The sequence below is a fragment of the Meriones unguiculatus genome, chromosome 12 (genome assembly GCF_030254825.1).
Source record: "Meriones unguiculatus strain TT.TT164.6M chromosome 12, Bangor_MerUng_6.1, whole genome shotgun sequence".
NCBI classification, from domain to species: domain Eukaryota; kingdom Metazoa; phylum Chordata; class Mammalia; order Rodentia; family Muridae; genus Meriones; species Meriones unguiculatus.
The window spans coordinates 68419010-68491098 of record NC_083360.1 but is presented as its reverse complement, the minus strand read 5'-3'; the positions used below and the strand labels follow the sequence as shown (position 1 = coordinate 68491098).

The following is a 72089-nucleotide window of genomic DNA, read 5'->3' as shown; positions in this document are numbered from 1 at the left end:
TAGGACAGCAGTACCATCTGAGGGCATCTTGATCTCAAAGCACACGCACAAAAATAAAATCCCAGGGCACCAATCAGTTCTTTAAAGATGTCCTCTTGCTTCAGCCGATTAAAATCCAACAGGTTGGCCTTAGAAACAAGGAATTTATCTCATTGTTGCTGTGATTACAGGTTGTGTGTTTATTATAGCTTTAATCATGTCTACATTCTTTCTCAGAAGGAGTTGTTTGAAGCCTGCAGAATGCTGAGGTTTGGACACATTTCTGAGGTATGCCACCACAGCTTCTGATTGGGCAGCCACTCTCGGACCATGTGGGCCTTTTACTGTTGACTCACCAGAGGGCAGCAACTTGGAAGGTTGATGTCAGCATGCAAGAATGTCAGGCTGCTCTCTCTGGCAACCACCCTCCTTCCCTCTTCATCTCCTCACTCAGGCTAGAGCTAAGCAAGGCTTCTTAGGTTTACACCCTCGCCATCATTCTGCCTGAGCTTTTCACTGCCCTGGATATCACGCTCCAGTAAAACAGAAACAGGCAAAGGGACAAACAAACAAAAAAAACCAGATATTAGTTGATAGTGGTAAACCCTGGTTGTGATGGGGATATATATGAGAGTGGGTAGAGCTGTCTGTGTAGCTCTCTGCAACAAACAGACACACAGAGAGAGAGAGACACACACACACAGGCATACTCTTTTTCCAAAAGAAAGCACTAGAATTCAGGATGTAATCTGTCAGAAGGCATAGGCAAGATTTCTGAATTATGGAGGCATTATATGCTACTGTACTCCTGATTATTTGATTTGCCTCAAATGCCTCATAGCTCTGACTACTCCAACTAAAGCCTTCAGTTGGATTTAGGACTGTCTCTGAAGTGTTTTATAATCCCATGATCTGAAAAAACTACTAGGGTTTTTTGTTTGTTTTGTTTTGTTTTAGGGGAGTGGCTTCCTGGTACTCATGTGGCATGGCAGAGCCGCCAGACAGCTTGCAGACTGGCTCTGTGAGTGTCTTTTGAACACTGCCTAGTTTCATATCGCCTCTGATCTCAGCATCACCCCCTCACTTAACAGAAAAGAGTCATATGTCTAAGCTCATTAAAATGCCCACGTTCACAGAGTCTTTTCAGTGTTTGTGGTTTTACGCAACTGAAAGCAGTAAACCTGTTAAGAGATCCATAGATCCATGGCTAAGGTCAAGCAATCACTCACATGATACTGTCAGGCAAGGTAGAACTGGTGATTCAAAGGAACTAGGTATTTCCTAATTCAACTTGCTAAAGTGCGGAGTCCAAGCATTAAGGCTATTTGATTCCCTTAACAAACTGGGAATGAGATAAAATTGCCTTCTTTGATCTTGTTGTCATTTTATTTCCTTACCTTGATGAATAGCTACAACTTCAATCCCTCCATTTTGTCTCAGTGTCCTCCAGGATTGTCCAATTTGGCCAATACAGTGGGTAAATCCCCCCACCCCCAAAACATATTCTCATAGCCTAATCCTCTAAGTTTGCTAATATGATCTTTATGGGAAAACAACAATTAACTCGATGATCAGAGTAGGCAAGAAATCTAATAATAAGTGTTCTTGTAGAAGTACATAGAGAAGAGACTAAGGGAGAGGAAGATAGAAAGCTCTACAAGGAGGTAACTTCCAGACAAAAACTTTCTAAAGACACTGGAAATTTCAGAAATTCTCCCATAGAGCCTCTGTGGAGGACAAGGTCCTGCTGATGTCCTGACTGAATTTACCACTCCTAGAATGGTACTTTGATTTCTATTCCCTTAAAGTTATGGAGTTTGTAGCCGATAGATGATAGAACTCATCAGTTACAAACTCTATGTCATATGAGGAATAATAGTACTGGTCTGGATGGGAAAATTCAAGTTTTAATATCATGCTTGCAATCCTAGGATTCAGGAGACTCAGGGAAGATAGTCATTAATTACAAGGCCAGTCTTAACTGTCTAGTGAGTTCTGGCCAGCCAGCACTACATAGAAAGTTCTTATCTCTCTTTGATTATGAATGAATATTCAGTATGACAACTGAGAGTTTGAAAGTCTAGAAAATACTAGCATTTCAGCAAAAGTGAGAAGCTGTGTCCTATCAGAAAGCAGTTCCAAACAGGGGACAGGACAGGAGCCTACCACAGAGGGCCTCTGAAAGACTCTACCCAGCAAGGTATTAAAGCAGATGCTGAGACTCAGCCAAACTTTGGGCCATGTGCAGGGAATCTTATGAAAGGCAAGACAGAAAGACCTAGAGGGGACAGGAGCTCCACAGGGAGAGCAACAGAACCACAAAATCTGGGCCCAGGGGTCTTTTCTGAGACTGATATTCCAACCAAGGACCATGCATATCGATAACCTAGAAACCCTGCACAGATGTAGCCCATGGCAGCTCAGTGTCCAAGTGGATTCTCTAGTAATAGGAACAGAGATTGTCTCAGACATGAACTCAGTGGCTAGCCCTTTGATCACCTCCCCCTGAGGGGAGAGCAGTCTTACCAGGCCACAGAGGAAGACAATGCAGCCACTCCTGATGAGACCTGATAGGCTAGGGTCAGAGGGAAGGGAAGGAAGACCTACCCTATCAGTGGACTAGGGGAGGAGCATGGGAGGAGAAGAGGGAGGACAGGCAAGATTGGGAGGGAATGAGGGAGAGAGCTACAGCTGGGATACAAAATGAATAAATTGTAATAAATTAAAAAATTAATTTAAAAATTAATTAAAAGAAAGAAAGAAGTTCCCATCCAGCATTCCTGTTGACAACATGGTTCAGCATGGACAAATCTTGCCTGTTTTACTGAATTGTTACTTTAAATTTCCTGCATTTTAAGTGTTGGTTCAAAATCCAAACCGGCAAATGGCATTCTGTGGGCATGACCAAACATAACTAAGTGCTGAGATGTAACCGCAGTGGCAAGCTGTGGTTCATGAACGAACTGACCCTTTAAAAAATCCTGAAGATGCTCATGACAGCCAAGAACCAAGGCCTGCTTTCCCCACTCTGAGCCTCTCCTCCCCTCTCCCATTGACTTAGGGTCATCCCCACTGACCCTGTGGGCAGAGGGCTCTAATCATGCCTACAGTTCATCTTTCTTTTACTCTGATGGCTTAAATTGCACTCTGTCCATTTAGAAATACAGTTGTGTGTGAGCAACAGACAGGCAGGCAGGCAAGCAGAAATTGCTTTAGAGCAAAAATCTGGAGAGAATTGAAAATCCAAAGTCATTTTTTTTCTGACCTTTTATCACAAGCATTAACACACATTTATAAAAAAGGGAAGGTACTTCAGGTAAAATATAAGCTATAAACTGAAACAAAACTTTAAAATGACACTGCCTCTTCCACCTCTCAATTTCAGTGTAAGTGTCCTATGGTGATTTTTAAAGCAACATGTAACTCAATGAGATGGACTTTTTCTGTCTGGTTCTGAAGGTGACTGGCAAGAAATACAGAACAATGAAAATTCTACAGAAGCCAAGATTCATATGCAGCTGTGTGGGAAGACCACATTGAGGAGGGAACATAGCAATTTTCATAATAGAGGTTTTTGTCATGGAAAAAGTCTGCAAAAGATATACTCCTAAGGCTCCCTCTGAAAGTGAGAGGGATTTAAAAATAATTTCAGCAATATAGAGAGAAATTATCCTCAAATGAAAATCAAGAATACCAGAAACCAATGGAATTCTACTCAGCAATTAAAAACAAAGAAATCATGAAATTTGCAGGCAAATGTTTGGATCTAGAAAAGATCATCCTGAGTGAGGTATCCCAGGATCAGAAAGACACACATGGTATATACTCACTTATAAGTGGATATTAGACATATAATATAGGATAATCATACTAAAATCTGTACACTTAAGCAAGCTTATCAAGAAGGAGGTCCCTGGGTAAGAGGATCATCCTCACTCAGACAAGCAAACGGGATGGACATCAGAAAAGGGAGAAAACAGGGAATAGGACAGGAGCCTACCACAGAGGGCCTCTAAAAGACTTTACCCAATAGGGTATCAAAGCAGATGCTGAGACCCATAGCCAAGCTTTGGGCAGAGTGCAGGGAATCTTATGAAAGAAGGGGGAGTTAGTAAGACCTGGAAAAGACAGGAGCTCCACGAGGACCAAATATATCTGCACACAGGGGTCTTTTCTGAAACTGACACTCCAAACAAGGGCCATGCATGGAGATAACCTAGAACTTCTGCACAGATGTAGCCTGCAGCAGCTCAGTGTCCAAAAAGAGTTCCCCAATAATAGGACCAGGGATTGTCTCTGGCATGAACTCATGGGCTGGCTCTTTGATCACATCTACCTGAGGGGGAGGCAGCCTTACCAGGCCACAGAGAAAGCCAAAGAAGCCAGTTCTGATGAGACCTGATAGACTAGGGTCAGATGAAAGGGGAGGAGAACCTCCCCTATCATTGGACTGGGGAAGGGGCATAGAAAAGGAAGAGGGATGGAGGGTGGGATTAGGAGAGGATGAGGGAGGGGGCTACAGTTGAGATACAGTAAATAAACTGTAATTAATAATAATAAAATAAAAATTAAAAAAAATACCAGAAACCCTAATTCAATAACAAAGTGACAGGCAACGCAGTTTTTTGTTTTGTTTTGTTTTGTTTTGTTTTGTTTTTTATTGGGCAAAAGATTTAAATAGACATTTCCCCAGAAAAGATGATGAATGGCTTAATAAACATTGAAAATGTGCTGGGCACCAGTAGTCATCGGGAAAATGCCAATGAAACCACTAGGCTTCAGTTTGTAAAACGTAAAAAAAAAACCACACACTTGTCAGCAAGAATGAGAAGTGGAGAAACTCACACATTTTTTTTTATTCAAGTACAAAATGACACAACCACCTTAAAAATCAGTTCCACAAATAGTCAGACAGTGGTTATCCATATAGCAGTCTTCTCTAATGAGATCCAACTAAGAGGGGAAAATAATTCACACAAAAGACGTAAGCGTGAATGTTTAACAGAATTACTCATCACAGGCAAGTATGGAAAACTAAAATGCTAATACCATCTATAGGCCTGAAAAATATACTAAAGGAATGATGATTCCTTCTATATAAAATGTTCTATATAAAACTCCTTCCATATAAAATACAATATGTAACGCCATTTACAAAAGATATGTCAGTGGTTTCCTGGGGCTGAGGGTGAAAACAGGCAGGAGGAACATTTGGTTGACGAAATTGTTCCCAAATGATTGCGATGCTAGTTACACTACTTGGTATTTACTAAAACTCACTGCACTGTGCCCTTAAACCAGCGGTTCTCAACCTCTCTAACATCTGCGGCCCTTTTTTTTTTTTCAATGCAGTTTATTCAGGAACCTTGAACAATCTTCTGACCCTGGGGAAAGCCAGCCCACAGCTTAAATAGCCTCTGGGTAGCCAACCCCAGCACGCAACATCTGCAGCCCTTTAAAATACTTTTTGAGATAGAAGTTTGCCAAAGGGGTCAAGAACCACAGGTTAAGAAACACTGTCTTTAAAATGTGTGAGATTATAGTAAGTTATGCCTGAATAATGGAACATTTTAAAACTATAGGAATCATTAACAGTAAAGCATGCTCTGAAGCACACTTTCACCCTTAGGCTATAACCAGCCTACCACCAAGCTCCCTGCATCCTTAGGAAAGACCTCGGGCTTTTTTTCCTTTTTATGTATTTGAAGTAAATAATATATAGTTTAAAATGTGACAATTCTGGTACTCCCTCAGCCACACACACACACACACACACACACACACTTTGTTTTTTTTTTTTTTTTTACTGGTTGTACTATACAATAAAAGTGCAAGAATATGTGGGAATGCTCTGCACTTTTCTTAAAAAATTAGCAATCATTACTACTTGATGTTCTGGGATGGGTTGGTAGGGAGGGCTCCCCTTTTCTGAGGAGTAGGGAGAGAGTATAGAGGGAAGACAAAAGGAGGATGGGACCAGGAGAACAGGAGGAAGAGGGCTACAATCAGGATGTAAGGTGAATAAATAAATAAATAAATACTATTTTTTTTTCTGTCCTCATTCAAAAGCACTGAGTCATACCAGGGTGGTTCTTTCCTGGCCACTGAATTTCATCTAATTTGAGATGACCTCAGTTACTTGAAACATTAGCATTTGTGGGAGGTCATTAATTAGCTTTATGATGGCCCTCAACTAAAAAAGAGTTTTAAAAAGTATGTATTGTGTGTGTGTGTGTGTACATGTGTGTGTGTGTGTATTTCTAAAACTGTAAAAATGCAAGCTGCTATGGTAATATGCCACACTTGAATCACAGCATTCAAGAAGCAGAGGCAGGTAGATCTCTGTGAGTTCCAGAACAGCCTGATCTCCATAGCCAATTCCAGGACACCCAGAGCTACATAACAGAAAGCGTATCTTAAAAAACAAAGTGGGTTCCCTAGTTAGGAGAACAGGGACTGTCTCTGAAGTGAATTCAAAGGCTGACTCTTTGACCTCCACCCTCCCTGAGGGAGGAGCAGCCTTGCTTAGGTCACAAAGAAGGACATTGTAGCCAGTCCTGAAGAGACCTGATAAGCTAGGATCAGATGGAAGGGGAGGAGGACCTCCCCCATCAGTAGACTTAGAGAAGAGCAGGAAGAAGATGAGGGAGAAGGGTGGGATTGGGAGGGAATAAAAGAGGGGGCTACAGCTGGGATACAAAGTAAATATACTGTAATTAACATAAAAAATAAAAATTTAATTTAAAAAAAAAAAAACAAAAAATGTAATGTCTTTCAACCAATCTCCAACATCAAACACGGCTCCCTCTTATTCATAGCAATCTCTCCTACCAATTTCCTAGAGTTCTAGATTTTCATTCCCTTTTATTCATCTACTTTTACCCCTTCACAGTCTTCCATGGCTTCAGGGTAAGGTCTAACTAACTTTCACAAGCCCCTTTCCTGTGCTTGCCTCATTTCTCTGCACTACTCTATGCTCTAAGCGTGCCAAAATACTGGCTAGTCCTCAGAAATGGTGGCCTCTCTTAGAACTTTGTGCTTTTGTACATGTTGTTCCTGCTGCTAGGAAGCACTTAACCCCCTTTTCTGCTGGCTAAATACCATTTGTCCTCACAGACCCATCTCTGGGAAAGCTGCCACGAAATTCCCCAGTTCAAAGAAATGTCCTTTCTGAATGTCAGGCTGTGTGTACTTCACTCTATCAAAAGTGTTCCTTGCTGATTTTTGGCCTCTTTGCCTCCTTGCCTGTCTTAGCTTTCTCACATGAGAAAGCATTGTCACACTGCCTGGGACATGGTAAGAATTCAGCCCTGTGAATCAAATCAATGCGTCCTCTGATCTCTGGGTGTAATCAAGTGTCTTGGTATGAAAGGTGCACTCAACACAATACAGCAGAAAGGACACTGGCTCAGAAGTGAGAAGATGCCAGTCGTATGGGCTCTGATTAGCTCGGTCACATTCCAATATTTGGTTTCCTCTTGTAAGACTGTGATCACTATTGCCCGTTTGGAAGGGCTGCTGAAGGGACTAAACTGGAGAGAGCATCTAAAGTAATTGACAGGTGGGTGCTGCAAGCAGAGTAGCTCTGTCAGTTCTGGAACATCTGCTGAAGAAGGAATTGTATGTCTGCAAAAGCAAGCACCCTACTGGCCATGTTGCAATATCAAATGGACTTTGTTTTCTCACTTTTGCCTTATTTTTTAAAAGATATGTTATATTATGTTTCAAAAATCAGGTGACAAAAAATACACAAACCTGATTCTTAGACCAACTGCCCTCCCCAACCCCCTTCCAATGTTTCAATTTTAAACACTAGCACTTATAAAGACATTATCTTATTTAACATAAAATGTACACTGCTATGTCTATATTGTTAGAAATGTTGTTGTATCATAATATTTAAACAGACTCTGGAACTCTCTAAGTTAACCCAGGATCTTAATCAATGACACAAGTGCATGGGAAAGGGGATGTTATTCTCTGCTTTACATATCAACTTTGAACTGTAAACGAGAGGTAACAGTTTGACTCCCAGCCTCAGCTCTTTCTAAAGGGAACCACAAAGAGGCTGCATGACTAAAATGGTGGAAGGCAGTCTCAATGTTACTTCAGGCCACAGCCAAATAAATAGCAAGCACACGGGGAAAGTCTGTTGCCTTGACTGAGACCAGGGTGCTGCACAGAGCTCCAACACATGGACAGGGAGTCCTCAGAACCACTGCTTCCTACCTGGTTTGCATCACGAGAACAGCATGTTCTTGGAAAGCCTTCAGCTGTAAAAGAACTATGCTTAGAATTGTAATCAAGTTCCATTTGAGGGCTGCATTTCATTAATGTGCTCATTCATTCAGTGTCTACATAGAAATCTATGTAGATTGGTATTATATTGAGGTTGTTTGGGTTTAGTAAATAGTTATTTTTCTTTTAGCTTGTCTATAACAGTAAATGATAAAGTTATTAAAACTTATTAAAAGGTTGGCAATACATGGACATTGGAGTTACAGACCTGCATTTTGTGGGCAAGTGTGACTGTGGCCCAGATTACTTTTATCCTCTTTCCTTGGCTTTGATTTTTTTTTCCCCTCAGACAGTCCTGAGTCAGTAACCTGAAGCCCTTGAACTTTTGTGTATACAGCCTCAGTTAATTGTCTTACTCCACTCAAAAATCTCTGCCATTGCTTTTATTAAAAATCTTCATGTGAATGGAATACTACTCGGCAATTAAAAACAAAGAAATCATGAAATTTGCGGGCAAGTGGTGGGATCTAGAAAAGATCATCCTGAGTGAGGTATCCCAGAAGCAGAAAGACACACATGGTATTTTCTCACTGATAAGTGGATATTAGACATAATATAGGATAATCATACTAAAATCCGTACACCTAAAGAAGCTAATCAAGAAGGAGGACCCTGTATAATATGCTCAATATTCATTCAAAAAGAGAAAACAGGGAATAGAAAAGGAGTCTATCACAGAGGGCTTCTGAAAGACTCCACTCAGCAGGATTTCAAAATACATGCTGAGATTCATAGCCAAACTTTGAGCAGAGTGCAGGGAATCTTATGAAAGGAGAGGGAGATAGAAAGACCTGAAGGGAACAAGAGCTCCACAAGGCGAGAAACAAAACCAAAAATTATGGGCAGAGGGGTCTTTTCTGAGACTGATACTCCACACAAGAACCATGTATGGAGATAACCTAGAACCCCTGTTCAGAAGTAGCCCATGGAAGCTCAGTGTCCAAGAGGGTTCCCCAATAATAGGACCAGGGACCATCTCTGACCTGAACTCATGGGCTGGCTACCTGAGGGGGGAGCAGCCTTACCAGTCCACAGAGGAAGACAAAGAAACCAGTCCTGATGAGACCTGATAGACTAGGGTCAGATGGAAGGGGAGGAGGACCTCCCCTATCATTGGACTGGGGAAGGGGTATAGGAGAAGAAGAGGGAGGGAATGTGGGATTAGGAGGGGATGGAGGAGAGGGCTACAGCTGGGATACAAAGTGAATAAACTGTAATTAATAAAAATTTTTTAAAAAATTATATCTCCATGTGAGACAGGTACCAGACTCCAAAGGAAAATCCAACGGGCTGGTCAAGCAGAGGCAGCAGATTCACCATCCCACACCCAAAAAAAATACTGTCACCCCAACTCATGGTTTGCCATGCATATTTATGTTAAAAAGAGGACGGGTGAGCAATTCTGGACTTTGAGCCTCTTGAAAGTAAAGATTGTCCCATTTTGCTTTCTTAAACATCCAGCCCAGGCCTAGATAACAAGACACTCAAATAACTTCCTTGTGAAGTCTGTTTCTTGAAAGTATTTATATTTTACCACCTCTGGAGTTAATTCGTTCTATGATTTCCTCTAAGCAGTTTTTCTTTCTGTATTCTAGTCATTTCAAGCTACTCTAAACATGCACAGCAGAAGCTGGTGGATAATGCTGTGTTCACAGAATCAATTGCTTCTGTGGTTTCTCTTCTGTCCCCTTAATTTTTGTGCATGTGACTGAACAGTCCCTTGTCCCTTAAGGTAGCTCCTAAATCTCTTTTTTTTTTAATCGCCTTTCAGATCTTTATCTAAACTATCTCATAGGAATTTTGCAGAGGTCAAAACCACACATACATACATTTTCTATTATTGTGCAAATTATTGTATAACTTATTTTCTAGTGATGATTATGATTTATGTTTTAATTAGACGTTTAAGTCAGGATCTCGGCAATGACCACTCGGCCTTCTTTTGTTAAACAAGAGCTCAATGGCAGTGCAATGGCCTCTTTTTCTCCAGTTTTCTTCCCTTTGAGGGTGATCACGAGCACTCTCCACTGTCTACAAGGGTTCTTCCAACCCTGGCAGCCAGCATCCTGTCTTACACAGCAGGGCACAGCTCACTGATTTCAACAACAGTCTTACTAAAACTAGAAACTGTTATCGTTCAGCCCTCCCTAAAATTAATCCTTGAATGTTTCGCATTTCATTTCTACCCTACGGGTTTAACAGTATTTGCAGAGGCTTCAGTTTTAAAAGAGTTATACTATTTGAAATCACAAAATGCCTTTGATATCTACGCTACATTGCCCGTATGTTACAAATTACAGGACTAAAGTACAACTTATTAATTTTCCATAAGTCATAAAACTAGCTCTGGGTTTAATGGAGAAGAGAAACCATCTCCTTCTAAGTTCTAAACCATCTAAGTTAGCTACTAGAGCTAGGAGCCTAGCTTAATACGAGCCCTTCTACCATCATCCATGTGACTGTGGGTGGAGTCCACGCTCGTGAAGCCCAGCTTTAAACAGCTGTAATATGAGGGTAAAAGCATGGCCTTTTGCATGAAGCAAATACAGGAATGAATGTGAAGGAACGGGCTGACTGACAAATGTCCTCTTGGGCTGGAGAGATGGCTCAGAGGTTAAGAGCACTTGCTGTTCTTCCAAAGGTCCTGAGTTCAATTCCCAGCAACCACATGGTGGCTCACAACCATCTATACTGTGATCTGGTGCTCTCTTTCTGGTTTACAAGCACACTTGCAGGCAGAATACTATATACTGTATAAATAATAAATAAATAAATCTTTAAAAAAAATGTCCTCTCTCCACCCACTAGTCCCCTATTTTCAGGTCATCACAGCCATAAAAGAGGCATCACTGAAAGCCGTGGGTTTGCTTCCACTCAGTCCTTTGGCAGGCTGTATGAAATGCAGCTCCTATTTCCTAACAATCGTAAAACCCGCTGTTAAGATTCAACGAGATCATGTTTGAATGCAGTTCACATAGTATCTGGCATATGGTAAATGTTCAATAAATGACAGCAACTCTGATAATGTCGATGAAAAGGAAGAAGAGGTAGCCATGGAGAGATTGCCCTGTTTCGGTTCAAATCTCCTAACAGGAAAAGGAAAAACAAGCAGTTTCCCAGGACCAGAAAGATAGCAAAGTTAGTCACTATTTCCTCAAGTGAGAGAGATGACTGAGTCTCCAGACAATGGTTTCAGTCTTCTAATGTGTGAGACAATTTGGGACCTATTGAGATTTCAGATAACAGGGAAAGGGACATAGCTTATAGACTCAGAAACCTAGACCCCAAAATGGTTCTCAGATAAGTTTATGTTGCTAACCCCAGGACCACACTAAGACACACTGTGTTAAAAAACCTAGATTTCTAAAAACCTAGATTGAAGTATTAGTGAAATTTAAGGGTTTATTTTTGCTTTAAGATGATTATTTGTGAGGAAATATTCACCATTGCCCACCAATTCAAAGTATTGAATAAGCAGCACACAGTCTAATCGCTGAGAATAAAATCAACACAAAAGATATTCCTTCAAATTACATATGTACACATACATACAGATGTGTAAACATAAACACTTAAGAAGATTGATCTCACTGATTCTGACTTTTCTTAAGAAGAACTTGCAGTCCATCCTTAGTACCTCATGTGGCTTTTTTTAAGCCCCTGCAACACGATGTGTGCGTGGTCACATAAAATATTTTTGATCATTAAATGATAAAAAAAAATGAATTTGTGTTTTCTATAACCCAGAAGGATTTAATCTTGTTTTGTCAAAACCACATTCCCAAATATCCATCAAGAATGCCTCAATACACTTCACAAAGTTCAACTAATCTATCCAGTATTAGTAGAGATAATTTCTACAGAGACGACCCACTCATTAAGTCAACCAGCTGTGAGAGTTCACATTTTGACGGGCCACAAAGGCAATACTATTATTTAACTGACATTAAACTAAAATATGTGCCCAAATCACTGTAAGATGCCCAACACTGAATAAATTTAGTCAAATTTTGTTTGCTTTTGAAAAGGCAGTTTTCAAAAATAAAAAAAAAATGAAATTTTCATATCTCATTTGAGGGTACTACAAATTCATGGTATCACTAAGATCCAGAGACTAAATGAAGCTCCTAAGATGGAAAAGTACATGAATTCATTCTTGCTAGAATTTAAAAATGTTTATGAGACATTTGGTAATTTTGAGATGTCTTTGACCAAGTCATGAGTAAACAGAAAACTGAAGAAAAATGGTAGGTGATAAAATGGTAGGTGATTCTTAATATAAAACAAGGGGCTACACTGAAGACAATGAGCATATGAAGTTCTTGTAGTTTTTCTAGTACTTTTTTAAAATCTGCTATGTGAAAATTTGTATTCCATTAACACAATCCATCTTTGATGTTATGTTTTCAACTACTATTTTTTGCATTATTTATTTATTTATTACAATTTATTCACTTTATATCCCAGCTGTAGTCCCCTCCCTCAGCCCCCCTAATCCTCCCTCCTTCCTTCTCCTCCATGCCCTTCCCCCAGACCACTGATAGGGAAGGTCCTCCTCCCTTTCCATCTGACCCTAGCCTATCAGGTTAAGGGGATTCAAATCAGAACGGAAGAAGTCAAAGTATCACTATTTGCAGATGATATGATAGTATAGATGAGTGACTACAGAAATTCTACCAGGGAACTCATACAGCTGATAAACACATTCAGCAAAGTGGCTGGATACAAAATTAACTAAAAAAAAGAGAGAGAGAAAAAGAAAAAAAATCAGTAGTCCTCCTATATACAAAAGACAAAAGTGCTGAGAAAGAAATTAGAAAAACAACACCCTTCACAATAGCCACAAGTGACATAAAGTACCTTGGTGTAACTCTAACCAAGCAAGTCAAAGACTTGTATGAAAAAAAATGTCAAATCTCTGAAGAAAGAAATAGAAGAAGATATCAGAAGATGGAAAGATCTCTCATGCTCATGGCTTAGCAGGATTAACATAGTAAAAATGGCCATCTTAACAAAAGCAATCTATAGATTCAATGCAATTCCTATCAAATTACCAACACGATTCTTTAAAGACCTTGTAAGAAAAATTCTCAACTTCATACCAAATAACAAGAAACCCAGAATTGCCAAAACAATCCTCTGCGATAAAAGATCTTCTGGAGGTATCTCCATCCCTGATCTCAAGCTATATAGAGCAACAGTAATACAAACTGCATGGTACTGGCATAGAAACAGAATGGTGGATCAATGGAACTGAACAGAAGACCCAGAAATAAACCCACACACTTATGGACACCTGATTTTTGACAAAGATGCCAAAACCATACAATGGAAAAAAAGATAGCATCTTCAACAAATGGTGCTAGTCTAACTGGATGTCTATGTGTAGAAAAATGCAAATAGAACCATACTTATCACCCTGTACAAAACTTAAAGTCCAAGTGGATCAAAGACTTCAACATAAAAGCAGAAACACTAAATTTATTAGAAGAGAAAGTGGGGATCAGCCTTGAACTCACTGGCACAGGAGACAACTTCCTGAATAGAACACCAACAGCACAGGCTCTAAGATCAACAATAAATAAATGAGACCTCATGAAACTGAAAAGCTTCTGTAAAGCAAAGGACACTGCCATCAACTACTTTTTTCTTGTTTGAGAATTTCATACATGACATACATACATGTTTGACAACTACTTTTATTTTTTTATTAATTAATTCAATTTGCATCCCAGTCATAGGTCCTTCCCTCCTCTCCTACCGGTCCCACCCACCCTTCCATATCTTCCTTTCCCCCTATTTCCTCAGAATAGGGGACCCCCCTCCAATCCAGACACTCCAGCTCATCTAGTCACATGAGGATTGAGTTCATCTTCCCTTCTGTGTTCCCGTTAGGGGGAAGTGATCAAAAAGTGGTAACATAGTCCATGTCAGAAATATCCCCCATTTCCCTGACTATTGGGTCCATATAAAGCCTAAGACACTGACACCCATTGGCTACTTATAAGTAGAGGACCCAGGTCCAGACCATGCACTGTCCTTGGTTGGTGCTTCAGACTTCATAGGCCCCTCTGGACCCTGGTTGATTGGTTTTGATTGTCCTTGTTCCCACTCTTCCACCATTACTTCTGTCTATTCTCTTTCTCCTTCTGACTGAGATGTGCAGTCAGAAGGTATGGCTTGAGGTATGGCTATTCCCAGTTTTCTGAGAAAGCGCCAGCCAGAGTGGTTGTACAAGTTTGCACTCCCTCCAGCAATGGTGGAGGGTTCCCCTTTCTGCAAGTCCTCACCAGTGTGTGTTTGTCACTTGAGTTTTTGATCTTAGCCATTCTGACAGATGTAAGATGGAATCTCAGGGTCATTTTGATTTACATTTCCCTGATGACTAAGGACGTTGAGCATTTCTTTGTTTCTCCACCATTTGAGATTCCTCTGTTGAGAACTCTTTGTTTAGTTCTCTACCCCATTTTTTAATTGGATTATTTGGTTTATTGGTGATTAATTTCTTGAGTGCTTTATAAATTCTAGATATTAGTCTTTTGTCTGATGTAGGATTGGTGAAGCTTTTTCCCCCAGTCAGTACACTGCCTTTTCATTCTATTGATAGTATCCTTTGCTTTACAGAAGCTTTTCAGTTTCAAGAGGTCCCATTTATTAATTGTAGATCTTAGAGCCTCAGCTGTTGGAGTTCTGTTCAGGAAGTTGTCTTCTGTGCTAATGAGTTCAAGATTCTTACCCACTTTCCTCTCTAGCAGATTTAGTGTATCTGGTTTTATGTTGAAGTCTTTGATCTACTTGGACTTTAGTTTGGGGCAGGATGATAAATATGGATCTATTTGCATTTTTCTACATGTAGACATCCAGTTAGAATAGCACCATTTGTTGAAAATGCTATCTTTTTTCCATTATATGGTTTTGGCTCCTTTGTCAAAAATCAGGTGTACATAGGTATGTGGGTTTGTTTCTGGGTCTTCAGTTCAATTCTGTTGATTAACCAGCCTATTCTTATGCCAGTACCATGCAGTTTTTATTACTATTACTCAAGTATGGCTTGAAATCAGATATGTAGATACCTCCAGAAGTTCTATTATTGTATAGGATTATTTTAGCTATTCTGGGGTTTTCAGTTTTCCATATGAAGTTTAGAATTTTTCATTCAAGGTCTGTAAAGAATTGTTTTTGTATTTTTATGGGGATTGCACTGAACCTGTACATTGCTTTTGGTAGGATAGCCATTTTCACTATGTTAATCCTACCCATGAGCATGGCAGATCTTTCCATTTTCTGGTATCTTCTTCAATTTCTTCCTTTAGAGGCTTGAAGTTCTTATCATACAGGTCATGGTTAGCATTCCCCCTAGATATCTTGTATTATTTGTGGCTATTGTGAAGGCTGTGGTTTCCCTAATTTCTTCATCAGCCCATTTGTCATTTTATATACAGGAGGGCTAAATGGAGAGAAACTCAAAGCAATCCTACTAAAATCAGGGACAAGACAAGGCTGCCCACTCTCTCCATATCTCTTCAATATAGTACTTGAAATCTTAGCTAGAGCAATAAGACAACTAAAGGAGATCAAGGAGATACAAATCAGAAAGAAAGAAGTTAAAGTATCACTATTCGCAGACAATATGATTAGTATACATAGCGATCCCAAAAATTCCACCAAAGAACTCCTGCAGCTGATAAACTCCTTCAGCAAAGCGGCTGGATACAAGATTAATTCAAAAAATCATTAGCTCTCCTATCAGCTACTTTTAACTCAAATGTTCCTTTCAAGTTTGAATCTAACCATCTAAAAATGCTTGAAATTAACTGCTGTATCAATATAACGATAAGGTTAAGTTAAAAACTTGAGAAATTTGTAATTTTTAGCTTCATAAGCCAACTGAAATTTGTTCTGTTTGACTAGAAATTTTGTGAGGTGGTTTTTTAAGAACAAATGGGCTACCACAAATTACAATCATGTGATTTTTTTTTTCCATTTGTAAGAAATACATGCCTATTTGAGTTTCTCTTTGGTTTGACAAACAGGTAGGTTGTGCATTATTGTTGCTGATCCATCCAGACACTCAAGTTCAGACAAAAGCAATTCAAAGTTCTCAGTCATTTTTGTTTATTTTAGCAAAACAATCCATGTGAACTCCACCCAAGCCTGGGAGTCTGCGTGCCCTGGGACAGTTTTACTAGGTACACTCAGTGGTGTTTAAAGTTCTCAAGGATGGCTTTAAGGGTTGGTCGATTTTCTTTTTACAGAGCTTGACCTCACTCTTGGAGCCTCTTGGAAGGCAGTATCAGGGAATCTTATGTTTATTCAAAGCAGCCGTGGAAAGGAAAGTAGTGCTCCAAATTTAGCACATTTAAATTTAAACTAATGTGCTATTAGTCATTGACAGATGTATTCAGAAACTATGTTTCACCCTTATCACAGTTTTCAGTGAACTGAATCACACTGTGTTGGTGTAGGAGGGCTCGTGTGAAGCATGCAGAATGCTGTCTCATGTCCTAAAGACTTCTGAGCTGTGAAAACTCTGTGTGTGCACATGTATGATCATATCCCTGTGTCCTGGTGTATGTTTGATCATATGCATATGAGTGCGATCGTGCTTTTGCCTGACCAGAACAATTATAGCTTGTCAGAAACTCTCTGTGGGGCATATGAGTACATAGAATTCAACACTACTGAAATGAAGAATATCGGAAATCGTTATTTATCCTTGCATGTATGTATATGTACGTGTATAATGTGTGTATAAATATATTTCTACGTATGTGTAAAGTAAAACATTACAATACTGCTTCCATGATCTTCCATAATCTGAGCAATTAAGGGCAACTTCCTAGGCTGCCTCTTCTTCTGGGGGCTCCTTTGAGCTTCGGTGTAGCAGGTGCTGCTTGTGACAAGAGGCTCCGTGGAGAAGTCTGGGTGAGGCACAGACTACCACAGCAGGAGAGCACTTTGGGCAGCCAGGTGGTTTGGGATGTCGCAGGCATGATGTTTTAGGTACATTCAAATAGCAAAGGACTCCACCTTGACATTTTCTTTCAGTTCTTCTGATTATGGAAAGCAAAAGACCTAAATGATGGTGAAATGATTTCACCACTTCTGTTAACACTCCTGACAATAGTAAGAATAGTCTCAGGCTGTCTTTGCTGATCTGACAAGAGTGTAACACAAGCTTTGTCCATGCATTTTTTTTTCTATGATAATCTCCCTTTAAAGACAAATGACACTGGTTTTCAATTCATAATAAAAATAGGAAGTCCCTTTTAAATAAATAGATCCAATTTATAAAAGAAAGGGAATAACTAACTATAGAAATGGTCCTGAAAGTATGGGAGCTGTTGGTAGGTAACAAACACCCAGAGAGGAAGGGTTTGCTTTGTTTAAGCCTGTGGCCCCTGGGAGGGCTAGCATGGTCCACAGGTGGCCACACACCTCAGAGTGAACAAGCAGCATTATTGGGACTGGATTTTTTTAAAAAAAAAAAACAAGGACAACTGGAAAACTACAAATAGGGGAATAGAGCTGGGAGGAGATTAATATGATCAAAACACAATGTCTGCAATTCTCAAAAACTTAAATGATTTTTTTTATTTTTATTAATTACAATTTATTCACTTTGTATCCTCCCTTGTAGCTCCCTCCCTCCTCCCCTCCCAATCCCACCCTCCTTTTCCCTTCTCCACCCATGCCCCTCCCCAGTCCACTGATAGGGGAGGTCTTCCTCCCCTTCTTTCTGATCCTAGTCAAAGCGACAGCTTACAGAATGAATTTTTTCAATTAATTTATTTTTTATTGATTACAGTTTGTTCACTTTGTATCCCAGGTATAGCCCCTTCCCTCATCCCCTCCCAATCCCACCCTCTCTCCCTCATCTCCTCCTGTTCCCCTCCCCAAGTTCACTGATAGGAGAGTTCCTCCTCCCCTTCCATCTGACCCTAGCATATTAGGTCTCATCAGGACTGGCTGCATTGTCTTCCTCTGTGGCCTGGTAAGAGTACTTCCCCCTCAGTGGGAGGCAATCAAAGAACCATCCACTGAGTTCATGTCAGAGACAGTCCCTGTTGCCCTTACTAGGGAACCCACCTGGAGACTGCCATGGGTTACATCTCTGCAGGAGTTCTAGGTTATCTACATGCATGGTCCTTGGTTGGAGTAACAGTCTCAGAAAAGACCCCTTTACCCAGATTTTGTGGTTCTGTTGCTCTCCTTGTGGAGTTCCTGTCCCCTCCAGGTCTTTCTATCTCCTCCTTCTTTCATAAGATTCCCTGTACTCTGCCTAAAGTTTGGCTATGAGTCTCAGCATGTTTTGATACCCTGTTGGGTACAGCCTTTCAGAAGCCCTCTGTGGTAGGCTCCTGTCCCTGTTCCCTGTTTTCTCCCTCTTCTGATGTCCATCCCATTTGCCTTTCTGAGTGAAGATTGATCATCTTACCCAGGGTCCTTCTTCTTGCTTAGCTTCTTTAGGTGTACAGATTTTAGTATGTTTGTCCTATGTAAATCCAATTTTAAGTGAGTATATACCATGTCATTAAAGAAATGCAAATCAAAATGACCCTGAGATTTCACCTTACACCCATCAGAATGGCTAAGATCAAAAACTCAAGTGACAATAAAAATTTAAATTTATGTGTGTGATGTCTGCTTATTTTTCTGTTTTCTTATTATAGGACAGTATTCATTTCAAGTTTTTGATAAAATTAATGTTAATAAAAGAAAAAAGAAAGAAAATACAAGCACATGATAAAAAAATCACAAAATAGTAGGTAAATGACAAATCTGATGTATGCAAAAATAAGCAATTTTCTCATAAGGAGTATTAAAGTCTTTGGTGAAAATTCAATTTGTTGAGGACAAGTATTCATACCTAGTAACAGGCATCTCTAGAAAGCATTTCTAAAAACAAAGGAAAAGCCTGGCAAGCACAACTATGCACTATCCAATGCTGATTGGTTAGTGTGTTTTCAGATGCTTGTGACAGAAAGCAGCTAAGAACATCTCAGCCAGTAAGGAGCATCTCTGTGCCTCCAGCATCGGTTCAGCTGTCCGTGGTCTCACCAGGGACGCGAGTTCTCACCGTCTTCTTTTCTGGCACCCACAGTCTGTCAGTGGCATACCAAGCTTGTCCCTGCAGGGTCACATGATATCTACCATGACATCAACTTCTAATTCAATGACAACCAAAGATGACCAGATTCAAGAAATTAGAAAGAATTCTGTTTGCTTTGTTCTGAGAACAAAAGAAACTAAACCATTTACGTATTTAAACAAAATACGTTTAAAAGAAACTAAACCATTAAACGTATTTAATCCTCTTGTTTCTTAAGCAAGGTTACATTCCACTTTCATACTAAATCAACTGTTGATTTTCCACCCCCCAGAAAAAGAAAGGAATTGACAAAATTGCCTCAGTATGATTCTGATATACTTACTGGGGCCAGAAGGAGTTAATGAAGACCACGGGGCTAGGTAACTGATAAGCTATCTCTTGGCAAGGATCTGAAGGAACTGGCTACCAAGTGGGCACCCACATTGTTGCTATCCATTCAGATTAGCAAAGGGTCTTCCCAGTTCCAGATGCTGGGACTTGATGCAGGCAATAAGCACTACTTGGTCACGGTCAATAGTAGGAACCTGAACTATATGGAGAATACACACAGAGGATGTGTCCTTAACTTACAGGTTTTCTTCTTAAAGTTTCCAGATAGAATAAATCTCAAAATAAGTAAATGGTCTCAGAGCTTCCAAGCCCTGATTGATAATTATTCTGCATTTTTAACCCTTAGATGCTGTGAGCCAGAGAGACACAAGGGGGGAAAAAGGAAGGAGTTGTTATCATTTTAAGGATCTGCTATTTTTTAAATGTCCCATAGTAGTTACTTGTATGGAAAGTTAATAAACAACAGAATCTAGAACATATCCTGATATTTAGATTTTAACTTGCAAAAGAGATACATGGAGGACTGTATCTTACCTGGAGCACAGAATGTGTAAATGCTCCGATGAGTATATTTAGTTCCAAAAAAGCTACTTGAAACGGGCTGTTAGTATCCCACTCATGTCTCTCCAGGCATTTGTGCTTTAAATGTTTTCAAAGATTAAATTTTTAACTGTGTGTTCCATTCGACAATGAATAAAAAAATGCTAAGAAGAATCTGTTCTGAAGTTCGGAGAGACAGGAGAAATCATCCGACAATTAGTGACTAGGCAACTAACAGTATCACAGCCTTTGTATTGATTCTGACTCTTTTTTTTTTCCCTAACAACAATGCTTTGATAGTTAACAATGCCAATTTTTAAGTACCAATTTTAATGCCAACTTTAAAGATGTAGAATATGATCAAAGTACAACAGTATGCATGAGATGCATTATTTTGTACACCAGCTTAAATGATGTTTAATAAAAGGGTATGTATGAACCAAGGTCCAAGGAAGAATAACCTACTAGTTTACAGCAGTTGTTAATAGTCAAGTGGCAAATTGTCTTCAGGGCCTGCTGACCCCAAGGCCCAGGGGCTCTCCACTGAACAACCCTGCTTCTTGCCTGTCTGGGCCACAGCTTCTGAAGGACAAAATCGGGAATCCAAAAATGAAGCTAAGAGATGTGGACAAACAGAAAAGGAAAGTCAAATTCAAATCCAGACCCCAAAAGGAGGCATTAAGCACCTGCTATGTGCCAGGAATTGAACAGACAAGAGACAATGAACCAAGGTAGACACTGATGGGAAGAGGAGGAGGAGGAGGAGGTGAGGGCCTGCCGGCAATCCTGAGACACCCTGAAATCTAAACAGAAGGGCTGTTTGTGAGTTCTTTGGCTTGGGGCTAGAACAGGAGTAGGTGTGGTGGGGATAAACAGGCACACCTGAGGAACAAGGACCACACGGATCAGGGGTGGGCTGGAGAGCCACACCTTTACAGGATGAGTGCCTTTTCCCAGTCAGGTGGGGTTCCCTTACTCTCACTTGTATATGCTGGAGGGAAGACAGGTATCCAGCTCTTACTTAACTGATAGACATCTTTCTGCTTGGATATAGGCCAAATACTTTAAGCATTGGTAGAAGTTACTTTTCTCATGAATGTCAGTAAGCATGCTTATTGGGGATTATTTCAGTGACGATAGCTTTCCCGTGTTACCTTTGGAAAACCCATCACTGTATCAGCACCCTTGTTACCTCAAACCCCGATGCTGAGGTGGTGTGGCCTGTGCTGTTGTCTGGGTCAGCATTATCTTAGATATCTGTCACTAATGGAGATTAAGTATGATTGCTGTGGTTATTGGCCCAGGTGGTGCCACTCTGCATGATTCAACTGCGTGATTCGTCATATGGAAAAGAATGCAATTTCTTTTAGCCCATCAACCTAACCAGCCAGGCTTCATAGTGACCTGCATGTTTCTTACTAGTGCATCCCGCATTTGCCAGTGCTACCAAGAAAACATAGCAGGTGTCTATAATTATCCAAAACTAAAGGAAGTCAGCATTTGTGCTGAAATATCCTTTCTAGCTGGGCTTACCAACAACTCATTTTATAATCAATGCCAAAACAGGTATGCCTCTGCAGCATCCTGAAAAAGAGCGGGGAGGCGGCTCAGCTGATAGGCTGCTTGAGTTTGGATCCCCACCACCCACGCAAGAGGTGGTCTGGGAGGACACAGGTGTAATCTCAGGACTGGAGAAGCAGGGACAGATGGATCCCTAAACCTCCCTGGCCAGGCCGCCTAACTTAATCAGTGAGCTCTGGTTCAGCCAGGGACCCTACCTCACAAAATAAGATGAAGAGTGGGTAGTCGAGAGAGATACCCAGCTTAGACCTCTGTCCTGCACACACATACACATGCGTGCACACCTGCACACACCTATCTTCACACATACCAATGTGTACATGCACATGCACACCACAGAGTCAGTATATTGTGAGGAAAAGCAAGCAGAGACAAAATACAATGTCACATCCCTCTCTAAACCTGTTTGAGAGTATTAAAAAGAAAGCGTAGATGTCCCATAAGGTGCTTGCCAAAGGTGGCCAAAGGTGGCATTTTGATCAGCCCAGTCAGACTGATTCCTGGGAAGTCACATGAGCCCACTTACTAAGAATGATTAAGAGAGTAGCCTACTTCTCAAAAAGACCCCGAACTCATTTCCAAAATGAATTTTTCAGTATTTAGACAGAATTTGGAATTGCTCTGCAGAAAATGTATTAGTCATAGGTCATATTGATTCCATTACAATAGTATATAAAAGTTCATTGTCTTACCCAAGAGACGCTTACCATGAATGTTCAGAAGCTCTGAGCTTAGAGTCAGAAAGACACTTGGATCCAATTTTTTGGTTTAATGGCTGGTAATGTAGTTTAGCAGTAGATTTTTCTTTTTTCTTTTTCTTTTTTTTTTCCTAACACGTGCAACTTGATCAAAACAAACAAACAAAAACAGCTTAATGCTTTGATTCTGCACTTTCTTGGGCAACTTGCCTAATCTCCCTAAATCTCTTCATCTGAGCAGTGGTTTTCAGCCTGTGGGCTGCAACCCCTTTGGGGGTCAAACAACACTTTCACAGGGGTCACATTTCAAATACTCTGTACATCAGATATTTACATTATGATTCATAACAGTAGCAAAATTGCAGTTATGAACTAGCAACAAAAACAATTTTATGTTTGGGGGTCACCACAACATTTGGAACTATATTAAAGGGTCATGGCATTAGGACAGTTGAGAACCACTGATCTAAACTATAAAGTCAATAAATTTAACCTTAGCATCTTGCTTGTTTAAATCTATGAGCTGATCTAAATAAGTACTGATGATATTCTATGACTCATTTTTATTGTTTAAGAGTTTTATATATGCATGTGCTTTGATTAAACATGTCCTCCCATTTCTTCCCTTCCAAATCCTCTCCTATACCCCCACTACTTTTCCCTCTGAACTTCATACATTCTATTTTTTTTAAACCCATTTATCTTGCCTGTGTGTGAACCAGTGTAGGACCATCTATTGGAGCACAGGTAGTCTCTTAACTAAATCCATGATAAACAGAGTCTCCCACCCCCTGCAGCCATGCCATTAGAATCTCAGCTAGTGGGGGGGGGGGGTTATGAGGCCTCTTCCCAGTCCGTGCCAGGATTCTTGCTGGCTTGCTATTGTGAGGGCTTTATACCTTCAGTCACAGCCATTGTGAGTTTATGTGTGCAATGGCCCTGCCTTTCCCAGCAAATACTGTTTCATTGAAGACATCCTCTAGCTCTGGCTCTTATGACTTTTCTGTTCCCATCCCTTTAGCTATGATGACTGAGCCAGAGATAGAAAGTGTGTGATGCAGACATCTCATTTAGAGCTTACCACTGAATAGCCTCTTACTTTCTGCATGTTGGCCAGTTAGTGGTCTTTGTATTAATTGCCATCAACTACAAAAAGAAGCTCTTCTTGGGAAATAGTAAGATCTGGAGAGGACAGGAGCTCCACAAGGAGAGCAACAGAACCAAAAAAATCTGTGCACAGGGATCTTTCCTGAGACTGATACTCCAACCAAGTACCATGCATGAATATAGCCTAGAACCCCTGTACAGAGGTAGCCCATGACAGTTCAGTGTCCAGTGTCCAAGTGGGTTCCATAGTGATGAGAACAAGGACTGTCTCTGACAGGAACTGATTGACCTGCTCTTTGATCACCTCCCCCTGAGGGGCGAGCAGCCTTACCAGGCCACAGAGGAAGACAATGCAGCCACCCCTGATGAGATCTGATAGACTAAGATCAGAAGGAAGGAAAAGAAGACCTCCCCTGTCAGTAGACTCGGGGAGGGGCACATGTGTAGAAAAGGAGGAAAGGGAGGGGTTGGGAGGGGAGGAAGGATGAAGCTATAGGGGAGATACAAAGTGAATAAAGTGTAATTAATAAAAAAATTTGTTAAAAAGGAAAAAAAAAAGAAGCTCTTTCGCTGAGAACATATTACTAATCTGAGTATAACGAGAAGATCTTAGTGGCAATTTCATATTATGTCCACTTAGCAGAATTAAAGTATTGTATTCTCCCTCGGCCTATAAACTAGCCAGTCACATTTGGTCCAGTGACCAGTACCAGGCATGAGTCCTGCCTTGTAGAGTGAGCATTAACTATCATTAACTATCAGCAGGAAGTTATTGGTTGTTCTCATCTGTGCCACTACTGTACTTCCAGGCCAGTCATCACTGTATCTCGTAGAGTTCACAGCTGGGCACAATTGCTGAATACTTTTCTCCCCCAGTAACGTAAATCGGACCTTCTAGCACTATGAAAGTTACCCAGTAAGTATGAAGCTTCCAAGTTAGTGCCAGCTTGATTTATGACTCTATGGCTCAAGTATACGGCGTCTTCAGCAATAGATCTTCCTTTCAAGTTCTGGAGAGAAACCAAGAACAGTGTCTTTTGCATTTCTGGGATCTAAAGGACTATAAAGAGATGGAAGCAAGGGTTTTGCTTGTTTGTTTGTTTCTGTTTTGTTTAAGATGGGGTCTCTCTCTCTCTGTAGTCCGGGCTGTCCTCCAGCTTGCTATGTAGACCACGATGGCCTTGAGCTCACAGGTATTCTCCGGCCTTTACTTCCTGGGTACTGAGATTAAAGGTGTGTGTTACCACACCCAGCTACAATTTAAATTTTGAAAGCAATTGACTGTGTAAGGGATTATAAAGACAGTTACTTAAGAGCCATTATTTGATAATTGAGAGAAATTTAAAGATTTGGATTCTTCAAATGCTCTGTAAAGTATAAAGCACAATCTGTTGTGTGTGTGTGATTTCTGGGCTTACCATTCGTATTACATTACCAATTGGAAGGCTGTTTGTCCTGGCCTCATCATTCTCATATGACTGCTGTTCTTTGTATAAGGTTGAAGCCCTATAAAATTTCCCCCTTCCATGTTATCAAGTCTCATAACATTATACAAACCAGTAGGTTGTATTCATATACTTAGGATTATACATATATGTAACAATTAGGAAAAAGAGGCCATGAATTTGAAAAAGAGAAAAATTTGAAAAAGAGGGGGAAATGATACAGCTGATTTTAACTTCAGAACATACAAAATTAAAATGATTAAATAAACTGCAGAGCAACTCTCCCCCAAAACATCAATTTCCTCCATGTTGGCAATCTCAACCCTCCATCTCACCATCCCAAAACTCAACACAGCACTTTACCCTCCAAATCCATTGCTACTGCCTAGCTTATTGAAGGGCGCCTAACATGTATTCAGTCACAACAATCAGAAAGCTAGCCGCCATCCTAAACGTCTCCATGCAGGCGTGGTACACCCCAAACATCTAAATCAGTTACAACGAAGTTATAGCTCTTGACCTGGCAGAACGTCAGTATCATTTAGGATGTCCTATAACACACCAAACCCTATCCCAGATTCAGAAAGGCTGTAGTACACCATGAGAATAAACTAGAGACCTGTCTCAGGGGAGCAAGGTGAAGAGTGATAGAGCACACTGTGTCTAATGTCCTCCTGTCTTCTATATGCACATAGACATTCATACCAGCACACGCGTGGGCACACACACACACACACAATTAAACCAAACCTCATTGGGAACTTGATACTAACTGAGATTTAGGAGATGTTCCAGCATGCCTCCTTATTTACTGCACTTCACTTCATGCCTGCCCTGCATTCACCATGCGTCCTGCAGCACCCTTACCAACAGGACCCCTGTCTCATGTGAATACTGAAATGGTTCTATACATTCACATCCTGCATCCAGGATATGCATTCAACTCTTTTTCTAGGGGCTTGAGGATGCACTAACCTGAAGCCAAACCTTAACGAACACCAGACAATCACATGACTCTGCTTGCTTCCTCTATTGTGGTGAGCAGGACCCACAGCTATAGCTCACTGAATCTACCTCCTTTCTCCAGCCTGAATCACAACGGTGAGACAGTCTGTGGAGACTGCATCTCTCAGTGTGCTTTCATTTCTGTGCCTCACACCCAAGTTCTGCCACAGTTACATGCCTTAGCCAAATGGGAGTAGTTATTTTAATCTGTTTCATCCTCTTCCTCTTTCCACTTACTCAAAGGTCAATTAAACAGTCAAGTTCCCTCTGTCTCAATGAAGCCAGGAAACAGCATTTCTGTATTTATACAGAGCCCAATTTACCAGTCGTTTAAAATGTAATATATTCCTTCTTAAGGTAAAGTTCTGGGTCTTTTCTAAGCCAATACCTAAAGACAGGATCAGACAGAAATAAATATTAAAATGTTTATCATCCATTCCTCTGTCTATACGCTGTGGTGCAGAGTTGGAGATTTAGCTTCATCTGTGGTTCTGCCACTTTCCACATAAGTGATCCTGGTCATGTTATATGATGTCTGTGAGCCACACTATGATGGTCCATAGGAGAAGAAGGTAACATCCCCCAATGAGGCTGAGGACCCTGACAGACTTGTGTGCCTGGCCCAAATGAGGTGTTCAGTCAACAGCTGCCTTTGGTATTTTTTTTTAAAGTGTCACGACAGACCATTGCTTTCCAGTCATGTTATAATGAACAGATCATTATAGTATGGAGAGAAAGGCACAAGCAAATAAATAGGACCAGAACTGAAGAAATGAAACCTACAGTAAGGCTGACCTGTAAGGAATATCACGTCTAAAGTGTCCAGGAGGAAGAAGAGAGTTGGAGAACTTCCTAAAGGGATGTCATTTTTGGTGGTCTGATAAGTCTGGCAGGTTATATCATCAAGATGTCAGGAAGTAAACTATTTGATTCTATAAAAAAAGACAGTGTGTTTGAAATGGGACCCCAACCAATGGCTGAGAGTGTTTAGAGGACAGAGAGAGGCAGTGTTAAAGACATGGAAGGTTGATCGTCAGGACAGATGCAGCCACGGCAGTGATGATGATGATGATGATGATGATGATGATGATGATGATGATGATGGCTGTGACTTCCAGTGGGCATCCATTATGAACTGGGCACTCTGTTCTTTTACATTCTCTCCTATAGAAGTCACAACACTGAAAAAAGTGGCTTAGGTTCCATGTGAGAAAACTGAACTTTGGAGTAGTTGGGGATGGGACAACAGATATGCCCGAGACTATGCAGCCAGTAATCATGCCTCCACACAGGAGCATGATTGTGGAGCAGTGGGTGGGATGGGAGTTGCAGTTCAATGAATACGGGCCTTTCTCATGACTCTCTTGAATCAATTTGCATAGGGCACTCATAGTGAAACTAATACACGCTTCTTCTCTTACCTCCACTGGGAGCACTGGGGAGCAAACTCTGAGCCTCACACGTGCCAGGTAAGCTTGCCTAGACTTGATCTAGATCCCGGCTCTACTTATTATATTTCTTTACACCCTAAGATTCTTTTTCCTCAGTCCTAATGAGGACTGGTTTTATAGGTACATGTAGGCCTAAGGCTAAGGAGCGCTTAGTTGCCTTGAGTGTCAACTAAAGGCTGGCTATACCATTTCAGACATTTATCTTAACTCTATCCTTTCAACTCATACAGAAGTTATCTCACAAATCCACTATATTATACTTGTCACCTGGAGAACTTTCCAGAGAATCAGGTATGGATAATTAACTCAAAAAACTCAAGACATATTTCATCATTCTCTCATTCTTTAAAAAAATAAAAACAAACAAACAAAAAAACAAGATATGGAATAATGTGTTATAACACAGGAGTGAGTGCAGGCACAGTTCACAAAAGTACACATTACAATGCATATGGCACTTCTGAGCCAGGTGGGTGTCACTTAGGAAGGAGAAGCAGAAGTATCCAAGATAAAGGAGAAAGTAAAGGAGAAAAGAAAGAACTAAAAGAAGGAAGGAAAAAAGAAAGGAGAAAAGGAAGAGAGAAAGGAAGTTATATACATGAAAAAAATGTAAATCTAGAAAAAAAAACATATGGTATTAGTTGAAATGTAGAAGTCTGCAGGCATGGTGGCTCATGCCTTTGATCCCAGCACTTGGGAGGCAAAGGCAGGTGGATCTCTGTGAATTCAAGGCCAGCCTGCTCTACCTCATGAGTTCTAGACTAGCCATGGGATATACAGTGAGACCCTATCTAAAGAGAGAGAGAAACAGAAAGAGAGAATAAAAACAGTGAGACAGAGACATAATACATACATACATACATACATACATACATACATACACATACATACACTTACACATACACATACACATACATGGAGAAAAGCTAAAAAGGAAAAAGAACACACCAGAGTATAAATGGGTTGATTCTGAGTAGTGGAAATTTTACTATACTTATTGACATTTTATATATTTGTTGTTTTGTTATGATTTTTTAAAATTATTTTTAATTGTTTGTATGTGTGTGTTTGTAGATAGATGCTTTGGGGTGCCCTGGAGCTGGAGTTATAGCAATTGTACACCTCCTAACATGGGTTCTGGGAATAAAACTTAGGTTCTCTGCAAGAGCAGTACATACTCTTAACCACCAAGCTATCTCTCAAGCCCCTACTTTTTATATTTGTTTGTTTTTATTATTCATTTTATTTATTTATTTATGATAATTTTTTCACTTTATATCCCAATTGTAGCCCCTCCCTCTTCTCTTCCCAGTCCCACTCTCCCTCCTTCTTTCTCCCTATCCCCCACCCCTAGCCACTGAAAGAGGGAGCCCTCCTCTGCCATCTGACCCTAGCCTATCAAGTCTCATCAGGACTGCCTGCATACTCTTCCTCTGTAGCCTGGCAAGGATGCCCTGCCAGGAGGAACTGATCAAAGAGTGGGCAGCCAAGTCCATGTCAGAGACAACCCCTGCTCCTCTTACCAGGACACCTACATGGAGACTGGTTGCTATGGGCTACATCTTAGCAAGGAGCCAGGGTCCTCTCCATGCATGGTCCTTGTTTGGTGCATCAGTCTCTGTGGGGCCCCCTGTGCCTAAATTTGTTGGTTTCCTTGTGGTGCTCCTGTCCACTCCAGATCCTTCTATTCCCCCAATCTTCCATATAACTCCCAGCGCTTTGCCCAAAGTTTGGCTCTGAGTCTCAGCATCTGCTTTGATCTCCTGCTGGGTGGAGTCCTTCAGAGAACATGTATGGTAGGTTCCCATCCTGTTCCCTCTCTTCAACCACTTCTGCTGTCTATTCTATTTGCTCTTCTGAATGAGAATTAAGCATCTTCCCTAGGGTCCTCCTTATCATTTAGCTTCTTTAGGTCTGTGGATTTTAGTAAGGTTATCCTGTATTATATGGTCCAACTATGTTCAGGTCAGCTTTATTCATAATGAGCAGAATCTGGAAACAACCTAGAATGGAATCAACCAAAGAATGGATTTAAAATATTGTGGTACATTTACGCAATGGAATACTACTCAGCTATTAAAAACAAGGAAATTATGAAATTAGCAGGCAAATGGATGGAACTAGAAAAGATCATCCTGAGTGAGGTAACCCAGACCCAGAAAGACACGCATGGCCAACCATTGGGCAGAGTGCAAGGAATTTTATGAGAGAAGTGGGAAACAGTAAGATCTGGGGAAGACAGGAACTCCACAAGGAGAGCAACAGAACCAAAAAATCTGAGCATAGGGGTCTTTCCTGACACTGATACTCCAACCAAGTACCATGCATGGAGATAACCTAGAACCCCTGCACAGATGTAGCCCATGGCAGTTCAGTGTCCAAGTGGGTTCCATGATAATAGGAACAGGGACTGTCTCTGACATGAACTGATTGGTCTGCTCTTTAATCACCTCCCCCTGAGGGGGGAGCAGCCTTACCAGGCCACAGAAGAAGACAATGCAGCTACTTCTGATGAGACCTAATTGACTAGGATCAGAAGGAAGGAAAAGAAGACCTCCCCTATCAGTGGTCTTGGGGAGGGGCATGCGTGCAGAGGGGGGAGAAAGGGAGGTAATTGGGATGGGAGGAGGGAGGGAACAACAGGGGAGATACAAAGTGAATAAAGTGTAATTAATAAAGAAAAAAAGATTTGAAAAAAACAAAAAATAAATAAAAGCACACATTCTATTTAAAAGAAAAAAATGACTAGGTAAATAAAAAACACTAATTTTCTGTCTTATACTCATACATTGAAATTAAAATGTGGTGTTTTGTTTTAAAAAATCATATTTGCAGATAATGAAACCTTTACTTAAAAGAATAAAAGTGCTGGCTCTCTGGAAAAATCTTAGCACATTTGGAACTGTTTCTGGATTGGGCTCAGCCAACCCTCCTATTTTCTCAGTCATGTAACTGTAACGCTATGGTCCAGCAGTCTGCTGGCCTGTAGTCATCAGAGCTATTTAATAATTTCCTTAACACTCTGAAGATTTTGTCATTTTCTTGACTACCTTATAGACCAGGCTTAACAAGTTTTTGGGTCTATCAGCTGTCAGACTTCTTTCCGGCTGTCCATTTCCACAAAGTGATGTGGTAAAACAGAGGACCACACAGGCGAGGGCTGGTTTTAATTGTCAAACATTTCCCACTGTGTTTGGTTTCCCCCCTCTCCCTGATGGACTCCAGGAGAACTCTTCTGTAGAGAGCTGCTCCTTCACGCCTTCCAATCCAAACAGGAGCCAACGCCCACAGCATATCCCTCAAAGAAACATGTCACAAGCCAGTATTGGCCTATAACATCTCAGAACCCAAGAAGAAAATAGGTGCCAACTTGATCACAAAGAACATAGGAAATATCAAAGGACCCTTGTTACTGTCTCACGGTGGCCAGCATATTAATTTTCTGTTCCAAAATACCTTGGCAGCCATTTTACTCCAGGGAGCCAGAAAGGGAAAAGTTTGTTTTCGAAACATTACCACCAGGAGAGGGGAGGGGGAAACCCCAGTCTTACACACACAAACAGGGCTCTATCTCTGACTGCATACACCCAGGCAAATGGAGACATTCCTGGCATCTTGTTCCCCAAATTCCCCAAAGGGATCTATTCAAAGCTGTAATGTGGGCACCTGGCTCTTCCACCTGCTGTTTGCTTTATTTTAGTAGGTAGACAGATTCAGTCAGATTCATTTCTGTAAAACGATGCTGCCCTAGATGACTGTACTGAAACCCCATCAAAGGTGCTTTGTGAGGGGTGTCTGGATTACTAGAAAGACATTGTGACAGTTTTCAAAGAACTCTGATGAATGCAATGTGAGGCTAATAAACACAGATAAAGAGGATAAATGATATGCAGATAGATAATAGATATAGATAGATAAATAGATGATAGATAGATAGAAGATGGATGGAAGGACAGACAGGTAGATGGATGGATGGATGGACAGATGGATGGATATACTGTGACAATGAAGAAGGGTCAGGGTGTCTAAGAGGAACATTGACCTAGGCATAGGAAAAAACAAAAAAGTAAAAGAATCTGGAGCCAATTTCAGTTCTTTAAAAACAAAAGCATTTTGACCTCACTTTGGGTCAATGTCGGAGGACATAAATTGTATGGAAAAGACCCAAGCCTTCCAAAAGCTTCTTCATAAACCCTTTCCTTGCCTAAAACAGGAGCAATCCCTCCATCTTTTAGCTTTCCTCTTTTTTCAGAAATTTAATTTCTGAAAATAAATTATCTCTATTATATGTGTATTCATTGATTTCTTTTGATTTTGGCAAAATGAATGAATAAATCAGTCCTAAAAAAAAAAAAAGTCTGCTAGAAGGCCAACTGGAAAGATTTTCTGGTGAGGGTCCAGGACTTTGGTGTTTGCATTGCTGCCTCCCCAAGAACACTTCAACACTGTGGTCTTCCCCAGATCTCTCTGAGGACCTAAACAATCTTATGAAAAATCTACACCCATCACTAACACTTTTCATTTTACCAGACCATGGGGAAACCTCAAGATTATACACATCCCGTTCCCTGAAGGAAATGGGAGCCCGAAAATAGAGCTGGACAGTGGTAGCACATGGCTTTAACTCCAGCCCTTGGGAGGCAGAGAGGCAGGCGGATCTCTGTGTTCAAGACCAGCTTGGTCTACAGAGCAAGTTTCAGGACAGTCAGGGCTGTTACAAAGAAACCCTGCATAAGAAAGCCTCAGCTAAGATTTGAAAGGCTCTCAGCACAGGCTTAGAAAGAAAGAAACATACATTCACCTCACAGGAAGAAGTGTGCAAGGGGAACTGATTACAAAAGGCACTGAACTGGTTACTTAAAGTATAACATGCAAGGCCTGGAGTCATGACTCAGCAGTCAAAAGCACTGGCTGCTCTTCCAAGGACCTGGGTTTGATTTCCAGGCCCTAGAGCTTCACAGCTGTCTGTAGCTCCAGTTCCAGGAGCTCCAGTGCTGTTTCCTGGCACCAAACATGAGTGTTGTGATTTACACACATGCACATACCCATACATTTAAAAAAATACAACACTAAAATAAATAAATAAATGTAAATACATACACAATCTACAAGAACTTATTAGAAATGGAGAGCCTGGGGCTTTCTCCTGAACTGACTGAATTTTAACAAGACCTGCTGTTTGCTGGATTTTTTTTTTTGAGACACACCCCCAGATTCTTCAAGTCCCTTTATCTCTCCTGCCCCAAATGAATGTAACACAGCTTTAACTGCCATTATCAGGTAAAAGCAGGCCTAACTGCTTCAACTGGTATCAAGTTGGGAAGAGCTTTTTGTTGTTTAAAAAAAGTGAGGTGTTTCAGAAAACATTATGAGACTACTCATACATATACAGGAAGAGGCGAAATGTGGATTTCGGTTACTGTTAAGTTTGATATGATTCAAATGACTAACAGCTACCAAACACTGGGGAAATAAAGACAAAAAAAAAAAAACCTTTAAAGCAAGAAAATAACTTGATTTAATGATGACATAAAGAGAAACAGCAAGTCAGTCAAGTGCTGTATTTTATGCACAAAAGTCTAAAATATAGCAATTTAAAAAAAGCAGGTACAAATAAGAACGTGGTACATAAAGAGGAACTGCAATATTAAATTGTAGACAAGCATTTACGTGTCATGGAATAAGATGCTTGAGACCATTTAAGGTCTAGAAATCCATTCTTCAAAACATTTTCTGCAAGACCCAACAGGGCAGAGAAACAAGTCTTATTCTCCTTAGAAACAAAACATCAGATAGCTAATTGGTGGTGGGAAGTATAATAGGTTAAAGGGCTCTGTACCTGTGCCCAGAACCTCACAATCAGCTTCCTGTGAAATCCCTGCTTCATAAACATCACAGAAGAAATGGGCCAAGAATAAGCAAAAAATGATTTTGACAGTTTTTCCTCTATTTTTTTATAATTTTTATTTTTTATATTAATTACAGGTTTTTTACTTTGTATCCCAGCCGTAGCCCCCTCCCTCATTTCCTCCCAAATCTACCCTCCCTCCTTTATCTCTTCCCTGCCCCTCTCTAAGTCCACTGGTAGGAGAGGTCCTCCTTTCCTTCCATCTGACCCTAGTTTATTAGGTCTCATTAGGACTGGCTGCAATGTCCTCCTCTGTGGCCTAGCAAGGCTACTCCTCCCTCTGGAGGGAGGAAAGGTCAAAGAGCCCGCCACTGAGTTCATGTCAGAGACAGTCCCTGTTCCCCTTACTAGGAAACTCACTTGGATGCTGAGCTGCCATGGGCTACGTCTGAGCAGGGGTTCTAGGTTATATCCATGCATGGTCCTTGGTTGGAGAATTGTAGCCAAATACAGATTCAACAAGGGCCTCTTTCTGGAATCTTGGCTAATAGAAGTGAGAAATTGAAATTTTATTTGCATTTAACCTAATTATTTATAGTAAACTGAGATTCAGTTGAGCTACTGAAAAACTTTAGGTATATTGAAAACAATTTGAATACACGAACTCATTTTTCTAGGTGTAAAAGTTGTATAACTCTAAAAATTATTTCTAGTAGCAATGTAATGTTCTGACACATGCTATAAGTGGATACTAAAGTCCAGATATTAAGTATTTATGTGAAAAGGATACAAAATTTTTTAATATTTTTATATTTACTATATGTTAAAATTGGTATTTTAAACATATTGATTTAAGTAAAATATATTAAAAGTATGTTAATATTAAATCAGTCCAACAAAAGATACTATATTATATTATTTCATTTATATATGGAATCCAAAAATTTTATTTTTACTTCTGTCTACAAAAGTAAAAATATTTCTATAGCTAGAAAAAAATGATGATAGGCAGAATGAGAGAAGGAAATGAGACAATGTGGGTCCAAAGAGACAAATCAGTGTACCTAAAAGCAACAGCTGTAACATACAGTATACTGCCATCAGTAGTATACCACGTTAAGGATTTCTGTTAAATGAGCTAATTCTCACCACGGGGAGAGAAGATGGGTAACTATGTGACATGTTAGTTTTTTTCACTCTGCCGGCCATCTTACTCTACCCATGAACCGCATAATATCACGGTTATGTGTTGAATATGCATGATAACGCTTTTATGGACATGAATGTTTCTGTGTGTAAGGAAGCCAGGGGGCAACCTTAGGTGTCATCTTCAGGACTGTCATTGACCTTCTCTGAGACAGGGTCTCTCAGTGGCCTGGAGCTCATCATGGAGGCTAGACTGCCTGGCCAGTGAACCACACAACCCCTCCATCCACAGTGCTGGGACTACAAGTGTACACCACCACACCTTGGCTATTTTATGTGAGTACTGGGACCAAACTCGAGCCCCACTCCTTGCTAGACAAGTGTGTACCAGCTAAGCCGTCCCTTCATGACCACAATAACATTTTTAATTAAATGAGCTTATCCATTTCTTTTTATCTTTGTAAAATGTCTGTAATTCTTAATTATATAGGTGGTTTGAGTTATATTTCCTTTAGACAGCTCTACTCATGTGCTATTCTAAAAGAATCTGTGATTTTATTTCATTGTTTATGTTCAACAAAGAAACAGAAAGTCCTTCAATCTGGGGTTACTAGTACTTAGCTTTTCTATCAGGCATGCCTAGCTTAAAAAGGAAAGACACAAACTGAACAACAGCAAGACTGCCATTTCTCCTTACCTTGCCTGTACCCTGGTATGGTCAAAGGTGAGCAGAGCCAAGCTCATAAAAACATGTAAATTCCCAGCTCTACAACACTTCCCATCGATACACAAGTGTTTCAGGAATGCATTCTACAAAGAGAAACTCCCATCATTTTCTGCTCCTTTGCTTCAGATGGGGAAAGGGTCCTCAGCTGTTCCTCCTCCTTTGCTGCTAAGTGTCCATGAAAACTGCTGGTCATTGAGGGACCCCTCAGCCTGTTGCACCCTGCCTGCCTTTCGGAAGCTACATGCACTGGCAGGTCCGTTTCAGCAATAACAGTACAGCTAGCTCTTCTCATCTTCTGCCTACCAAATAGAGAACAAAGGCTCATGGCCTGGGTTTCTGGTGTTAAGAAACAATCTTGGGGGTGTCAGTCCTGGTCAGCTCCCATTCATCCTCCCAGATGCTGCTAAGAATTCCTTGTTACAGGAAACCTTCCGAAAGATCAACCACTAAGGCTCAAAATCAATTTTCCCTACCATTGTTCTGTCCAGTCAGTTTCAAGGAAAGCAGAATCATCCAGAAACTCATCCCCTACCCTGTGTTTTCCCAGCTTCCACCTTACCACAACAGAATCTGTAACAAAAGCCCTAGCAAGGATAAAGATTTTTAACAGGTGATGGACATCAGTCATCCTAGGTCTGAGAAGCTGTGAGAGAGAGATCTCAGATTGGAGGCTAGCCTGGGCTACATAGGAAGACCCTGCAAAGAGAGGGGTAGAGGAGGTAGAGGAGAAAAAGGAGGAAGAGGAGAGGGAGAAAGGAGGGAGTGGGAAGGAGAGGAAAGAGAGGTGAACAAAGGAAGCAAACATGAAGCCAGAAGTTTAGGTATAGCGTGCTTCGTGCTTCGGTCCAGGGTGACTATATGGTTCTGAGCTGCTCCTCTATACCCATCCCACCTCAGGGCTTAAGTTAGAAATAGTTTTGAGATTTTAGTTTAAGTCAGTTTTCTCACATAAGACAAATACAGTGTGGCTTTTTCCTCTAAATTTGTTTTCTTATTTGGAACTGCCATTTACCAGAGCAAAATAAGTGCTCACTGACCACGCACACAAAATGCAATAAAGCACCTAAGGATGGTCTTAAAATTTTAAGACTCCAAGTACTAAAATCCCTGGCTCTATGCATTGACTATAGGCCTGCACTACCCTGCATTTTCACCTGCATGATCTTATTTCAACCAGTTCTCAAACAGAACAGCCGTATGAACACAGGTTTTAAAATAATTTAAAAATAGACATAGACTTCTGTTTTAATATATCCATTGGTGTTGATGTATTTAAGGTGATAAACGGAAAGTTTCTGGCAGTTAAATGGGTTAACAGGTTTTTTTTCACGTCAAATAAAACTAAATAATCTTACAAACAGGTTATTCTGGAGGCAGCTTTCCAAGAACTGCCACTCACTTCCAGTTAACAGAAAATTGTATTCTTAGAAATCTCTATGCTCTTTCCTCACTGCACAGTGCTGGGGGGGAAACTATGGCTCTTTGAGGTGGTGCATATCAAATGCACGTGGCTTAGTGTGAAAATGGGAGGGGATTTTTGCTAATGCTCATGGTTTCCCAGAAGATGTACACAAATGCTCTTAGAAATATTTTGCATAGGTATGAAGTAGGTTTGCAATGCCCGGATAATTTTTGTACAAAGTATTTATTTATTTTATAGCATAATTGAATCATTTGCCTTCCCTTTCCTTCCCAAACTGTCCCATTTATCCTCCTTACTCTTTTTAAAGTTCTTTTAAAAGTTCTTCTTTTATTACTTGTTGTTGAATATATATATGTATATATATATATATATATATATATATATATATATATATATCACTAAATACACAAATACAATCTGCTCAGTCTGTATAATGTTACTTCTGTGTATGTTTTCAGGACTAGGATCCTCCCTGAAGACACCGTGAAGACACCAGAAGGCACCTTGCAAGCTTCTAAAGAATGGAAGCAACCAAGAGTTCTTACCTAGCTATGATGCCTATGAACTACATCAATGACCAGCCCGGCCCAATAACCCTAAGGGTACAATAGTGGAACACATACACTGGCAGTAACCAACAGTTCTCTCATAAGACTTCAGACATGTCAAGAGGAAATGCATGCCCGGTACTAGAGACCTAGCCAACTAACCAGGGCTAGTGAAGTTGTGGATCTTGGAGGATAGCCTACAACCACCACTTTATTAAACCAGCCAAGTCAAGACTGGCAGTAACGTGATGGGCAAATTACTCAGTGCAACGTAAGGTGGACACTAGTGCATGGTGGCCACAGCCATGTTAGAAGCACAGCTGGCTAGGCTCCAGCGACTGTAGCCTAGGCACCCGTGTTTAAGGAGATCTTTTTTTTCTTTTTTTTATTTATTTTTTTATTAATTACACTTTATTCATTTTGTATCCCCCCATAAGCCCCTCCCTCCTCCCCTCCCGATCCCACCTTTCCTCCCCTTTCTGCATGCATGCCCCTCCCCAAGTCCACTGATAGGGGAGGTTCTCATTTAAGGAGATCTTAATTGTGGATAGTTGATGTCATCAGTTGCACTGGCTCCTGTGGTTTAGATGTGGTTGGAATGTGTCCCCAAAGGTGTATTAAAACTTAATTCCCATCATGGCATATTTAGACAGTAGAAACTTAATTTAACAATAATGTTTAGAAGTTAGGCCTTTGGAACATGATAGGACTAAATAAAGGTATTAGGGTAAAGCCTTCTTGACTGGAACCTACCTGATGTCTTCATAAAAGCGAGATAGAACAGAAGAAATACACAATCTCTCTCTCTCTCTCTCTCTCTCTCTCTGTCTGTCTGACACCTACACACACACACACACACACACACACACACTTCCCGTCTCTTGACAACAATGTCTTTTAGCCCTCTTTAGAACACTTCCAGCAAGGCCATTGTTCGAGGAAGGCTCCTGATCTTGGTCCTTCAGAACTATCAGTCAAAGAAAATCTCTGTTCATATAATGCTAGCTACCCATAGGTATTTTCTTAGATTAAAGTAGAAAGAAAAAAAATGTGAGCTTGATGGTATTTTATTTGATCAATTATTTATGATTTGAGAAAACAAATTCTTAAAATTATGGATCCTCATTTACTAAAAGAGCCCATCCAGTATTGCAATGCTATTTTCACTATTGCAGAAAGCTCAGCACAGGGCTCTACAGAGCAATTCCCTGACTTCACAGCTATGGAAAGTCACTTTTAGATTGTTTTTGTGAACCACACTCTCTCAAACCAAAGCTCTGTACATCTATAACTCAGCAGTCTCTAGAGGGAATATATATATATGTGCATTTATACACATATATGTGTGTACATATGGATGCAAAACAGGTTAATTCACTTGGCTTATATACTGGGTGGCTGGATACTCGCAAAATGGCTATCGGCACATGGAGGAGCTATAGAAATGAGTAGCTTTTCCAAGATGTAAGCTGCAGGAAGGTGAGATCAGAGATGAAGAGCCTGACCAAGACAGGAGGCCTGAAAACCTTGCAAATTCATCATCATGGGTCTACATTGAAAGGCTTAGGAAACTAGTATCGATGTCCACAGGGAATGCAAACAGCATCAAATGCCTTTTCAGGAAGAACCAAGCCTCCGCATTCTTGCTGGCCTCATCTTCCTTTTGCTTTTGTTCTTCCCTGGCTTCCCTTCTGCCTTAGCTACTATCCCTCATGCCAACTGTCTCTGGAAATGCCTTCACTGTCATGCCTAGAAGTGTTTTCACAACCTCTAGGCCTTTCTCAGTCCAATCAGGTTGGCAGAAGAATAGCCATCATGGTTCACATTGTCTCTGCTGCCCAGGATACCTTTTTCCACTGCCTTGCTGATACCCCAGTTGTACCTAGTCAATATTATTTTTCTTTCAGATAACAACTCCACACAGATGCGACTCATGATATCCTACATTAGTTGTATTGTGGCTTTTTCCTTAGTACTGTTATCTGTCTGTTCAGTGTTTCCCTTCCCTGATTGATTAACAATGCCATGAGTTTCAGGGTCTTTTCTGCCCTGTTCACTATTGGAACAAGAAGTGCAAGTATGGAACAGTCTGATTTCCCTTATTTTATGCAAGTGTAGAGAAAGGGACAGATCTCAGGAGTGAGATGCAAAAATAAAATTAGCAATTAATACACATTAAGTAAATTATGTCTCAGGCACTAGGCTAAGAAGATTGGCACTGTAAATCGTAGCAGGACACCGCTGCTGTTCAAACAATCACAGTTATCTTATTTCAGTCAAAACACAAATGGCTGGTAAAGCAGGAGCAAATCTTGGTTCTGAAAATAGAAAATGTAAAATTCCCCTAGCTGGGCTTCCTTGTCTGGCCTCAGTGAAAGAGGAGGCACTTAGTCCTGCCATGACTTGAACTGCCAGGGCAGGTTGGTAGCTATGCAGGGCCTCCCCTTCTCTGAATAAGGGGATGGGAAAGTAGGGGGAAGGGGGTGGGAGGGTGGGACTGGGACGAGAGGAGAGGGGGGAGTGTGGACTGGGATCAGGATGTAAAGTGACTGACTGAATGAATGAATGAAAAAATAAATATGTAAATAAATAAATAAATAAATAAATGGGAAAAAAGAAAAGGAGAAAAGAGAGAAAGACAAATTGGAGAACAAAGAAACCTTAAAGGAGCAGCATTTCTCCTTGACTTTTTTTCCTTCGTTGTTCACCATGTCCCTAACTCAACAATCTGCTTTCTGAAGTGCCTTACATCTGAAGACAGGCTATAAAGCCCTTACCTAGAATTTTTGGAAATATTGAGATAACTAGGACTCTTTCTATTCCTTCAAAAAGAATGCAATGTCCTGCTGGAAGCCCTGTGCCAGCTACTCTGAAATGCATACATGATCAGAGGTAATCTGTGCTACCTTCAAAATCATGAACACTTAGTTGCTTGTGTACTCTTATCTCCCCCCCACCTTAAATCGGTGCTCAAAGTAATGACAGTGGCACACTTTGGTGCTGAGCTGGTAAGAGAAACTGAGAGAGTTGGTTCCATGACTCACTTTTGCTCACGCTTTCTTGAAGCTTCATTGTTTGACATCCCACCTTCATTCTCACCACATCTTGGCCACAACACTGCATCCTGAGATGACAATGATTACGCCCAGATCCCTGAATAAGAAACGAAACATTCTAGGTTTGCTTAGTTATGATTACAAAAAAATAAATGCTAGTCTCTGAAGGCTAGTTTGTACTCATGCAATTAACACTCATTGACCAACAAAGATAAAAGAAGGATGATTTTTAAAATGTGTTCACTTTTGTCATTTTTAAAAATACTTTCTATTTTTTGAAATTAAAATATAATTACATCACTAACCCCTTCCCTTTTCTCCCCTCAAACCCTTCCATGTACCTCTCCTTGCTCTCTTTCAAATTCATGGCCTTTTATATTGTTTTTTTATTCAGAGTTCTTATCACTCAAAATGTTGCAGTTCTTAACTCATTAATACAAAAGCTAGCTTTATAGAGATTCCTCTCCCCTTGAGAGCAAGGAATGACAACTGATGCTTGGCCAGTAAGAAGAACCACCAATTCCACCTGGCTTAGCATCTCTATTTGGGGAATGATTGTTTTTAAGGAATAGAACAAAAGCCTGTCTTCTCCAATTTATTTCTTTGGTGTCCTAAATATTTATTATACAGGTCCTCCTTGCTTGGTTAGAACTCTCCTAGGGTATTTTTCAAGGTTATGGGGTGCAAGAACTATTTGAAGTACAAGGTTTCAAGGTAGAAAGATACTATTTCCCTAACTTTTTTTCTCACATTGTTTGTTATTCATATGTAGGAAGGCTATTGAGTTTTATGTGTTAATTTTATAGCCAGCTATTTTGTTGAAAGTGTTTATCAGCTGTAAAAGTTTCCTAGTGGAGGTTTTACGGTCATTTATGTATACAACATAAATATAATATAGAGTCGGCTATATACAATGATATCATAAAATAAATGATATTTTCAAATAAAAACACTTTGACTTCTTCCTTTCTTATTTGTATCCCCTTGATCTCCTTCAGTTGTCCTATGGCTTTAGCTAAGACTTCAAGTACTATTATTTTGAATAGATATGAAGAGAGTAGAAATCCTTGTCTTTCTGATTTTAGTGGAAATGCTTTGAGTTTCTGTCCGTTTAGGTTAATGTTGGCTGTGGACTTGCTTAAACTGACTTTACGATGTTGAGGTGTATCCCTTGCTTCCCTAGTCTCTCTAGAAATTCATCATGAAGGGAAGTTGGATTTTGTCTAAGGCCTCTTCTGTATCGAATATGTGTGTGTTTGTGTGTGTGCATGTGTGTGTATTCCTAAATATATAAATACAACCTTCTCAGTCTGTGTGTATAGGTTTTTAAAGCTGACTATTAACATGTCAAAATGGAAGAAGGAAAGTTCATGAGTCCTCAATTCTAGACAAAAAAAAAAAAAAAAACAACTACGGGCAACTAAGGAAGGTAGAAAATGGGAAAACAGTCTTCCCTAGCTAAGAAAAGCACATCTAATAGCAGATGGCCAGTTCTATGTTTTTCAGACAGGGTCTTATTATATAGCCACAAACTCTCTAAAACCCACGACCCCAAAATCACATTCCTGCTTCACGCTCTCAAGTGTTAGGATGTCCATTGTATGCCACTGTGCCAGACTCAACAGAGTTTTTTTCTAACAGAAGCTGGTCCTAGACAGGGAGTGTAACTACACTTCTCCACTTCCACCTTTCTCTGCTTCTAGAAGGACACCTCATGGAGTTGAGAGTGACATGATAGAGGATAAGCAGGGAGTTTGGAAGGTCTCGGGAAACCACAGAAGTAAGAGAAATTACTAAGAGAAATAAATGTAAGTAGAACATGAATTGCAAAGCAGCTAGTGTTTCTATGTTATGTGTGAGCTCTCTGTCTCCACATGATCATGACTCTAGGCATGTCAAGGAAGTTAAAGGGTATCCAAATGGAAGAAATCAGCTACACTAAATTCTTATGACTCATTGGAGAGAGGCAGAAGTAGGGATAATTAGTCTTCCAGGGTAATGTTTGGAGTCTCTGATAGGTCAGCAATAGGTCAAAAACTTTCTGTGCCCAAGGAATACACCTGTGGCAGAGTTTCTACCTGGAGCCAAAAAGTGTTTCTTATGTCCAGAATAAAGACACGGGGAGTAAAAACACTGAGTAGAAGGTGTATGTGCCATGGAATGCTATAAACCAAGTAAGAGAACACATAGACACAGCACATAGACTTCAATCTGCCCCATTAAATGGGAATATGTGTGTGTCTTAAGAGCATCAGTGTATTGTGCTAAACAGCTCAGCTGGTCTATGCCCAATGACTCCAATGGATATGTTTTCTGCAGGACAGACTTAAAAGGAAAACACAAGCAACTGACAACAACAGAAAAAGTGATGGAGCTAGTGAAATTTCTTGGGAAGGGAGAAGAAGGAGCCACCATTTAAGCCATCACTGAAGCTTCTTTTCCCCTTCCAAGAAAATTTAACATCTAAGAATTCAAACATGATCTGTTAAGTTTTGAAGAAAGTAGAGGGTGCTGCTAAATGAAGGCTCCTTGAGTAGGGTCACATTTGCCTCTCTTCAGGAAAATCTGAAAGACTTTAGATGATGAGAATCACAATTCCCAGCATCGAGTAAGTCTAATCCTGTTGCCTCACCAGGAAAACCTGGAAAATTAGACTGCACAGGCAAATTGCTCAGGACTGTCATTCGGCTTAGTTTTTCTATAAAGCAATCCACAGCTAAAGGTGTCCTGGGGGCCAAAAAGTGGAACCTGGTGGGTGGCCTGGATGGGAGTGTGCACTTTGTAGCAGAAAGACAAAGAGATGGAGTTTTGGACTTGAGAAGCTTCTGAAGGAGGTGCTCAAACTCCAGGGAAAAATGCCAGTCCACATCAAGACTTAATAATCAACAATGAGCATCTACACAGGTGCCAGCCTTGGCTCTGTTAAAGGGAAGCCCTAATTACTTTAGGGAATGTGTTATGATACCCTAAAAAACACAAAGAGAAATACTTCAAAGGTGTGAGTAATAATAAAACCTGAATATGTAGTGACTTAAGCTTGTTAAAGTATTTTCACACAAATGATTATGTTGAATCTTCATAGCTCCGAGGGTAAAAGAAAATTAAATATCCTATCATTACTGCTTTGCCTGCCTTCCAGGCTTATTATGAGGCTAGCAATGAGGGGATAAATGAAAATATCTTTCCACAACAGGGAGAACTGACTTGGCCCCTCTACTCTAGACAAAGGTCCATATTCACAAGGAGCCCACACACATGATGGGAAGGTTGCCACCTCAGACCCTCAGACATCTTTGTCACCAAATGACTCATTCCATCTTTGTAATATTTGTGGTCACTTAACCCAATTAAAGCTAGCATTTCTGGAATGCTCATTCACCAGAAGAAAGCTGGTTTACTTCCCCTGCCCTTAGCTCTAATCTTCTGTTTGATTGCTCTCTTGAAACAGCCACACCTTAATCTAGCAGCTTGATCCTTTGGTATTAGAGTCCTCACATTGTCAGAGGGAGACCACAGAGTTTTTCATTACTGAGAATGGCTTCACTGTCCCAACTGATTCTACGGCTCCTGTACCTAAGGCTCAGGGCTGATTTCAGAAGAGGAAGCAGAACGCAGAAATATTGTAAGTACCAGAGGAATAGAAAGTTTGCTGTGAGACTGTGTCTGACAGAAAAGCCAAAAGCTACATCCATGATGTCTCACCAACATGGCTGCCTAACAACAGTTAAAGAAAAAGAGGCCATGAATTTGAAAGAAAGAAAGCAAAGCAGGGTATGTGGGAAGGTTGTAGCAGAGAAAGGTGGAGATGGGACATTATGTAACTATCTTATAATCTCAAAATATATTCTTGAAAAAAATATAAAGAATGGCTTGATACCCAAAATTACAAGTACAAATTTTCCATCCTCTAACCCTTTTCTCCAGTTCTTTCCCGACTTACCATGCTCACACCCACTCTTCAAACTCATGGACTCCTCCAAGTTCCTGTTTTCACTTCCTGGGTCTATCAGCCTTTCTTAAAAGAAACTACAAGTCACTGGACATCTGAACTAGTCACTCCCCAGTGCCTTCAATTGCACTTATGTTTCTCAATATCGCATTTACGAAGCAAACTCTCACCACAAATCAGTTCTAGCCTGGAACCTAGAAGGGTGAGCACTGAGTCAAATGTTAACCACCCAGATTACTGTCAGAACAAACATACAGTGTGTGACCTCAGGACCTCAAGAACTTTCCTCAATCTTTGTCCTTTACTAATTCTATTCTCTACTCCCCTAGGTAAGTGTTGTAAACTGGTTTCAATAACCTAACATTCATTTCTGTATCTACTGAAGAATTTTATAAAGATTTTTCCCCTTCTTTTATATAGACAATATACTTTCTTCTTCATTTCAAGAGCTGATGGTTCAAGAAGAGAAAAATTAGTCTTATGATATCATAAAGGTGATTTTTCAAGAGTTCCTAATTCCCCTGAGACCAGTAAATAAAAATGTTCCTAAGGCTCATGCAATGTTCTGTTGGTTACAGAGGCTCACTTACTTACATGACTGAATTTATGCAAGGACTTCAGAAGTTCTGTTACAATCCAGATCTCTCCTCTAAGCGCCATGAAAACTTCAAGTCAAACATTTGCACACTGTCTAAATAGAACCTCAAAAATCACATGCCTGGCTGGAGAGATGAGTAACATACTTGATATACAAGCATGAGGACCTGAGTTCAAATCCCCAGGACTCATGAAAATTCTGACATGGTAAAGTACATATGTAATCTCAGTGTTTCTAGAGTGAGATGGAAGGCAAAACCAGAAGAATCCTTGGAAGCTCACAGGCCAGGATGCCTGTGAACTACAGAGGCTATGCTCAAACAAGGTGGAAGGCAAGAACAGTGCTCAGGGTTGTTCTCTGACTATAAACATGCCATGACTCACTTGTGCCTACATGCAAATGAGAACACACATTCGTATACACACACACACACACAGCTAAAAGAAAAAAAAAACAAGCCACAATTAATCTTTGTGCTTCCCTTTCCATCTTTGCCTCTCTGTATCTTTCACACAGAGACAGATGAGAGAATGTGCACGCGCATGCACACACATGCAAACACACACACAAACTTCTCTTATCTCCCCTGCACTAAAACACCACCCAAGTTCCAGTCCTTGAGATAGAAACCTGGCAGTCATCCTTGTCACTCCTCTGCCTCATCAGATCTCTCAATAGTTTGTACCTGCATCATCCCTTAATCTTCTCTCAAGTCCAGTCCCTTGTCCCTGTTCACATGTAGAAAGTAAAGCTGGGAGAGGTCAGGATTATATACTATCATACAACACGGAAGCAGCCAAGCCAATTCAGACTCCCGTCTGCCTTTCCAAAATGCATACTTGAAATTAAAGCATTTGATCTTGAGATTTTTTTATGCCAAACATACCAGTAAGAAACACAAATGAGACTATGGCAACTGATGGATGGCCAAGAAGGTTCACTACAGCCAGGTAAGGAAGTGTCACCTTCATCTAGTGCCAAGTCACAAGTGATAGAGCCACACAGCCCAGCTGGGTTTTGTTGTTTTTTTAAAAGTATCTTAAACATTTGATTTTACCAATAGAGACTTGGTTGGGAGCCAGATGCTGGGGTGAAAGCTTGCTGGCTTGGAGAGGCAGAGAAAGCACCCAGCTGACCTTCTTCCTCAGCTGACATCCCCCCCACCAAAAAAAAAAAGCTCTCCTTTTCTATGTCATCTCAGATAATCCACAAACTGAATGTCTCTCTCTGTTTCACTTGGAATGTGGCAAGTGTCTGAAGACTCCAAAGAGGGCTGATGAAATTGCCTAGCTCCACTGGTAAAGGTACTTACTAGCAATCCTGACTACCTGAGTTTGACCTTTACAATTGCATGGTGGTGGGAGAAAATGGACCTCTACAAACTGTCCTCTGGCCTCCACGTGCATATGCCCACATGCATGCACCATGCACACACACGCAATCAATCAAATAAGATTAAAAGCTTTATTCCAAATAGCCTGAATCTAGAAACAACCCAGATGTCCCTCAATGGAGGAATGGATACAGAAATTGTGGTACATTTACACAATGGAATACTACTCAGCAATTAAAAACAAGGAAACCATGAAGTTTGCAGGCAAATGGTGGGAACTAGAAAAGATCATCCTGAGTGAGGTATCTAAGAAGCAAAAAGACACACATGGTATATGCTCACTTATAAGTGGATATTAGACATATAATATAGGATAAACATACTAAAATATGTACACCTAAAGAAGCTAAGCAAGAAGGAGGACCCTGGGTAAGATGATCAATCCTCACTCAGGCAAAAGAGATGGACATTGGAAGAGGAAGAAAACAGGGAACAGGACAGGAGCCTACCACAGAGGGCCTCTGAAAGACTCTACCCAGCTTTGTATCAAAGCAGATGCTGAGACTCATAGCCAAACTTTAGGCAGAGTGTAGGGAATTTTAGGAAAGAAGGGGGAGATAAAAAGACCTGGAGGTGATAAGAGCTCCACAAGGGGAGCAACAGAACCAAAATATCTGGACACAAGGGTCTTTTCTGAGCCTGATACTCCAACTAAGGACCATACATGGAGATAACCAAGAACCCCTGCACAGATGTAGCCCATGGCAGTTCAGTCTCCAAGTGGGTACCCTAGTAATGGGAACAGGGACTGTCTCAGACATGAACTCAGTGGCTGGCTCTTTGATCACCTCCCCCTGATGGGGGAGCAGCCTTGCCAGGCCACAGAGGAAGACAATCCAGCCAGTGTTGATGAGACCTGATAGGCTAGAGTCAGAAGGAAAGGCAGAAGGACCTCCCCTATCAGTGGACTTGGGGAGGGGCATGGGAGGAAGAGGGAATGAGGGCAGGATTAGGAGGGGATGAGGGAGGGAGCTACGGCTGGACTACAAAGTGAATAAATTATAATAAAAAATTAATGAAGTATATTATTTTCCTAAAAAAAAAAGACTAAAAATTTTGAGGACCTTTATGACCCCAAAGTAAAATTCATTCCCTAATAAAAAAAAGCTGATCTGCATTTAATTCAAAACTCTTTTTGTAGCATATATTAATTAGTTTTTAGTTATCACTGAAAGAAAAAAAAAACACCCAAGAGAAGCAATTCAAGAGAGAAGTAGTTTGTAGTGGAATACAGTCATCCAGGAGAGAGGGCATGGTGAAAAACTGGCCTGTGGCAACGGGGACTTGCAATGGCCACTTCTCTCAACTTAGAAGATCAGGGAACTGAAATATTTATCACTGAAGTGCTGCCTCCTTCCTCCCAAGATAGCACTGTTGGCTGAGATCAAGTGCTCGAATTCATGAGTTGGGGGGAGGGCCGTCTCACATTCAAACCCTAAGAGGGAGCTTTTGTAAATGATGAGTATAATAAGGATGGTGTGATAAAAATAGCTAACATTTTGAACACCAGAGGTCCGCACAGGACTGAATTTTATAGACTTGAATAAATTCAGTCTTCACAACTATTGCTCATATCTACAGAGAAAACTGTAGACATTACAGGGGAAATGAGCATAGCCATACATCTTGTACATATTTAAATGAATAAACATATCTAATCTAAAAATAAAATAAGAAAAATGGTCATTATCTAATTTGTTTATTCCAAATAAAATACCCCTTTAACATAAGACTGTTCTTCACCCAGTGATAGAATGGTGTAAACAGATGAACCTTTGTAACTGACAGTCCTGATAAAGTATTCATAAACATAATTCCAGTTGTGTTTAAAAAAAAATAATCGGTTAGTGGCCATAAAGAGTATAAACTTTTTAGAGGTATTTGTTTTCCAAATGTATGTATTTTATTTTGTGGGTATGAGGAATGCTTTGCCTGCACATATGTGTATACACAGTGTGTATGCCTGTGTGCATGCCATACACGCCATGTGTGTGACTGGTGCCTGGGTCAGAAGAAGGTATCAGATCCCTGGAATTAGAGTTATGGAGGTTGTGAGCTGCCACATGGGTACTGATAATCAAACCTGGATCGTCTTCAGGAAAAGAAAATGCTCTTAGCCCGACACAGCTCTGCAACCCTCAGATCCTTATTTTTTTGTACTCATGGTGCTCACCCCTCACTTGCAAACACAGAGTTGTTTTTCAAACTTAAAGGGTAAAATGAAAAAATAAAATAAAATAAAATAACTGAACGCAATTCTTCATGGTATTCCCCATGGCCAGTAAAGGACAGAATCCTTTTTTGATACATGGGTTGTTTTTCCCAGAGTTCCAGAAAGGGGAGGCCTGGGAAGCAATGCCAGACTCAGAGCCTGAATCAATCAATCTCTCTCTCTCTTTCTCTCTCTCTTTCTCTCTCTCTCTCTCTCTCTCTCTCTCTGTCTCTCTGACTGTCATTAGTACTAGTTGCCAAGTGTTCCAGTTTTACCAGCACCTTGTTTGACCCATGTGTATAGTTCTGACTAACCAGTTATATGAACACATGTTTTAGGGGCTGGAGAGGTGGCTCTGCAGTTAAGAGCACTTAGCACTTACTGATCTTCTGGAGAAGATCTATTCTTAGCACCCTCACTGTGGCTCACAAAGAACTCTAACTCCAGTCCAAGGGGTGATTCAACACCCTCTTCTGGCCTCCACAGGCACTGCACACATGTGATATGCAGATACACATGCAGGCAGAACACCCACACACATGAAATAAAAAATAAGATAAATAGAAAAGTGTGGTTTTGCTCAGTCCTGATGCAACTTGATAAACTGGGGTGGATGGGAAAGGGAGGTCCCCTTTTCTCAGGAAAAGGGGGGTGGGGAAGGAGGGTGAAACTGGCAGGGTAGGAAGCATGGGGCTACAAGGGTGTAAAGTGAATAAAAAATAAATTAAAATAATTTTTAAAAAGAAAACTTGTTTCACTTTCATATCAGATATAAATTATAATACAGGTCTCTCCAAAGCTTTTGGTTTTTAACTGCTATAATTATCAAAGGGAGGCTGTTCTATTAACCTGTGATCTGAAGGAAGTTCAGCAAACAGAGCTGCATGCAGACCTGGGTACTTATGCCATGAGTGAGAACCATTCTGTTTTGTTTTGTTTTTTTATGCACTAAGATAGACAGTTTGTTATCACAGCATAACAAGACGTATCCTGACTAATTTAACCACTTTGTTTATAGCTTAACTTATGCAGTAGCCTTGCTGAAAAATCCAGGGGGGAACATGGATTCAAATGTCACAAAGTCCTTCTAAACAAAATAATTCTATTTGTATTCTCGTTATATTCCTAAGTTTACGTCTTTGTTTTGTAGCCCAGAGTGACCTAGAACTCATGTTTCTGGAACTGTAGTTTGAATGATGAGATTCCTGACATGTGCCACCAGACCTGGCTTCTGTTTTCTTTTTTTACACTTCTGTGTTAGTGATGGTGTTCATTAGAAATACTAAGAAAATGTGTGTGTGTGTGTGTGTGTGTGTGTGTGTGTTCGCTTTATCCTTTCTATCCCAATCACACTGTTCTATCCCAATCCTCATGGTGTACTTAAGTGTATGGCATGCAATAGGTGTTCAATAAAGATTTGACATGGATGAAACTAAAACATATAACCCTCAAAGATTCGAAAATATATTCAAAGAAAAACTTCTCTCATTTCAGAGTTCTGATGACTAGCATGGGATCAGGCACACCCAATCCCAAGGAATTAATTATCTATTTTCCCAGCCCTCTGTAGAAACACAGAAAGAGTGATAATTCTCAGGAACAAGTGTTTTCTCAAGTCACCCTGCAGTTTATGGCTATGGGGGTGGGGAGCAAGGAGAAGAAAAGAAAAAGCAGGGAGACGTGAGCAATTTTGCTGCTACATGCCTTAGCTAACTATGTACTAATGACTATTTAAAGACTCATTAAACTAATCTTTTCCCAAAATCTCTGTTATGAATGAAGCAAGTTGCAAAAGTCACATGGGGTAAAGCAATTGCAATAATCCATGAACTTCACACTGTAAGTCTATAATGTAAAGACTACACCAGTCTGAACCTTGGGGCTTAGGAGTCAGTCAAAAGAAGTAGAGAAAACTGCTGAGAGAGGATTGTGAACATTCTCATGACAAAAAATATTGATGTGCATGTAAGGTGATGACTGTCAACTCCCCTGACTCAACATTTTCTTTTTTAAAAATTATTTATTTTTTATTAATTACAGTTTATTCACTTTGTTTCCCAGCTGTAGCCCCCTCCCAATCCCACTCTCCCTCCTTCATCTCCTTCCATGCCCTTCCCCAAGTCCACTGATAGTGGAGGTCCTCCTTCCCTTCCATCTGAGCCTAGCCTATCAGGTCTCATCAGAGCTGGCTGCATTGTCTTCCTCTGTGGCCTGGCAAGGCTGCTCCCCCTCAGGGGGAGGTAATCAAAGATCCAGCCACTGAGTTCATTCCAGAGACAGTCCCTGTTCCCCTTACTAGGGAACCCACTTGGACACTGAGCTGCCATGGGCTACATCTGTGCAGGGGTTCTAGGTTATATCCATGCATGGTCCTTGGTTGGAGTATCACCTGACTCAACCATTTTGTCTCAAAATATCATACTAGGAACAACAAATATTGTCAGTTTTTGTCAACTATGCCACAATAAAAATAAAAATAATAATTTTTAAAGTACGGTGAGAGATATCTAGTAAATTATAAAACTAAGTTTAATAACAAAAAGAATTCAGGGAGCAGAAAGAATGTGGCCTTTCAGCAAGATCCAGGATTTCATCCTCAGCTACATCATGTGATATTTACATCATCCTATAGCAATATTTTGGCCTCTCTGCACTTTGCCTTTCTCATTAGTAAAACAATGGGAAGAATACCTCTTTTATGACGATTCAATGAGTTATCATAGAAGAAATTCCCAGCATTAAGTAGGGTTACAGTCAGAGGCAGCTATTAGTACTGTTACCAGCTCTAAGAGCCTGTCTGTGGCCTGTTTAGCACTTCCTCTTCATCACTTATGAAGTCTGACTTAGTCTCCGCTAAGCCTTTCCTGGATGCCATAAGTGCTCCTAATGCACAGAGAAGCACCACTTACCTGTGCGGTGAACAGCATGTGCCGCAGCAGCTGTGCGACTTTGAAGAAGTTAATGTATCTCCTCAAGACCAGTTCATTAAAGACCAGAACATTCAAAAGCCCTCTGACAGAAAGTTTTAAGGATTTATGAGGAACTAATGCATGTCAGTTGGTTCCCGCCTAAGCACAGAGGCCAATGCAATGGTTATTAATTCCATTGTGTTGCTCTGGACTAAACAAACAAGTAAGGGATTTTCAGGCTGACTGATTTCCAGAGACAAGGCATGAGTTATGCCAGGTTCTAGGTGCTCTGATGAAAAGACAGCAAGCTCACACGCACAGCATGCCCCGTGGGCATTCTGATGTCTAGAAGAGCTGCCTGGGCCTTCAACCTGCCTGAAAGATATGGCAGTATCCAGCTATGGGAGTTCCTCAATACTTTTGTAGTTGAAAATCTAGACCAAGTCTCTTCTCAATAAGTGTGAAATATGTTTGTTTTTTTTTTTTTTTTTTCTGGGTTGGGGATCCTTACACTGTAATCCAGGATGCTCAAGATTTCATTATGTAGCTCAGTCTGGTCTTAAACTCCCAGAGTCCTGCCTCAGCCTCTCAGATGCTCCACTATTTTTTGTTCATCCGATATTGCCATGAAAATGCAACTGTTGCTAATTCCATTTCTTCATTCCTTTCACTGAATGGGTACTCTGCTCTGGGGATCATGGCAGGTAAAACAGAAAGTGAGTCAGGGAGTCAGTCATGGTCTATGCCTTCGGGAAGTCACAGTGCAGCCTTAGTAAATCCAAGAGCACTAGAAAAGGTAACTGAAATTATGTTTTGTGGACAAGAGACTATTAACATTTTTAATTTTCAATGAGAAGGGCAGTAAAATCTATTAAAGTCACAAGTACATATTTATTAGAAAGTCATAATTAAGAGTAAGGTAATTCTCTTTATCTGGCTACCTTGCTTTGAGAACCATAGTCATCACTTAACCCCAGACTAAAGTAGATCTTATTTCAAGCTACAGGTAATAAAATGTCAATGAATATCCAGAATATCTTAACTAATTCATGACAAGGTTCCCAATAGTAGCTGATGTACTCTCCTTTAATATGTCTGGTGATGATAAACATAGGTGGTGTATATGAGCTAAAAATAAAAGGCCCCGAAGGTTTCAATGTGAGTATAATTATAAACCTCCCTAGATGCGGGAAGTTCATCGTGGTCACTGACTGGAAGCATTATATGGTTCTCCATTAAAATCCCCTAAAGCTTCTTTGAAGTGGGGGTGTGTGTGTGGAGGTTTTGCTGTTACTGTTGAGGAAGTTGTTTGTTTGTTTTGGAAACCAAACACAGGCTATCATGAGTTAGAGACTCCTTAAATAATATATACCTAGGCTTGCCATAAGAAGACACTGTCCAGGACTCAAGAGACTTCCAGGGCACTGGTAGGAAGCCGACAACTGCAAATTCAGAGCATTATTTACAAGAGGCTTTGCACATAATTGTCTTTAGAGAAAGTTCTGACAAATTAACAAACTGTTAAGCGAGTTCTTTCTCAATAAGTACACAGTGGAGTTACCTGGGGTTTGCAACTGTCAGCAAGTCAATCCCAAGTTTAACACATTTGTGTTCACTTTTTTTTATAAGCATAACTCTTGGGAAATGGAAACATTATGAGTTCAAATTTGGAATAGGATCCAACTATCACTTAACTTGAGTAAAAAGAGAGAGCATTAGAAAAATTGGAAAACAGTTCCTTCATACTTCAAAAACAGGAAAGGAAAACCTGGGGCCGATACTGGATAATATTAAGTGGAGAACAGAAGCACGCAAAGTCTCTCTCACACTGAGCTCAGCATGACCCTCAAAGGAGGAAGATGAAGCAACTGCACAGCCCACAAACCAGAGGAAGGACTGCACAGGAAGGGGTGGGGGTGGAGCACGGTGCTATAGACTCTGAAACAGGATGAAGTCAGTCTATATGAGGTTCAAGGAGCCCAAACAGACAGAATGAACATCCAAGTGTTTCCTGGAGTCATTCACTCAGGACCACATCCTGATTTCAAACACCATGGAAACACAGAAAGCTGCTAAACGTGAACACCTTTGAAGACTCTCTGATTGTCACTTTAGAGGCAAGCTGACTGATGCCCCACTTTGAACACCTTCAGGGCAGACCCTGGATCCAGCACCTGATAGGCAGTACCAAGTTCCCCAGCAACATCAGACAAGCAGCATTTGACTTGACAAATTGCATGAGACAGGTAGTGCCAGGTAGCTAGGTGCCAAAAGCCTGGGGTGGTTATTAGAATAATGGTTACCTCCTCCAATTATCTGACTACAGACTCTGTACTGCCAGGAAAACTGCAGCAACAGATTTCGGCCAAAGCAATCACTGCTCCCTAAGGAAACAGCCAGGGGGTTCTCCCTCACTGCCTGCTATTTTCTACGTGGCTACACCAGGTCCTGCTGGCAGCATCCACTGTCAGAAAAGGGGAAATTTCAACAGAGTTCTTACTTTTAACTGGATTTAAGCCACACTGTATCCACAAACATCTCTTCTTCTACCAGTCAGAATTTCTTTGATAGCCAAGTTCTAGTGTGTTTCAGTCTCATAACATCAGGGAACTACTAACATACTAACAAAAAAAGGGGTAACAGTGGAAATGGGTGGGGAGCCTCAAGCTCTAACTCTAATGAACTGCAAGTCCTTTAGCTAACCAGGATGCTTTTCTTTGAACCATAAAATGGGATGCTTTAAAATATGACAAGGTTGTAGAAAGAATCATAGAAGAGAAGAAATAGAGAAAATGCTATAGAAGGCTTACATGTACACACATGCTTAAATGTGTATGTGGGCATATTGTCTATGTGTATATACATGCAATTTTAAATACATTTTTGAATGGCATAAAAATAAGACCCAGACTTGGCAATCACCTGGTTAACTGCTTTGTGCAATCTGAATGTTTTATTCTTGTTAAAATTCACTTTACATCCTGATGGTAGCCTCCTCACTCCTCTCCTCTCAGTCTAATCCTCCCTCCCTATTATCCCTGTCCCTCCTCCCCTATTCTCAGAAAAGGGGAGCCCCCTTACCAACACACCTAAGTGTATCAATTCTCATCAGGACTGAGTGTATCCTCTTCCCCTGTAGCCTGGCAAGACATCCCTGCCAAGGGGAAGTGATCTAAAAGCAGGCAACAGATTTCATGTCAGAGACAGCGCCCCTCCTCACTCCCCTTTACCAGGAAACCCATATGAGGACTGAAATGCCCATTGGCTATATCTGTGTAGGACTATAGGTCTAGTCTATACATGGTCCTTAGTGCTTTAGTCTTTGTAAGCCCCTCTGGGCCCTGGTTAGTTGGCTTTATTCTTTTTAAAGATTTGTTTGTGTGTGTGTGGTTATATATCTCTCTCTATCTCTGTTTCTATGTCTCTCTGTGTCTCTCTCTGTCTCTCTCTCTCTCATGTGTATATGTCTGTGTATTATATTTCTGTGGGTGTTCACAAAGGCTAAAAGAGGGACATTGGACCCCTGAAACTGGAATTACAAGTGCCTGTAAGCCATCTGACTTTTAAATGTAGGTGTTGGAAAGCAAATTCAAGTCCTCTGCAATAGCAGCAAGCACTGTTAGTCACTGAACCATCTCTCTAGACCCAATCTGAGTTTTTTAAAGGGAAAAAAAAAAAACGTTTGAGGGGGCAGTTGGAATCTGAGTTGTTCAGATCACTTTTCTTCCCTAATTCCTCACCGTGGAATCTACATAAGACTGGCTTTTAAATGTCCATGAGGCCAAAGAAAGTATTTTGAGGGAAAAAATAATTAGTTGCATGGCATTAAACTGCTCGTTATTCGTGCTCAGCATACACTGTGCAATCTGTGCCATCTGTAAAGCACTTTCGGGCATTATTTTATTTTCCTTTCCTCACAGTCATATCAATGTGTATTATTTAACACTCAAGGGGGCTGTGTTTCTCTTCTGTCCCACTCCAGGCTGTCACACATTTTGCCTTATCAGTAACAGCTGGCTCATGGCTCTGGCTGTTGTGCAGGCCAGTCTCTGTGTGGCCTCTTGTGTAAGAGCAGCTGGCTATTGGAGGAAGGCCTACACGGAGAGGTATGAGGGAAGAGTCCTAATTACAGAGGACAAAGGAAGCATATTGACAAAAGCGCCTTTGGGTCACACATTACATTTGAAGGGCTGGTTTCTTTGGTTAATGCCACAAAGGGGTTTGAATTCATACACAGCAGAAAGAAACTTTCCCTAGTCTCTGGCCATTCCACATACAATGCAAGTACATTTCATATGTGGCAATAAACTACAGGGGAACTTGCACTCAGTTAAGGTTGTAATTTCCTGTCTCCCCATGATATCTCAGTGATAACTGTCTGAGTCTTTGAAAAGATATCCCAAGTTGTGTCCAAGGAAGAATCTGTGACTGGGGAAAGCCTTCTCATCTATTTGACCACAGTGCTGGAGCTTGAAAAGAAGCACTTAGCACATTAGCCCAGACATTAGAAATCATTTAGAAGGACCACTGGGACAGGTTTAGATAATAGCATGAGTGCCGAGACTTTAATAATACTAAACGGATAGACAGTATTTGTTAAGCCATAAAAGAACAGCAAGCATAGTGCTATACCTCTTGCCGGAATTACCTCACTGGAATCATATAGTCTCTTTATGAAGCAAGTACTGTTAACAATCCAATTTTCCACTTAGGTCACTGTCAAAATGGCGAACAAAATGACAACAGAGGGTACACTTCAGGTTAGAGTGATGGAACATTTTCACATGCTCAAGCCTTCCCGAACCCCTCGCTTCGGAATGTTCTCTCACCCATCTTATCCCACCACTCAAGGCATTTACAAACCCCATTCATTTGCTCTGCTGCTACCTAACAGGGATTAATGACTGGAGAAATACCACAGAATCATTGAGACAAAAAGGGAAGTAGAGAACAACATTTAACTCAAAGGGCTTGAAAATGACCTATGCCTCTAAGAAAAAACACATATTCAAATAATGAAACTGAATGCAAACTTTAGCTAGCTATCCCACGAGCAGCTGTAACTGCTTGCTAGACTAGCCCCATGAACTGGCATGGGGTTAACTTAGAAGAGATCACTTCCCTGAACAGAGGGAGGGGGGATTTGTAGAGACAGGCAGGGTCAGGAGAAGTAGCAAACATGAGCAGGAGCTTTGGCAGGTGTGAGCGTCTCTCTGTCCCTCTGTCTTAGTCCCTCTGTTTTTTTTCTCTTTCTATCCCTCCTTCCCTACCTCCCTCTGACTGCCCTGCTCCCCTTCTCCTGAAGTCTGCCCAGAAGAGGGCTCCGCATGAGCATCAGCCTTGAAGGCACATACTGGTGCTGACTTGCTCAGACAATGGGATATGTGTATTTGATGACAATACCAGGAAAGTTCTATGCTGTTAAACACACTTCAGGGCAGGGGTTACAGTGGTGAGACTACCACAGGATGCAAACTCCGCTTGCACCAGTAACTATCAGCATGCAGTTAAATGAGCTAAACCCTCAGTTTCCACATCTGCCGTCTAAAGTGCATTCAGAACAATGGCTCTCGTTAAGGTGGGGTGTTTTGAGAGATGGCTTAGTGTACTTTATTCAACAGACAGTAGTCATTCTGTGCTAGAATACAAAGAATCCATGTTCACCCTATGGTTCTACTTATCATTCTTACTTTAAAAATACCTGCCTGGGGCTGGAAAGACAGTTCAGTAGTTAAAATGGTTTGTTACTCCCAGGACCCACAAGGCGGCTCACAACCATATATTACTCTAGTTCTGAAGAATCTGACACTCTCCTCCATAGGCACTATGTCTATGTCTATGTCTATGTCTATGTCTATGTCTATGTCTATGTCTATGTCTATGTCTATGTCTATGTCTATGTGGTATAGACATACATGCAGACAAAACACTCACACATGTTAAGATAAAAATAAATATATTTTTTAAATAATAAAAACCCTTTTCCCTTCATTATTATTGTTTGTGTTTTTAAAACAAATTCTTTGCTGGAAACTAAATAGTAAGAAAGTATATGCTAATGAAAGTATTTTTTTTCAATTTTAGAAAAACAGTTTAAAATGAGACTTGATTTTTGAAATGTATACATGAAAGTGGATCATTTAGTACTTTTTAATTTGAATGTGCAGTAGCGTTCCTGGAAGAATGAGGAAGTCATCTCAGGATCCTAAAGAAATTTATGCTGGCAACTTTTGCCTTCCAACCTCTTTTCCCAGCCAAGGTGAAAAATATGGGTTAAACATTTCCTCTCTTAGTGACTCACTTGGCAGGAGAAGAAGTCCAGGTGCCAAGAATAGAAAAAAGAAAGAAAAAAAAAAAAAAACTGGTGAAAAAAGAGACACAGGAAGAAGGGGGAGGTAAGAGAGGCTTTTTTTTTTTTACAAAAAAAAAAATTCCAGTTTACTTTTTAGTTCTTCCAAGATTCAAAATATCAAGCCCTACTGCTTAGGAGAAAAAACAAATAAACATAAAATCTGAGAAGCCCCTTCTCTTAAAAACAGAAGATGCATTGGGTACACTGACCTTCACCAGTGAATTCAGACTTGAAAATACATTCTTAAGGTGACTTGAACATCAAGCAGTATTAATAACTAATGCCATGTTTATAGACTCACTAATAATTCAGTTAGAATCACGATAATTTTTATTAACTTGTTTTATTGAAAATATTTTTCTCACATATTACATCCTGATTACAGTTTCTCTTCCCTCTACACCTCACAGTTTCTCCCCATTTCCTTTCCCATCTGAGTCTACCCTCTCTCTCTCTCTCTCATTATAAAACAAATAGGATATTAAAGGATAATGATAAAATAAAATAAGATATAATAAGATAAAACAAAAAACAATATATTAGATAAGGAAAAAACAAACAAGCCGAAGGAAACAAACTCAAGAAAAGGCACATGAAGGAGACATAGATGCAGAGACCCACCCATTCACCCACTTGGAAATCACAGAAAAACACTAAACTGGAAGCCACAATATATAGCCAAAGGACCTATAGAGTATAAAGATGAGTGTGTACATACATACATATGTATATACATATATGTATACATATACATATGTATACATTTAGATATAAAGTTAAAATTAAAATATTTTTTTGAAGGGAAAAGCCCTAAATCGACATTGTGAGACAAGGAACCTACAAAGATGCCTTTGAGTTCTTTTTCTGTTGATCATCTACTGCTGGGCATGCAGCCCACCCTTCAGAGGAGTTTGTTTCCAAGTGAGACTCCCTTGAAGGAAACTAAATTTACGTTTGCAAGTGTTATATAGCTCCTGGGTTTGGATAGGGCACGTGTCCACTTTTCCTTCCAGCTTTGGTGCAGACCTGTGCAGGCCCTGTGCATGTTGTCTAGGTGTTTTTTAGTTCATGTAAGCTTTGTTCAGTTCATTTAGAGGAACTTGTGTTTTCTTGGTGTCCTCCAACCACTCTGACTCTTTTTTTTTTTTTTTTTAGTTTTGTTTCTAATCTAAGTTTTCTTTTTTTCTTTTTTTTTTTTTTTTTTTTTTTTTTTTATTCAATGCAGTTTATTCAGGAACCTTGAACAATCATCTGACCCTGGGGAAAGCCAGCCCACATCTTAAATAGCCTCTGGGTAGCCAACCCCAGCGTGCCACGTGGGCAATGCAGATAGGTCCACATACATGGAAGCAAGCCAGATCCTCAGCCTTAGCCAAATGTGGAGTTGTTTGTGACAGAAAGCACTCACCATCGGGAAGGTGGAAGGTGGAAACCAGCTCCATCTTTAAGGTGCGGCATTCCGCAGCTCTCTACAGTTCCCCCTTTTTGTTTTAGATGCATCAGGCAAGAGTAGAGGTCTGATCTCTGATATTAGAAATAAATTGGGACTTTGTACCGATGTTCATTTAGGTGTCATCCACCACTCTGACTCTTACACTCTCCTTTTCTTCGGGGTAAGCTGAGCTCTAAGAGGAAGGATTTGATAGACATCCTCCCATTTAGGGCTTAGTATTTCAAGGCCTCCCACTCTTTCCATATTATGTGGCTGTAGATTTCTGCATTTTTTTCCCATCTGCTGCAGGAAGAAGTATCTCTGATGATGGCTGAACAAGGCACTTATCTATAGAAATAGCAGACTAGCATTAGGCATTATTTTATTGTTAAATTTTTTTTAGAACAGTAGCATTTGGTTTTATCCTAGGTCCCTGGACTATCTCATGATAACAATTTTTAAAACACACACACACACATATATGTTTGTGTTAAATAAATATACATATATATGTGCATATTTACATAGGAAACGTTAAAAGCATTCCCACTCAGGTATATTAATAGAACCAAACAAAGCTATGCTTTCATTAGACCACCCTGAAAAGTAATCAGAGCAATTGCTTGATAAATATGGGAAATAATGAGCTGGGCACGCTGGCACACACCTGTAATCCCAGCACTCAGGGAGGCAGAGCCAGGCAGATCTCTATGAGTTCAAAGCCAGCTTATTCCACAAAATGAGTCCAGGACAGCCAAGGCTACACAGAAAAACCCTGTCTCAAGGAAAGAAAGAAAGAAAGAAAGAAAGAAAGAAAGAAAGAAAGAAAGAAAGAAAGAAAGAAAGAAAGGAAGGAAGGAAGGAAGGAAGGAAGGAAGGAAGGAAGGAAGGAAGGAGGGAAGGAAGAAAAACAGTATGTTTTTCTCTTTGGGTAGGCCTTTAGCTAATGTTTCATAATATGTCCTATAGTTTCTACCATTTATGCAAATTAAAATAGTTCATTAACCCAGTCTATACAACTATACATTTTTCATCTTCCCATTTTTAAAAAATGTGTTTTATTCTTTGTAATTCTGTGAGTCGGTGTGTATGTGTGTGTGCCGAAACCTGAGGAAGCCAGAGGTGTCAGATCCTCTGGAACCGGAGTTACAGATGGTTGAGCACAGGCAAGTATTCATCAGTCACGGTTCTCTGCTCTGCTGTGGATGTAATGTGATTCTCCACTTCAAGTCCCTGCCATTGTGACTTCCCCTGCCAAGATGGAGTATACGTGGAACCATGTGCCAAACAAACATATTTTAAAATAGGCAAATCTCTCACTTACTAGATTGTACATTATGAAGGCAAATGCAGTCTTCACCTGGATCAGTGCACTGATATGTGCCCAGCATCTGAGCACTGCAGAGATTCGTAGACAATCAAATGTTAAACACACGGAGACACAATTCTCCAGTCAGAACAGCCCTCTTATCCAGACAATTTCTTGACAGAGAAAAAAATACATAAAGACAGTAAATGTGGAAAAGCCTTGAAGTAACTCATCTTCCATTTACAAACATTGGTGCTTTCTTATTGTAGAGGAGGAAAAAAATAATCTAAGAATAAGAGACAGCCTGTCAGCCGGGCGTGGTGGCACATGCCTATAATCCCAGCACTCTGAGAAGCAGAGGCTCTGTGAGTTCGAGACCAGCCTGGTCTACAAAACAAGTTCAGGACAGCCAAGGCTACACAGATAAACCCTGTCTCAAAAAAAAAAATGAGGGAGAGATAAAGAGACAGAGAAAGAGAGAGAGAACAAAACAGTTTGTCCTGGTGTTTAAAACTCAAGAAAAACACAAGACTCAATTACAAAAAAAAAAAAAGAACATTTCTTTTCCAGTCACCCCATACACTGCAGAATAGATTGTCAAGGCGTGTACACATTTTATAGCTGTGACAATGTATTACCAAATCATGTATTTTATAAACAGAATTGAATAAGAGGGTTTAGAAGTGATCATTCTTATATGTTTATGTATAAGAAAAAGAATTCAAGTCACTCTGCAGAATCATCAGAGCTTTGGGGGAAAGGATTTAAAGACATCTATCTACTAAACCTTCTCTAATGGAGCAAGGCCAAGGTTAACATCATGGTCACTATCTTATCTTGCTACTGAGTCTGGACACCTGCCCAAAGACAGTGTAGATTGAGTCCTACTGGACACATGCTCCTAGAGCCCAGCATTGGTGGCCAGGGAGCAATGTGGAGTCTGGGTACAGCTGGAGAGATGATTCCTGGGGAGGCATGGCCCAGATCCCATGTGTTCATTAACGTGATAAGCTGGGATGTTTAAAGCTATTCTCTGCCCTCCCCTTCTAAGACCAGTTATGTGCATTTTGCTTTAAAGGCAGGAAGTAATGATGTGAACTGCTGGTATCTATAAATTATAGTTTTCTTGAATATTATAAATATTTTCTATATGCCCATGAAGGCAGAAAATGTATTTTGCTCACTATATTCTAGATCTAGTGTCAAGTGCACTTCTGAAGCATTGCTGGTACTCGGCAAATATTTGGTAACAAATTAATAAATTTGTGAATAAAGCTTTTAGTCCCTAGAGAAATGGCATGTAGAGGAGAAAACAGGAAAATAACTTCAGATACTCAAAGTCAGACTCGAAGTCTTGGCTTCTTTTCCCAACCAAGCCCAGTAAAAATGAGCTGGCAAGTGACCTCAGCACAGAACCTGCTAGGCAAGTCCTCTTTCCTGCCTGGCAGGTCTGACCACTTCTATGTAACACAGCAAACTTGGCTGGGAGATTCCCAGAACAAATCTTCCCTGCTAAGACTGAGCAGGCCATCCACCATGGAGTCCGGCCAGTCGTGCTGAGGTCATGGCATACTAAAAAAGTTGAACTTGAGCAGCACATAAATTGAAGCACTGGGGGAGGTTATGCCCTGCTGCTTCCGGGTGACATGTTTCTTTTCCTCTCAAAATGGAAAAGTTGGTTTTAAATCTATGAATGTTCTTCACCAGAGAAAAACATCATTGATTCCTCTGTTATGGCAAGCAGTCATTAAATGTCATTATTTGGAATGTTTTGATCTTCTTGGAGTGACGGTATTAAAGCAAGGTGTACAGAGAACTTCATGTCCTGGGTGCTTTCATATTCTTTTCTAAACAAAATCCCTGGATTCACAGCTTGGCCGAAGGATGATGTTGAATTTGAGATAGTTACTTGGGTTGTGGCATTAGCGAATTATTTGGCTTTGTTATAAATGAGAATAACTGAGTAGCAAGATTAAATGACTTTGGGGCTTCCTCCCACCCCCAACATCTTCCTGTCTCAACCACTATTAGGATAGGCACAGCTGAAACTAAAACAGTAAATTCCAAATATTTTTTGTAATTTGACATGAAAAGATGTTAAGAAAGTCACCATTATTGAAGATATGACTCACCCAGTAACATGGATTTACTGGCCAAGAACAAAGGTCCAGTTTGTCAGTTAAACTTTTAATGTGATGGAGAAGCAAAGAGATAAGATACCTTGTTGATTTCATACATGAACAAACCATCACAGTTTCGTATGTACTTTTACATACATAAACCCACACTTTGGAGATTAAAAAAAGGGGGGGAGAATATTTTCTTGTAAAAGGAAGATGCTTTTGTTTTTGTTTTGTAAAAGTCTTTAGACATTTGGCATTTGTTTTATTTTTAGGTTAGCAAAAGAAGTAATGAGCTTCAATGTGGGGTTTCTTTTTTTAAATGTTTTTCATTTTTCTAAGGAAAGAGCAGGTTGTGCTGCAGCTTACTCTGTAAACAGGTTCTTCCATGGAGTTCAAAGAGCAGTAGAAAAAGGCAGCACGGCTCTGAGTCCAGCATTGGAGGCTTGTGCTCCTCCCAAAAATGCCAGGCTGTAGTGCTCAGAGTTCTCCATCCTCTGAAGAATCGCAGTAAGTCGCAGTGGAGCCTTGTCTAAGGCTGGAAAAAGAGCAGTACAAATGCTTTTTCTGTTACCACAGCATGGCCCCGGTAGTATTACCTGCCTTCAGTTTTTGGCATAGAAGAGCAGTGGGTTATGGGGGAAAATGAAAAAGCATTCCATACAGCTCTCTTTTCCTAATAGAAAAGAAGCAAAAATGTCTTCAATGGCCCCATATAACTTTTTGGTGTTCTACATTATAATGCTTTACATAAATAATTTTTTTCTTCAAACAGAAGGATAAAGTGCATTGAATAATGAAATCTAGAATCTAAATAAAGTAAAGCACCATAAAAAATTGCTAGGGGCAGAAAATATACAATGTAAATAATATCACAATTTTTTTTGTGATATCTCAAAGCTCAGAGAATGTATTGTCTGCTGCCCTCTGACAATAGAAACTGAAAGACTTTCCCTTTGCATTATCGCAAGCCTTGCAAGTGGAACCAAACCAATTCTCTTGTTCCTTTCTAAGCAATGTTTTCTGGTACAGAAAAAGTGTCCTGGGGCTCTAATGCTTGTGTGATATTGTCAAGAAGTCTTCTGCACAGTCTGATAAAGACTTTTTCTGTGCAGGGATTCCAGGCCATGTCCATGAGTGGTCCTTGGATGGAGTATCAGTTTCAGAAAAGACCCCTGTGCCCAGACTTTTAGGATCTGTCTCTGTCCTTGTGGAGCTCCTGTCCTCTCCAGGTCTTACTATCTCCCACTTCTTTCATAAGATTCCCTGTACTCTGCCCAAAGTTTGGCTATGAGTCTTGACATCTGCCTCAATACCCTGCAGGGTAGAGCCTTTCAGAGGCCCTCTGTGTTAGGCTGCTGTCCTGTGGCAGCTCAGTTTCCAAGTGGCCTCCATAGTAATGGGAACAGGAACTGTCTCTGACATGAACTGATTGGCCTGCTCTTTGATCACCTCCCCCCGAGGGGAGAGCAGCCTTACCAGGCCACAGAAGAAGACAATGCAGCCACTCCTGATGAGACCTGATAGACTAGGATCAGCGGGAAGGGGAGGAGGACTTCCCTTTCAGTGGACTGGGAGAGGGACACAGGTGGGGAAGAGGGAGGGTGGGATTGGGCGGGGAGGAGGGAGAGAGGTACAGGGGGGATACAAAGTGAATAAACTGTAATTAATAAAAGAAAAAGGGAAAAAAAAGACTTTTTCATAAATAAACTAAAGAACAATCGGTGTTCTTCCCTGTCTACAATCATTCTCTCTGGTCCATTTGTGTTCTGTTTTCATGTTGGCCTCTTCCTTAGTAGACAATCATGTCATGAGAAAGAGGGAGTGCTACGGAAACATGCAGAACTGAGCAAGAGAAGGCAGAGGAAGGAAAACTGCTGCTACTGGCACTAAATGATAGAAACTCAGATTGAAACTGGAAAACCTGTGGAATTCTCACTTGCATCCAGAGGTACTCTGTCGATGGGGAGGGCGGAGAACCTCTTCACCATTTCAGCTTTACAGTGTTAATATTATTCTTGGCTGTCTGCCGAAAACAACATCAAAATCAAGTCAAATGGCAGGAGAACTTTGTGCCATAGTCATTTATAGTTTGCGTATCTCTACATTCAGGTGAATATGGATTTGCAGATATTGGATACCCAGGTGCCAAGAGGTATAGCACACACCCCTGTCTCCTACCTCCTGCTTCCTCTAGCATGATGAGGCAAAATGGGCTAACATTGGCAAATTTAGAATTCATCTACATGAGCAACACTGCTACATTTAGTGTACTCTGTGCAGTTCCTTGGCTTCATAAAGCTTATCTTGCCCTGCCCCATTTATGGTCTGATTTTCCCAGGAGCTCCTTAATCTGGAATGGGATGATGGCAACTGTGGAGTCAAATGGACTTGGCTTCAAGCACTAGCACCATAGTTTATTTTATTTTAATTTTAATTTTTTTAATATTAGTTACAGTTTGTTAACTTTGTATCCTTGCTGTATCCCACTCCCTCTGTCCCTCCCAATCCCACCCTCCCACCCTCATCTCCTCCCTGCCCCTTTCCAAGTCCACTGATAGGGGAGAACCTCCTCCCCTTCCATCTGATACTGGTTTATCAGGTGTCTTCAGGCCTAGCACCATACTTTACAATGAAACTGCCACAATACCTTGAACTTGTCATTTGCTTATTCTGAGATTCTGTTTACTAATTTGTACAGATGAAGCTTTATTATCTAAGCTCAAAGATTCTCATAAGAATCAAAACATGACTACATTGTTACACAATCCCACCTGGATCCCCACCGTTAAAATAACATTTTTTTTCTAACATTAAAGTAAAAAGTACAAGGAGCTGGATGGCTTAGGAAAGAGAGATTCATTGTATCATGTCACTGATGGCTAAACTTTAGAAGCAAGGAGCCAGCAGCCCAAATTCCCTCTCAAGGTTCTTGAGAAAGCTCTCCTCTAGACCACCCTCCTAGTTTGTGGTATTGTCTTGGCTTGTGACATAACTTCTGTTTTCAAATGGCATTTTCTATTTACGTGTCTCTATGGCCAAAATTCCCCCTCTTGCAGGAGACTGGTCATGTTGAATTAGGGCTTATGCTACTCCAGGATGATCTCATCTTAAGTAATTACATATGTACTGATTGAGGAGATAGGGATTGGGGATTCAAAATGTCACTGGGGGAAATAAGAATCATAGTTCAGCTCATAACAAATAGAGTGAGAGAATTTTGAAAGCCTAAAGGTTTGACAAGATTCATTTAAGAGCTGAGGCCTCAAAGAAACCATACAGTGACCCACGCCTAAATCATTCAGCCACATTTCTAAGCTGATTTTTAGTAGAGTTTAGGAGTTCCCCAAATATCTTCTACCATTCTGCTTTGATTTCAGTGATCTGTATTTCCTTATTCAAAAGTGAATAAAGTGATACTGGCCTCCATCTCTCAGAACCTTACAATCAACAGCTAATAACAACACTGCTACCCATACAAATGCTAAGGTACAGATGAAACAGATTTTATACAACTGAAACACAGCCAAAACAGTGAGTGTATGTGGAGAGGTTAATCTTATGCCCACACAAAAATAAGTAGGGCAAAGAGAGAGAGAAAAGTCTAAACGTATTCAGAGAATTGTACTAGAGCGGATTGATCAGGTCCTTAATGATAAAGAGAGAGAGGCAGAGACAGAGATAAACAATGAGATAGAGAGAGGTTCAGGTAAGCTGATCAGACAAAATGGTCCTCTCTAGTTTAGTTATTAGTGATTATCCACTATTAATCAACAAGGTCTAACCTTTGTATCTACTTTCAATGATTCTTGGCCTCTACAATTTAGATGTGTTTTTTAAAATTTTTTTGTTATTTAAAATATTTTAGTGTATTGTTTCCTAGAATTACTTAGCAAAGGAATTCTAAATTATATGGACAATAAATACTGACAATAAAAATATTCATGCTCTTGTTATAAATTTTCTCAGATAAATCAATGTTTAGGTCTTTTCCAAGTCAAGCTCTAGTTCAAAATAATGAAATCATCAATAATCACTATTTCTACAGTAATTAACATGCATTCACTATGCCAGACAGCTTGTGCATAAATGGAGGAAAAGAATGTCTTATTAACTCTGGAAGAATTCAAAATACAATAAATAGCTTAAGCATACATATGTACTTTAACATTACCAAATGCTGAATTTATTCTGAACATTCTGTCATTTCAAACATATTAGAAATGAATTTCAGTTGGCAGCTGTACAGTACTTATTTGGCATGCACAAGACTCTGGGACTACATCCTAATAAATAAAAGAATAAATAAGATATAGCTGCATAAAACCACTCTTGAATCAATATAACATGAAAATAGGAGGCAGACTAGGAGAAGGTCAGAGACTCTCAGGAAGCAGGAAAGACAAAAGGAAAGAGAGAGTAAGAGAATGTGACTACAGTTAAAATATATGTGAAATCAATTGTGCTTGTGAAGCTTAATGTGACATACAATGAATATACAGTGGTAATTAAAAATAAACTATAAAGGAATTACTGGCCTCTATCAGCAAACTACTCTCTTGCGGTTTGTTATGTTTTTGTTTTGAGACGGGATCTCTCTGGTTGTCCAGAAACTGAGAGATCAACCTGACTCTGTCTCCAGATTGCTGGGATGGAAGTCATGTGCCGCCATGCGTTGTGCTCTTGTGATCTCTTTAAAAGAAGAAATTATGTCTTATCCATATCAAACAAGAAGCCATTACACTTGGCTGTCTGCATCAAACTTGTCAAAGAATTTTTTTAAAAAAGTGAAGAAGCAGTATGATCCAAAAATAGCTAAAAGTGATATTCTATACTGTAGTATACTATGCTATGCTATGCTACGCTACACTATACCATACCATACCACACCACACCACACCACACCACACCACACCACACCACACCACACCACACCATACCATACCATACCATACCATACCATACCATACCATACTATACTAAAAGTGATAGTCATCCCAAACACAGATGCTTAGACATGCCTAATGATTAGGCTGCATGTTCTTCCAAATAAAAGATTTTAAAGACAATGTAAAACACACTTTGCAGATAATCTGAGTTCTATCTTGAATAGGTTCATCAAGTTTGTCCTGGCAAAATATTATAACTGAGGCTCACAGATGCTTTATGCTTTGAACTTTATGAACAAGCAAGTAAGTGAAGAAACCAGTGAATTTAGTGAATGTTAGTAACTTGGGGAAAAGTTGAATTTCACAACTCTCCTCTAGGTGGCAAACTCACACCTCCTACGGCAGTACTGCATTTCCTGTGCCCTCCAGGAGGGACAGACACTCGGCAGAAAAGAGACAACTATGACAGTGTCAAAGCAAACAACAATAAAAGTATCTCCCCCAAACTATACTTTTGACGTCCTTAAGCTTCCTTTCAAAACAAATCACTGTTAACAGAAAACTATTAAGAAATACGATTGTGTTGTCGCCATAAAAGAGAAAATTGTGAAGGGAATTTTCAAAGCCCTTATGCAAGATTTCTTTGAGTGTTTTTTTTTTTTTTCGTTTTCGTGTCCTGTTCCTGGGAGAACATTTCCCAAAGTTCATTTTTATTATCCTACCTATTCATTGCCTCCTAACTGTAGAAAAATTAGCTTTACTAAGCGTGTTATTTTGAATCAAACCCCATATATGTATTGTGGCCTTTTTTTCCAGACCTACTCTGAAATCAAAGAGTAAAATTGAATGAGAGCTAATGTCTTATCCTGTAAGCTGAATGAAGAGTAATCGGTGAGATAAAAATTCATTCAACACTTTGTTCTTATTTCCTTCCAAGCCAGGATATGATTCTTTGCATGATTTAAATACTATCCCCCAATCTCCACTTCCCTTTGTGCTATAACAATCTATATTTTCTTATACAGGAAATAAAGCTGGAAAATATCTTGAATGTCATGAAAGCTAACAAGGGAGCAAGCTAAAATTAATGTAGAAGTACACGGAACAGGAACAGTGTAAATTAAAGATACCCATCCTGTTTCTAAAAGAGGAGGCAATATGTAAAAAGAATGGTGACATATTATAGTCCGGAAGATAAATTAAGTGTGTGTAAACAGTTCTTGTTGGAACTAGAAGCCAATGTAGATGATACAAAACAGGTAGAGTCCTGCCCAAACATGCCAGGCTAAGAGTCACTTAGCCTGGGAAATGACTGGTGGAATAAAGGCTGAGCTTGCGCAGCAGCTATTACCAGCTACCCTGCCTCACAGAATGTACCTAAGCCCTGCATTTCTCCTTGATCTCATCCTAGAAGCTAGAAGTGGGTTGTTCAGATGCATAAATCTAATTAGAATTTCTGGAACATTTATAATTACTTCTCTAATACACAATGACCAATCACTCAGGGCCAGGCCTTATACTAGAAGGGTAGATAAGACATAGTCCCTACCCTCAGGAAACAAGCAAGGAAACCAGATGTGCACACAAATAATTCTATGAGGAAAAGGAGAGTAAAACTAACTGCTGCACTAACTTTTTAGTTGTCTTTATTTATCTATTTATTTATTTATTTTTAGGTTGCCTGCCTTCAACTTCCTCACATATGGATTAATGGTAACTGGGCCTAGCAGAATCCAGATATAGTATTAGCTTCTTCCAAATTTTCAATTCATCCAACATGAATGGATCTCTACGTAACTAGGCCCTGGCAGTTGAGGCCAGGTAGATATGAACATCTATGATGAAGCCAGAAGCCATTTATTAAATGAATGTATGACCTCTTGTTACGAAGAATCAACTACAATCAACTTTAGTTTACATCTTAAGTAAACTAAAAAAATCACCTAAATAATTAACAAATCAATGTAAACAAATTATAGAAGAATTGTAATTTTGAAAGAACTTAACATCTACACACATACTGTAGTAAACAAAACAGCCAAGACAAAACTATTTAGGATATAGACTAGCTCTATTATCTGTGGCAACTAAAATACTATCACATTATACTGTCAGAATTATATTGACCTAAATTAAATTTTCATAGTTTTTCTTTTGTTGATATTTGGATTATTTATCTTAGCTAATTTTCTTCTTATACAAATGTAGATAGTGTAAAGATTTTTAATATTGGCCCTATATGCCATGGGTTGCTTTTTTCTCGGGGTCCATTTTTACAAATACTACCTTCATTTTGAAAGTTTTCCATTTAATTATCACAAGTATGGTATAATTTAAATTGAAAAATTAAAAAAAAAGTTAATTTGGACCCAATTTATGAGATTAAAAGGACTGCCTGCCTTCTATCAGGCCACAATAGATCTGCTCTCATTTAGTATTCATCATAAGTGAAAAGAAGAAAAAGTAGAACTAGAAAGAGGGTTCAAAGAGAGGTGGAAAGACCTTAGTTTCACAGGAATTAAAGTTGAATATAAAAGGAAGCATTTACAATTATTGTTAAATCAACAGCAGAGACCCTGTTTTATGACTTCTTTGTTGGAGTGACTGATACAATTTTCTCCTTTGGCCAAAAACTGTCTGTTCAAATAAGTTCACATCTATAAGGACCATGACCTTCAGATGTGATCATGACTTTCTCTCCTTCTACAAAAATTTATTAACAAAAAAAGTGTTTGCCTTATTATAGGTCTTTTGTTTGTTCTGATTTTGGCTTTTGCATTTTTGTGGAGTTCTTTTTCTTGAAAGAGAAAGAACATAAATTGGATAGTTGGGGAGCTGAGGAGGAGTTGAAGGAAGGGAAAAAATACATTGTAAATACAGTCCCACTCCTATGAGTCAAACTCATCTCTAGAGATGAGGTGGAATGACACAGCAGAAACCCAGTGTGACCTGTGAAGCACGTGGGGCTCAGCCCAACCTCACAAATAAGCTGGCGGCCTTTCTCAAGAATGATATAAACGCACAGAGAACCAGCCACTATGTAAGTGCCAGCACACTACAAACAGCGCACCCACCCTGCTGGCACCACGCACCAAGCGTGACAGGATCAGACTTTCCCACTAACACTGCAAGCATATCTCTACAATCTTTTGACAAGATCTTGAAGGAGAGAACACAGAAATGAGAGATGATAGAACTCAGGCGTATGTAATTCACTCTACAAGGTCTGGAGCAGTTTTCCTTGTCCAGATAAAAGAGCTTTAATTATGAACCAGCAAAGCAATTCCAGGTGCCCTCAACACCATATGTTAGTTGGATGGATCCAACTAACTTAGTTAGGCAATAAACGATGTAAAATTCTTATATAAACTAAGATAACAAACTAAGGGTGGTAGCTACTATGGCTGTCATTTACTATGCACCTACTAAGTACCATTCAGTTCAGTGGGGCTATAGAGCTTACTTTTCAGCAGCTTTGATTATTCTCTTTTTACAGATAAAAATATGTAGTCAAGTTTCCAAACAAAATAGGACAATAGAAAATCTCAAAAGAAACAAATCAAAGGAATGAGAATGTAGCTCAGTTGGCTCAACCACTAACTACTTCAATGATTGAGGAGCCTCAGAAACTGCTTTAAGCTTAAATATAATTTTTAAAAAAAGTTGATTGTTCTCTAGATGTAAAGAGGGCGCACTGATACAGCACATTCACTGCCTAACCAAGCACCTGGCATATGATATGCAGTCTTGGTACCAGAGAACAGGATAGGTACTATGGTACCACTTCAGGCTCCTGTTAAAGCCTAAATAAGCTCTAAAAGACTCTACCCAGCAGGGTATTAAAGCAGATGCTGAGACTCAGAGCCAAACTTTAGGCCATGGTGCAGGGAATCTTATGAAAGAAAGGGGAGATAGAAAGACCTGGAGGGGATAGGAGCTCCACAGGGAGAGCAACAGAACCAAAATATCTGGACACAGGGGTCTTTTCTGAGACTGATTCTCCAACCAAGGACCATGCATAGAGATAACCTAGAACCACTGCTCAGATGTAGCCCAGCAGCTCAACGTCCAAGTGGGTACCCTAGTAATGGGAACAGGGACTGTCTCAGACATGAACTCAGTGGCTGGCTCTTTGACCACCCCCCCCCCCCCACGAAGGGGGAGCAGCCTTGCCAGGTCACAGAGGAATTCAATGCAGCCAATCATGATAAGACCTGATAGGCGAGGGTCGGATGGGAGGGGAGGAGGACCTCCTTTATCAGTGGACTTGGGGAGGGGCATGGGAGGAGAAGAGGAAGAGTGGGTGGGAATGGGAAGGGACAAGGGAGGTGGCTACAGCTGGGATACAAAATGAATAAATCATGATTAATAAAAAATTTTAAAGATAGGTGGCTAGCTGAGAGACTGCCCCAGCAATAAAGGCTAACAGCTTTACATTACTGAGAGAAAAAAAAAAAAGACTAAAGTCTGCTGGTATTGATTACTGGAGCAAGAAGCACCTCTCTACTCATGCACACATGGTAACCTGATGGCTGCCTATTTGTAGAGATAAAATCTTCTTACCAGAGACAGCTTACTTCTAACTTTTTAATCAAGTCTTGTACCAGTTGCAAATAATCATTATAATATGT

At 40.2% G+C, this 72089-nt stretch overlaps 1 long non-coding RNA gene across 1 annotated transcript; it reads right to left on the bottom strand.

Moving 5' to 3' along the window:
* Positions 1-20694: 20694 nt before the first annotated feature.
* On the bottom strand, positions 20695-45573 carry LOC132646748 (uncharacterized). Its single transcript, XR_009584996.1, has 5 exons — positions 45528-45573; positions 44236-44310; positions 40284-40392; positions 22549-22683; positions 20695-20875 (listed from the first exon to the last, which is right to left on the bottom strand). It is a non-coding gene; the product is annotated as an uncharacterized LOC132646748 (long non-coding RNA).
* Between the last annotated feature and the right edge of the window lie 26516 nt (positions 45574-72089).